The sequence below is a fragment of the Papio anubis genome, chromosome 12 (genome assembly GCF_008728515.1).
Source record: "Papio anubis isolate 15944 chromosome 12, Panubis1.0, whole genome shotgun sequence".
NCBI lineage: Eukaryota > Metazoa > Chordata > Mammalia > Primates > Cercopithecidae > Papio > Papio anubis.
Genome location: NC_044987.1, coordinates 23,948,654 through 24,020,742, shown reverse-complemented (window position 1 = coordinate 24,020,742; position 72,089 = coordinate 23,948,654). Strand labels below are relative to the sequence as shown.

General features: G+C 40.9%; 1 protein-coding gene across 1 annotated transcript; it reads left to right on the top strand.

The window, feature by feature from the left end:
* Nucleotides 1-12,598: 12,598 nt before the first annotated feature.
* Nucleotides 12,599-49,334, top strand: FDX1 (ferredoxin 1). Its single transcript, XM_003910668.5, has 4 exons — nucleotides 12,599-13,504; nucleotides 19,361-19,485; nucleotides 42,402-42,531; nucleotides 48,192-49,334. The coding sequence occupies exons 1-4, from the start codon at nucleotides 13,320-13,322 to the stop codon at nucleotides 48,304-48,306; spliced, it is 555 nt and encodes a 184-aa protein (XP_003910717.2). The 5' UTR covers nucleotides 12,599-13,319; the 3' UTR covers nucleotides 48,307-49,334.
* The last annotated feature ends 22,755 nt before the right edge of the window (nucleotides 49,335-72,089 follow it).

The window sequence follows — 72,089 nt, the reverse complement described above, 5'->3', positions numbered from 1 at the left end:
AAGGGTCAGGGAGATGTGAGGGGAGGACTTGACTAGTTAGTTGACTTTGAAGAGAAAGGAAGTAAGCTGAGAACACACATAGCCTCTTGAAGCCAGACAAGGCAAGGAAACAAATTCTGTCCTGGAGTCTCCAGAAAGGAGTACAGCCCACCTGATGCCTTGATTTTAGCCCAGCGAGGCGTGTTGCAGATTTCTGACCTATAGAACTGTAAAATAATACATTTGTTACAGCAGCAATAGAGAATGACTACGCCACAGTAGCAATATTTTGCAAGGACATAAAACTTAAGTCCACTTATTACATGTTTTGTACTAAAAATATTAAAACGAAACATGCCAGGAAGGAATAAACAGCACCACATACTACACATTCATCTGAATCACAGATAAATTTAATGCACAAGATTCCAATTTGTTATTCTATAAACATTTGAGATGGCTTAGTCCAGGTCTGAGGCTAAAGAAAACTTTTGAGCTATGGCCAAGAAAATCAAATCACTGCTGTCACTTAAGGGCAATGCCAAATCTGTTTCAACTGGGACTTTCACACATAGATGCACAAATGCACTGGGTGGTTTTCTTATTCCTGGTGAAACTGGATCTTTGGAAACTCTTGGCAAGAAATGGTTTGGCTCAAATTTCCAAAATTAAAAATATAGCCTAGGCCGGGCATGGTGGCTCACACTTGTAATCCCAGCACTTTGGGAGACCAAAGGGGGCGGATCACCTGACGTCAGGAGTTTGAGACCAGCCTGACCAATGTGGTGAAACCCTGTCTCTACTAAAAATACAAAATTAGCTGGCGTGGTGGCGTATGCCTGTCATCCCAACTACTAGGGAGGCTGAGGCAGGAGAATCACTTGAACCCAGGGGGCGGAGGTTGCAATCAACCACCACCAAACCGAGAAAAAAAAAAAAAAAAACAAACAAAAAACTGTCTCTTAAAAAAAAAAAAAAAAAAAAAAAAAAATACACACACACCCACACACACACACACACGGCCTATACTACATTTCTAAAATTGTAGAGTTAAAGAAGTTTCAGACCTTTTTTTTTTTTTTGAGACAAGAATCTTGCTCTTGTCACCCAGGCTGGAGTGCAATGGCAGGATCTTGGCTCCCTGCAACTTCCACGTCCCAGGTTCAAGCCATTCTCCTGCCTCAGCCTCCTGAGTAGCTGGGATTACAGGTGCCTGCCACCATGCCCGGTTAATTTTTGTATTTTTGGTAGAGACAGGGTTTTGCCATGTTGGCCAGGCTGGTCTTGAACTCCTGACCTCGTGATCTGCCTACCTCAGCCTCCCAAAGTGCTGGGATTACAGGTGTGAGCTACTGCGCCCGGCTATTTTTTCTGACTTAAAACTTAAATAAAATAACATTCTGCAGTTCACTTTTATTAATTAATAATGAGAGTATGAATTAAGAGCTACTAATCCATGTTTCCATGCTGCAGTGCAAGATAGTACTGAAAACATAATACGCCAACCTTAAAATACCAGAACTCTCTACAGAGCTCAGGGGTAGTTAGCCCACATATAAATCCATTTGGGAAGTTTCTATCCATTTTCTGAAGTACTTACATTTTAGAATGGAGGTGGGTAAATAGCCTTTACTCTAGCTTATTTCAACTACATTGTGGTCGCTATGATACCAATTTTTTGAGACTTACTGAAACTTTGTTTATTACCCAGTACGTTGCCCATTTTTATAAGTGTTCCCTCTATGTTTACTGGGGAATTGGATTATTTGTTAAGTAAAGGTTAATATATGTGTCAAGTTTTCTACATCCTTACTTAATGTTTGATCTGTTACAGAGAGTGGTATGTCAAAAAATCTCCGAATGTGATTGTATATTTGTCTGTTTTTCCGTGTAATTCTGTCATATATATGTGTACATACACACACACAAACACACACACACACACACACACAGATTAGATAATTGCAAGCTTAGAGTTGCTATATATTCCAGGTTAGTTTAGATGTTTACCATTACATAGTAACACATTTATCCTTTATAACGCATTTTCTCCTTGAAAGTCCATTTAATCAGACAGCAATATAGCAAACTAGCTTTATTTTCATTGGATTTACCTAGTATTTTTTTTCTATTATTTGATATTCAACCTTTCTGTGCCTTTATATTTTTGATGTGTCTTTCCTAAATGTGGTAGAGTCAGATTTTTTTCATCCTAAATGAAAATCAGCTTTCTCATTGGTGCATTTAACCTACTTACTTTTGATATATTTGGCCTTATTTTCAACCTTTCATTTCATGCTTTTTAAAATATGTGCTTTTCCTATGATGTTTTTCCCTCCTTTTCTTCTTTCTTTTGGAGTTCAAATGATGTCTTTTTCAGGATAGACACTGAACTGCTGTAACAAGGAGACTTTAAAATAAGTATCTTAACTAGGAGAAATGTTTATTCTCTCCCATGCAACCGTTCAGAATAGGCTGGGGCTTGGGCACTGTGCCTTCCACAGCGGTGGGTGGCTCTGCTGCATGAGGTCATGCAAGGACCCAGGTTGGTGGACTGGCTCTGCCGTCTTGTTTAGCTTTCATTTTCGGATCTCATGTGATCACTCCAGTTGTCATTTTCTAGCCAATGGAAAAGACAATTGAGAGGAAAACAAGTAGCTTTCTTGTAAAATGGTTATCTGGTTGCATTCATCACTTCTACTTGCATCCCATTAGCAAAAACTTTGTTATAGGAACACACCTATCTGTAGCAGAAGCTGGGAAAGATGGTCTCCGTCTGGTAAGCCATGTGCTCCACTAGAATTCATGGTATTCCATTATTAAAAGAAGGAAAGGGAGAAAGCGTCTTGCCAATAACACTCATGAGCTCTTGTTACTCTGTTCCTGTTCCACATGAATGTGGATCCAGTAATATAGTTCTATCTTGCTTTTTAAAAAAATCCTCTGATGAGAATATAGTTGTTGTCATTATTTTCTAATTGGTCATTGCTTGGATTTACCCACATTGTTGCTAATTTTTTGCATATCATTTTTTTCTTGCCTCTTTGCCCCATCCTTTGGGTTCCATTTCACTATTCTTGAAGAATGTTGCATTGCTTTGTATCTATTACTGCTTAACAAATTACTCCAAAACTTGACGAATTGGAACCGAATTTATTATCTCAGTTTCTGGAGGTTAGAATTTGGCATAGCTTCTCTGGATCCACTGTTTCAGGGTTTTTCTCATAGGCCACAATCAAGGTGTCACCTGGGGATGTGGTCATCTCAAGGCTCAAGTGAGAAAGGATCAGTTTCCTAGCTCACTCCGGTGACTGTTGACAGGATTGGGTTCTTAGACCGTTGAATGGAAGCCTCAGTTCCATTCTGGCTGTTGAGGCCACCCTGAGTTATACCTTTGTTTAGTGAGGGTCTGATGGCAATAAGCTCTATCAGTTTTTATTGTCTTAAAAATACAGCCATGTACTGCATGATGACATCTTGGTCAACAATGATCCCATAAGGCTACCATTTTTAGCTCCTCTAAGGGAGCTGAAAAATTTCAATCACCTAATGATGTAGCTGTCATCATTATAGTGCAACACATTACTCACATTTTTGGTGATGCTGTTGTAAATAAACCTACTTCACTGACTTTTTATCACTATTTTAGAGTAATTATAAAAAAGGAGTTTACTGTAAAACAACCTCAGGCAGGTCCTTCGAAGGGATTCCAGAAGAAGATATTGTTACCATAGGAGATGACAGCTCCATGCATGTTATTGTACCTAAAGACCTTCCAGTGAGACAAAATATGGAGGTGGCAGATAGTGATATTAATGATCTTGACCCTCTACAGGCCTAGGCTCACGTGTATGTGTCTTAGTGTTTTTGTTTGTTTGTTTGTTTGTTTTCTGAGATGGAGTCTCACCCTGTTGCCCAGGCTAGAGTGCAGTGGTGCGATCTTAGCTCACTGCAAGCTCCGCCTCCTGGGTTCACGCCATTCTCCTGCCTCAGCCGCCTGAGTAGCTGGGACTACAGGTGCCCACCACCACGCCTGGCTAATTTTTTTTTTTTTTTTGGTATTTTTAGTAGAGACGGGGTTTCACCATGTTGGCCAGGCTGGTCTCAAACTCTTGACCTCAGGTGATCCACCTGCCTTGGCCTCCCAAAGTGCTAGGATTACAGGCGTGAGCCACCACGCCTGGCCAAGTGCAAATTTCTTAAATGGACTAGATGATGATTTAGCCACCCTTGTAAAATGCCACATGACAAATTGGGCCACGGCCAGAACTAATGAACTACTTAACTTAGCTGACCAATTATCCTGCACTATGCTAAAAAACGAAAAACAAAAGATTGCCTGAGTTATGCATTCACAGCTAAAGCAATTAACTTCTCAAGTCTCTCAGTCCCGGAAAGACTTTAAGCTCCCTCAGTTTGAGGACTCTTCCCGCCCAGTATGTTTCCACTGTTAAGAGACCAGGACACCTTAAAAGAGACTGCCTTAGAGGGAAACGAAAGAAAAGGCAGGTAAGTGCAACTCAGCGAGCTGGGAAGACTAGGGGTGCTCCGAGGAAGTTCAGGGGTTTCACCTCTCCAAACAGCCTACCCTGACAAAGAAATTGGGAGAGATTTGTATAATAATACACCATGAGCTTACAACTGCCTTAATTGACACAGGAGCAACTATATCTCTTATAAATCCCACCTTATTTAGAAACCCCATTCCTCAGAGTAATGAAAGAATTAACATGGTGGGTATGGCTAAATAAAACTGTCTCATGTTTTAAGTCCAAGCCTATACTTTACCATTTTGTTGGGTTCAGCTCCCCTGCCACAGGCTCTAAGTGTGACAGGCACAGTCTGTCCCAAGCATTTCTAATATGCCCTGAGGGGTCCCTGTCAATCTTTTGGACCAGGATCTCCTCAACATCCATAATACCCACATGGGATTATGGCATTATCTTTTTCATCAAAAAGTGAACTCTTTTAAGAATTGGAGCCAGGAGACCAAAAATAACAAATTCAAAAATGTCCTGACAATGTACCACAATTTAGTACTAGTAATGTTAAAATGTCATCTTGTGACCAGGAAAGTGACATGGAGACAGAGAAGGAAATATTAGGGGAGAAGAGAGGACATTGGAATAAAGAGCAGGAAACAGTAAAACTCCTTTTGGCTTCCACAATCTTCCTGTTAACCCCAGAAGCGGGACACTTACTCAAGGATGTCCCCTCCCACTTATGGTCTCAGTCATATACAGATATAGAGAAAATATTCTCAGCCACTCCTATAAAGGTAGAGATAAACCCAAAGAAACCCCTACCCAACCTTAAACAATATCCTCTATGACAAGAAACCATAGATGAAATTGCCCCATCATATAAGATGATCTGAAAAAGGGGCTCATTATTCCCTCCACAAGCCCCTGCAACAGCTCTGTGTTCCCTGTTAAAAAAAATATGTGGGAGAGGATGGAGATTTGTACAGGACTTGAGGGTAATAACAAATATAATACCCAGAGACCTAGTAGTCCCCAACCCACATACCTTTCTATCAGCTATACCCACCACCGTCAGTATTTCTCAGTTGTGGATCTCTGCAATGCTTTCTTTAGTATTCCTGTAGGTCTGGACAGCCAGTATTTGTTTGCCTTTACTTGGAAAGAATGGCAATATACATGGACTGTAATCCCCCAAGAGTACACAGAAAGCCCCGTTTACTGTTCCCAAATATTAAAAGTTGATTTAGAGGATTAATTTTTCCCCAGGGCTCAACACTCATCCAGTATGTGGATGACCTTCTCCTTTGTTCAGACACACTGTCTTCCTCTCTGGAAGATAGTCTGTATTTAGTCAGTTAGCCACCAAGGGACGCAAAGTGTCTAAAGACAAACCGCTGCTACGCTTACCACAACTTATGTATTTGGGGCATATTATCTCAGTCAAAGGACTGAGTATTAACCCTGATAGAGTGAGAGGAATTTTAGCTTTCCCAATGCCCACCACCAAGAATCAACTTAGAGGACTTTTGGGCCTGGCAGGCTATTGTAGAAACTGGATACCAAATTTCTCCCTTATAGCTCAACCTCTGTATGCATACCTAAAAATTGAACAACCTGATCCCATCATGTGGACTCCAGAGGGAAAATTAGTTGTACAACAAATAAAGGAAATTCTAATACCCTAGTCTTAGGGCACCCAAACTACAAATTGCCTTTCTCCCTTTTCACACATGAAATCAGAGGTACTGCATCTAGAAACACAGTGATCAGTAGAGACCTAGAGGCTGTCATAGCCAACAGCTGGAACCTGTGACTCAAGGGCTGCCTCCTTATGTGAGAGCAATAGTAGCCATGGCCCTTCTCTACAAGTCTGTTGAAGAAACAAATATGGATCCCTCCTTTACCATTTTTGTGCTGCATTCTCTTGAAACCCTTCTAAACTCTCATCATACTCAACATCTCTCTGTCAACTGGTTAGCCTCTTATGAAATTCTTCTTGTATCATCTCCCAATATTACCATTTGCTACTGTAATAATCTTAACCTGGCCACTCTTGTTGGGCCCTTCCAACAAAACCCGTCATGCCTCTGTTCCGGTAACTGACCTATTTCTCACACCCAGGACAGCCCTACAGGAGATGCCACTGGATAATGCTGAGATAGAATGGTGTACAGATGGGGCTTATTTAAGAGGAGAGAATGGAAATTTTAGACCAGGATATGCTGTGGTTTCCTTACTAGAGGTAATTGAAGCCAGTCCTCTTCCCCAAGTCAGATCAGCTCAAGTGGTCAAATTGATTGTCCTGATCTGAACTTGTCAATTAGCAAGAGACAAGGCTGCAAACATTTATACTGATAGTGCTAGGCTTCTGGGGTTGCTTATGACTTTGGGAGGCTATGGAAAGAGAGAGGATATTTTAACTTCCTCAGGGCAACTCATAAAAAATGGACAACAAGTATCAGAGCTGTTAGAAGCCATTCTAAAACCAAAACGTTGGCAGTTATAAAAATCCCAGGTCACTCTCAGACACCACAGAAGGTCGGGGTAACCAATTGGCTGATACCACAGTTAAAAGAGCAGCATTTGATCCACGAGCCCTAATTTGGGAAATGGCCATAAAGCTGAAACACTTAAAAACATGTTGAAAGAAACCCAGAACATAGCTCCTACAAAAGAGAAATCTACCTGGAAACGGGCAGGGGGATTTTTGTCTCCCGAAACTGAAATATGGTGTGGACCTAATAATAAGCCCATTATTCCAATGGGATGTCAGGTCTCCCTTATGGAATATGTTCACAACCTAACCCACTGGAATCCAGATAAAATTATATCCTGATGTAAGCAATATTACTGGAAACCATCCTCACAGTGGCACAAAAAGTTTACCCTTGATGTGTTATTTGTCCCAAATATAACCCAGGAAAACCCCTTCATGGGGTCCAGGGTCATTTTCCCCTTCCAGCTGGACCTTTTGAGGTATGGTAGCATGATTTTATCCAGCTGCCATCATCTCAAGGTTATCGGTATAGTCTAGTATATTATAGTTTAGTAATAGTCTGCATGTTTTCCCATTGGGTTGAAGCTTTTCCCTGCAGGCAAGCAACAGCCATGGCAGTTGGAAAAATCCTACTAGAAAAAATTACTTCACTATGGGGTGTCCCCTGTGAACTTCACAGTGATAGGGGAACTCACTTTACTGGCCAGATTTTTCAAAATCTTTGTAAAATTTGGCCATATTTCAATATTTTCAGGGTGCCTACCATCCCCAGTCCTCAGGCCTGGTGGAGAGGACCAATGGAATAAATAAAACACAATTGGCTAAGTTCACAGAGGCATTTCACCTCCCCTGGCCCAAAGCACTCCCCCTAGTGCTGCTTATCCTCCAATTCACCCTTCCTGGAAAACATCAACTGTCCCCTTATGAAATTATAACTCGAAGGCCCATATATATGGGGATGAAAATAACCAATCCAACTTTTCTCAAGGGAGATAAATCGCAATATTGGGAAGGATTCATTTATCATCTTAAAAAAGCCAATACTTGGTAAAGAATTCCTTTCACAGTGCGCTCCCTGAAGATAAGGTGCCTGGTCAAGATCTGCAGCCTGGAGATTTTGTCTTTTGAAAAAGACATTTAATAAGGGTTTCTCTTCAACCTCGATGGAAAGGCCCATACTAGGTGCTGTTAACTAATCCACGTGCAGCAAAATTAGAGGGTACAGCCTCATGGATTCACATCTCTCATCTTAAAAAGACACAAACTCCTGAGTGGACTGTAAACTCCCATCAAAGACCTTCACCTCCAGTTCACTAAACATCGACCTTCAATCCAGAATAGAAGCAGATGACAGCTGTTGTGGACGGCTTAACCCCAAGACACAGGACCAGGCCTGTATACAAAAGAAAGCCTATGTTTATCGTATAATAACCATTACAATTATTGTCCTAGAGCTACTGGCAACTGCTGTCTTATAAGAACAGGACACTTGCCTTGTCTGATTAAACATCCTTTTAGTAGCTAAAATGAATTTTACAACCTTGCTATTATTGACCCTATATCCCTACACCTTCTTGCCATTGCCACCCACTGACTCCAATGAAACAAACCTGTTTCTACAATGGACTCAGGATTATGCAGACAGATTACAAAAGGACACCTGCTGGATATGCAGACTCATGCCTCTTTCCAGTGGCTCTGGCCTGCCATAGTTGGTATCCTCCTTCCAAGGTTAGGACTGAATAGAATACCAAAAATTTATTACATCACAGAAATGGTCTGGTATTCTTAGTGCTGGCATAACAGAACAAGGAAGATGGGAAAAGTTTTTCAATAGAAAGGACCAGCTCATTAGCTCTCACTTTAGCATCCTCCACAACTAAAACAAAAGGTGGTAACTATGCCCCAAACAACAGCCCATTTCAAAATGGAATAATGCAAATTTGGGATGAATTTATCTGGCCCACCCTTTCATTTGGCCAACTCAGCCAAAATGCTGGGAACAAAGAAACCACACCAAGGATTTCTGACCAGACAGTACGAGAAATGTGGGGTGGATACAAGGAGAACGCTGTGACCACGTTATCATATTACAAGACACTGACTGGCATGCCACTGATTGGCTGTAGCAACTAGGTATTTATCGGCTAGCACCAAATGGGACGTATTGGCTGTGTGGTACTAACTTATGGCTGTGGGCACCTCCAGGGTGATTAGGACAATATTCCCTAGGTTATGCTAAGAACAAGGATGAATAATTCAGACCGTGCCCAAACCAGCAAGCCTTTTTCATTTATGATCTCACTGGACACATTCAGTATTCCAGTGGCATGATCACTTGAAGATTGAAGGTAGGTACTAAAAGCGTTGTACGGCATATAGATGCCTTAATGAATTATACCAAGAAGGCCCTAAATGATAGCCAGATGAGTATGTCGTTGCTAAACAATGAGGTCATGCTTTATACTCCCAGCAACACAGCGGGGGGGCCTGCACCACCATAAAAACTGAATGTTGTGTGTATATTCCACATGAATCGAAGAACATAACCCGACTTATGACTGATATGAAAAGCCAGATAACCATCCTGTCAGATCCAAAACCCTCACTCATCAATTGGTTGAGCGATTGGTTTGCATCCTGGGGAAGTTGGTGGCAGAAGCTGTTGCTTATAATAGGAATAATAATAATAATTTCTGTTCTGTCCTGTTTCTGCTTACAGTGTTGGTATGGTATGTGCTTGCAAATAAGTCTACACACCACTGAAAGGTCTAGTGTAATGATTGCCCAGGGGATTGCTGTAATTGAGGAGGCAGTAATATAACCTGACCCACCTTCCAGGTTTGCTTCCTATTTGTTGCTATAAATCTGGTCTAGGGACATATATACATATATATGTGTGTGTGTGTGTGTATTTTTTTTTCTTTTCCTTTTCTCCCACTTTTTTTTTTAATTTTTATTTTTTTAGATCTTCATGGTACATAACATCTTAGGAATGAGCCTTCCTAGCAACATGGGACCTGAACCTCCAGGAGTTAACCATCCTAGTGAGGAGAAACCAGGCCAAAAGAAAAGGAAGAGAAAGCAACCTAGGTCAGAAAGCTGTATTCCTTCTGAAATGCTTTCTCCAAAAGACTTTAAACAAAAAGAAGGGAAAATGTGAATGGAAATTAAATCTTGAGACCCCAAACTCATTAAGCCAAAGGGAAAAGCTAAGCTGGGAACTGGGTCATGCAAACCTGCCTCCCCCTTTTGGTTTCTAGATAAGATGGCTGCAAGATGAAAAGCTACATGCCTCCTCCATATTTTGCCCACAAAGAAAATTCCTAGGGAGCTGCAAGATCTTTTAAGGTAGTTCTGTTAAAATTTCACTACGGCAATGTAAATGGATAGATAATCTTTACAGATGCAGTCACCCCGCTGCCCACCAGACACAAATGCATATCTCATTGTTCCCCTGCCCCATTTTGTCTATGCTACCTTATGTAAAAATGTAGATGTCCTGCATTTTTCCTCTGCTCCATTTGTCTATGTCATCTTATATATATAAAATCAGATTCACTGAGCTAGACACAGGCATGAATGACTACTTTCCCTTATCCCCTTCATACATGAAAATTAGGTACTTCTCAAAATCCCACCTTTTCCCCTTTAAATTTGGAACCTTCAAAATCATCTTCAGAAAAGGCATAGAACTGTCTCCTGGGCGTGCATCCTTAACTTTGGCAAATCAATCTCCTAAAATGATTGAGAGTTGTCTCATAATTTTTCTCGATTGACACCTTTATAAAAAGACTGGAGGAAATTAGGCATGTTTGCCCTTCCTTCTTGCATCATGTGAGGACACCATCATATCAGGACAACAGGACAGGATCTTGGGACAGGACACCATCTCGGAAGCAGAGACTGGGCTTCTCCATCAGACATTAAACCGGCTGGCACCTGGGCGACCCACTCTCCAGACCTGTGAGAAAAGAAATTTCTGTTCTTTACACATTACCCAGTCTGTGTGGTATTTTGTTATAGCATCATAAACAGAATAAGACAAAAGTCTTTAAACAATGAATGGATTTCGAAAGGAGTAAAAGATGGGCTGGGCATGGTGGCTCACGCCTGTAGTCCTGGCACTTTGGAAGGCTGAGGTGGGCAGACTGCTTGAGCTCAGGAGTTCCAGACCAGCCTGGGCAACATGGCAAAACCCCATCTCTAAGGAAAAAAAGAAAAGAAAAGAAAAAAAAAAAAAAAAGGGGAATGGAGGGGTGGGAGTTTTATAGACAAGAAAACAATAAGCAAACAGATAAGCAAAAGCACGTCCTCAGTAATTCCATGTTGCTTTATCTGTATTCATGACCATGTTTACAAATCCCTTTTGGAATTCTGCTGACTACTGGTATTTGCGATTTTTGGCATTACCCCTCATCCACCTTTGAAAACCTGGAGAACATTTTCTCTATCTTTAATCTTCATATACAGGCTTAATGAATTCTGATGATTATTAATGGAAATTACATAACATTAATTTATTCGCCAATATTTATTGGACCCTTGATATGTTCAAGATCCTGTAGCTGGTGCTGTCGGAGTTATTAAGATGAACTATATATACAACTACTCTATGTATACAAACAACTACTTTACAAAGCAGAAAACTGTCAAGTGCCTTAAAGTAGAGTTGAAACTGTATTTGCTACAGGAGGGCTGAGAGAAGAGAGAACGTCTACAATTTTTTTTTTCTTTCCAATTCTCTTCCTACAACGAATTCATCCGACCTTGGAGGTTTGATCTTATTTAAAAAAAAAAAAAAGTTAACTGTTCTTTTACAACCTCCTCTTCAAGATTACTTGTCAGGGTTTGCTGTGCCCTTCGCAGATTTTTCTTCACCCAAAGAGTTGAGGCAATTAGGAGCCATTGCCTTCTCTCTGCCATTGGGTTTGAGAAAGCACCATACATTGTCCACAGAGACTTTACTCAGGTTTACACTTTCTTGTTCTGAATTATCAAAAATTAGTGGGGCGTGGTGGCACACGCCTGTAGTCCTAGCTACTCGGGAGGCTGAAGCAGGAGAATCACTTTAACCTGGAAGGCGGAGGTTGCAGTGAGCCGAGATCGCACCACTGCACTCCAGCCTGGGCAAAAGAGAGGCTCCATGCCAAGAAAAAAAAAAAAAAGTATCTGATTGTGTTTAGCATATCTGCAATATCCCCTTGACTTTGGCCTTTAGCCTCTTTATGAGTACCCTGATGGAGGAAGGCCCAGGAAGTGGTAGCCTTCCTGGTTTGTGACGCACTGTATGTTTTGCGTGTTTGTTTAACATCGGAATGGCCCTGAAGGCTGGAACATCTTATCTGTGTTTGAGAGTTATGGAAACTCTGATCCTCTAGGAGAATAATTTTTCCAAGGTCTCAGATCTCTAAGGTAGTAGACTTTGGATCTGAACATTGCTATTTCTGATCTTAAAGCCCATGCATTTCCCACAACATATTAACCATGATAAAGTGTTTTTAAAGTTCATCTTTTCTGGTTTTTGTGAAAGTCTTTTAGAAATCTCAGCTCATCCTGAGATCTGGCCACTGCACTCCAGCCTGGGCGACAGAGCGAGACTCCGTCTCAAAAAAAAAAAAAAAAAAAAAAAAGAAATCTCAGCTCATCACAAAGTTTCCTGTTCAGTCTCGTGGGTTTCATGTACTCAGACAGCATTTATTTGCCAGTCAAGGTCTAGGATGGCTGCCTGTCCTCTGCAGCAGCCCCAAGCCTATTCATTATTGTCATTTACAATTTTACTGTCATAATTATTTCTCTGTATAATAGCATTCTGAGATTTTCCAAAATTTCCCCCTGTCCTTGTTTTACAGTGCGCAGAATTCACTTTTGCTCTAACTTGACTCTAAGATGACACAATTTCCCAGTTTTTTCTTTTTTTAACGGCTGGGGGATGGGGGGACACGGAACAGAACACAGTGGTCTAGCTAACCGGTTTCCGCTAGACGTCCAGCTATCTTTTAAACTATTTTGTTTCTGCATGGCAACTCCAGGCGCTAAGAAACCACTCAGCTTACGACGGAACCTAGAGGATAGGTAAAGGTCCCCTGCGCTGGCCCCGCCCCGTGGGACTTGGCGGCGTGGGCGGGAGAGGCGGGGCGGGGCCGCACTTTGCTCGCCAGTGTCTTTATAGGTCACCCGGAAGGCACGCGGGGCCTCGGCGCGCTGCTCCCAGTGGGGCCTCTCCGCCACTCCAGTCCCGCGCCCTTCGCCACGGCCCTCCGGCGTCTGCGCCGCAGCTGCGGTCCCCGCCTCTTTGGAGTCTCTCGCGGCCGCAGCCCGCGGCCTGCGTCGCTTCCGGCAGTTCCGGACCGCGGGCGATGGCTGCCGCTGGGGGCGCCCGGCTGCTGCGCGCCGCTTCTGCGGTACTCGGCGGCCCGGCCGGCCGGTGGCTGCACCACGCTGGGTCCCGCGCTGGAGTCAGCGGCCTGCTGAGGAGCCGGGCGCCGGGCGGGAGCGCCGGGGCGAGCCGGCCGCTGAGCGTGTCGGCGCGGGCGCGGAGCAGGTAGGGCGCCGTGTGGGCACGGGCCGGGGTCCCCGGTGGGTGGCGTCTGGCTGGTTGGGCCCAGTCTGGTTGCGCCGCCTTCTACGCGCCGGGCCCACACCCTGGAGGCCTGCCTCTCGCCTCGCTCTTCTGGGGTGCCCTCGCGGCTCCGTCTCGCTGCTCGGTGGCGTCGCTGACTCCCTTCCGTCGCACCGCAAAGTTTTTCCCGTATTACCCACTCCCGGCGGGAATCGGGGACTCTGGATGCCCAGCTACCTTTCCCAGCGCCTCCCGTGCCCACAGGAAAGCCGGGACTTGGCTGCTGCTTGTTCTCCGTGTGATTTGTCTGGGATCTGACCTTTGCTCTGCCCGAAACTGGCAGTGACCTTCGCGACAGGCTCCCCTGCTGCTGTCCTGGCCTGACACTCCTGCCAGCCGTTTCTTTCCCGGCCTTGCCCTGCTTTGGGAGGACACCTAGGTCCCAGGTCTTTGTCAGGGGGTGTCCAGGTAGAATACACCAAGCCCATAACCTCTGCTGCTCTGTAGGCCCTTTGCTAGTTGCTCAAGTGTTGAAAGCCCCTGCTTTGAAGTAATCCGCCGGGACTTGAAACTTCGCTTTGGCACGGATTGTCTGACGTGCCTAACTTCGTCAGTGCTTAGGAACCCAGTTTCCCCATTTGCAAGTTGAAGATAATAACAGTTTAGACCTCCTACGGTTAATTGAAAAATAAATGAGTTAATACAGCGGTACGGGTAGTCTTGTGCCTGGCACATAGTGAGGGCTCAGTAAATGCCACTTGGTGGTAGCAGCAGCAGCAGCAGCAGCCGCAGCAGCAGCAGCAGCCGCAGCCGCCTCCTAGGCTCACAATATTGAGAGGGTTTTGTTTTAAATATTTTAAGAGATGTGAACAATTTCCCCCAAATGTGTTGAAGTTTTAGGTTCTTGGGCATATTTGTTTTTCAAAGACACTCCCTAGATATACTAGAGATAAAATTTACACATGATTTCTAGCAGCAAGGAGGCTAGCGACATGGTGGCGATTTATATAAAGCAGATCTCTCAACAGCCCTTTGACCCCATGATGTAGGGTAGCAGGAATAGAGAACTAGAGGGAGAGTATGTTGGATTTATATGCTGCTTTTTCTAGTTTCTTCTTGAGAAGGTCTGAGAGTAGGGTGTAAGACTTTCAGTCATCTTTTCCCCACTAATCCCGTTATCTAATGCGTGCTCCATACATTTTTGTTGTGTGAACTTTGGGGGAAATCAGGAAGAAGGCAAACCAGATTTATTTGTTCCTGTTTCCTCTGCACTTCCCTGCCTTTGATCTGTGTGGGTGCCTTGCTTTCTGTTATACAGTGGATGAGTTTTGTACAATTGTGTAAATTGGGACAGATACTGAACATACTTGTGTAACTGGTACAAGGGAATGTGAATGTTTTTGTAATAATTGGGAGTTACCTTTCTCAGATTTGTTTTTTCAGATTTGGATATGTCAGGTTGTCTTAAAGGGGAACACATCTATTTCCTCATAATCCTGCTGCCCTCTTTATTGGCACAATTTCTTTTTTCTTTTTTATTTTTTTTTTTGAGATGGAGTCTCGCTCTGTTGCCCAGGCTAGATTGCAGTGGCGCAATCTCGGCTCACTGCAAGCTCCACCTCCCTGGTTCACGCCATTCTCCTGCCTCAGCCTCCCGAGTAGCTGGGACTCACAGGCGCCCGCCACCACGCCCGGCTAATTTTTTGTATTTTTAATAGAGACGGGGTTTCACCTTGTTTGCCAGGATGGTCTCGATCTCCTGACCTCGTGATCCGCCCTCCTCGGCCTCCCAAAGTGCTTGGATTACAGGCGTGAGCCACCGCACCCGGCCTGGCACAATTTCTATTCATGGTCTTATCATTTCTGTTACAGACCTTGGAGCTACAACTGGATTTTCCAGTTCTTACTGTGTTAATGAAACTTGTGCTGTCCAATACAGTAGCTACTTATCACATATGGCTATTGAAGTTTAAGATAATTAAAGGTAAATAAAATTAAAGATTCAATCTCCCTAGCCACATTTCAGGTACTCAGTAGCCACATGTGGCTAGTGGCTGCTGTATTGGACATTGCAGGTATGTGTAGAACATCTTTGTTATGGCACAAAGTTCTTAGGGACAGGCAGAGCAGTTCTAGAAACTGTAGTTCTGTGTTTGAAGTTTAACAACTGGATAAGCTATCAGTAATTGAGAGTCAGAAAAACTCCTTTTACTCTAAAATACAGTGACACAATACTTTACATTTTGCAGTGATTTAGGTAACAAAGAGCTTTCACGTGTATTATTTCATGTGACTCTTAAGACAATTCTATGAGGTAGGGAGGGTAGGTAAATGGAAATAAATATTTCATATTAAGTAGCTGGCAAAACTAGGACTAGAACTCAAGAAGTTTTTGTGAATTTAAAAAATTTTTAAATTTCTATTATTTTTAAAGTTTCAGTAGTTTTTGGGGCTCAGGTGGTGTTTGGTTAATGGGTACGTTCTTTAATGGTGATTTTGGTGTACTCTTCACCTGAGTGCAGTGGTGCCATCATGGCTCACTGCAACCTCTGCCTCCCAGGTTCAAGCGATTCTTGTGCCTCAGCCACTCGAATAGCTGGGATTACAGGTGCGTGCCATCACACTTGGCTAAGTTTTGTAGTTTTAGTATAGATGAGGTTTCACCATGTTGGCCAGCCTGGTCTCGAACCCCTGGCGTCAAGTAATCTGCCTGCCTCAGCCTCCCAAAGTATTGGGATTACAGGTGTGAGTGACCACTCCCGGCATAGTGTCTACATCTTCTGACTCTTAGGTTCCATACTCTTTCAACTGAAGAATTACTTTTTTCTCTCGTTTCCACTTCCTCTCCTATTCTTTCGTAAACCTGTTAGTACTCTTACTTGGCAGTTTTTTGTAGGGCTGTTGACTTTTAATACAGACCAACAGGTTGGACTTCTTAGCAAAAGGGCTTGGTCTTTAAATAAAAGTTATTAATCAGTGTTTGTTGAATTCTACTATGTGTTACATATTTTGCATACATTGTCAGAACTGTAAGATTAATGTTGTCCTGATTTTATAGAAGAGGAGGCTGATGTAAAAGAGATTTTGAATTCCTTTGCTGTAAGCTTAACTCTAGAGTGCTTCAGAAGAACAACAACGCTAAAACCTCTGGCTTTCAGTAGTGTGTATAAATGATGGAATTCTTTCTAATGTACTTCCTGTAGCTTTAGCTACCAGGCATTCATTGATGTCAAATCTCTAGACTTCCCTGCTGGGCTCAGACCCATACCCTTATTTCCATCTGGCTTTTGGACATTCTTATCCGGCTTTTTCATTATTAAATTCAGCAGGTCTAATCTTCAACTTATTTCCGTCTTCCCCAAAGCTCCTTTGTTTCCTGTCTTAAATCTAGGTTAAATGGTACCACCTAATTGCGTGAGCCGGAAATCCCAGTGTTTTTCTTCCCCACTTTTCAATTTAGCTTAAGTAGATGGTCACTAAAACCTTTCGGTCTACCTCCTGGATGTCTGTTACATCACTGTGTTCTCCGTCCTTGATTAGTTTATGCTGTTTTGATAACCTCCAAAGTGGTCTCCCTGCCTCTGGAGTATTTTCATTCTCAGTCATTCTACTTTGAAAAAAATTGCAGTTATTCATATTGAAAGTCATGAATAATATGTGGGAATACTAGTTTTAAAGCATTTTTGGCTGTGAAAAGAAGTTGGAGAGCGCAGGCCCTTTTGAGGAACATTCCTGAACACACACACCCTTTTGATGAGTTTTAATGAATAGAATCCTGGTTTTTTTTCCCAGTGTTATAATATTAGGGAGGGCATTATCCAGTGGGGCTTCAGTTGCCTCATTTGTGAAATGGGATCATTGGACTTGGTAACTTTTGAGATAGTGATGGCTCTGAAATTATTTAATTCTGAGTTTTACTTATATTAAAGATTTGTTTGATGGGCTATTGCCATCTATTGGTAGTAGTAAGAATAACAACTCATTATTTTAAGTTGAAGAGAATCTTTTCAAGTGTGAGGTAAAAATTAAAATGACCAATGGTGGAGGAATAAGGATCTAGTTGCTAGTATAATGTCTTCTCAAGTTTTGGAGGGATGTTTGTGAGAAGTGAAGGAAATTTAAGTCAGCTAGCTGATAGCTAACCTACTATCTTATAAAACATGTAAGGAGGTATTTATCTTACAGATTCAAACAAATAAAAAACTTTTTCTAGTCCCTTTGATTTGTAAGTATACAATGTGGACTGAAATGAGATGTCAAATACGCAGGAAACTATTAAACAATGTCTCTCAGCAATAGTAGTCTATGTAGCACTTGCACAGCAGTTGCTGTGTTGAGAGCAGAATGATTTCCTTTTTTTTTTTTTGGAGACAGAGTTTCACTCTGCCACCCAGGCTGGAGCACAGTGGTGTGATCTCAGCTCACTGCAACCTCCGCCTTCCGGGTTCAAGCGATTCTTCTGCCTCAGCCTCCCAAGTAGCTGGGATTACAGGCATGTACCACCATGTCTGACTAATTTTTGTATTTTTAGTAGAGACGGGATTTCACCATGTTGGCCAGGCTGGTCTTGAACTTCTGACCTCAGGTGATCCGCCCGCCTTGGCCTCCCAAAGTGCTGGGATTACAGGCATGAGTCACCATGCCCGGCCATGATTGGCTTTTTAAAAGCTCACTACAACCCTGGTCTAGTCTTTTATGGACACATTCATGTTTTTCAGAGTCATATGACTACGTTTTTACGTGTTTTTTTTTGAGACAGGGCCTTGAGCTGTTGGCCAGGTTAGAGTGCAATGGTGTAATCACGGCTCACTACATCCCTGAACTTCTGGGCTCAGGTGATCCACCTCAGCCCCCTGAGTAGCTGGTACTACAGGCAAATACCACCATGCCCTTTATTTTTCACACACCTACAACCATCTCATTTTTATTTTTATTTTTTGTAGCTATAGGGTCTCTCTATGTTGCTCAGGCTGGTCTCAAACTCCTGGGCTCAAGCAGTCCCCAGCCTCGGCCTCCCAAGTGCTCCTGTACAGGTGTGAGCCACCACACTTGGCCTTTTCTTTTTAAACAACAGGGTCTTGCTGTGTTGCCCAGGCTGGAGTGCAGTGGTGCAGTCATATCCCATTGCAGCCTCCTCCTCCTCCTGGGCTCAAGGGATCCTCCCGTCTCAGCCTCCCAATTAGCTGGGACTACAGATCACATCACCACACCTGGCTAATTATTTTATTTTTTGTGAAGATGGGATCTTGCCTTGTTGCCCAGGCTGGTCTCAAACTCCTGGCCTCAAACGATCTTCTCACTTCAGCTTCTCAAAGTACTGGGGTTACAGGTGCAAGCTATTGCACTGGCTTGTATGAGAGTAAAATAGAGTTCATGAGTGATAATAATTGCCAAATGTTTTATAACTGTGACTATTAGGGAGACATATACTGAGGCCATTTGACCAGGTAGTCATTGCCATTTCCTGTAAGGTAGTAGAGCTTATTATCTGGTAGCTGGGTAGATATAGATGCCTTTGATTTGTGTTGCCTTCTTCCCGAATAAGCTTTGGAAAGAAAAGAAAATACTTTCGGCTAGTCATGGTGGCTCAGGCCTGTAATCTCAGAGTTTTAGGAGGCCAGATTGAGAAGATTGCTTGAGGCCAGGAATTTGAGACCAGCTTGAGTAACATGGTGACACCCTGTCACTACAAAAAATGAAAATAAAAAAATTAGCCAGGCATGGTGTTGGGCACCTGTGTTCCCATCTACTCTGAAGGCCTTATAGGCTTTTAAACCAATTATTTTGAATTATGTTTTGAAATTACTAAAAATACTAAAGGACTGCTTTCTTTTCCAGCTCAGAAGATAAAATAACAGTCCACTTTATAAACCGTGATGGTGAAACATTAACAACCAAAGGAAAAGTTGGTGATTCTCTGCTAGATGTTGTGGTTGAAAATAATCTAGATATTGATGGCTTTGGTGAGTATGAAACATTTCTTAAAATGCATAAGTGAAACTGTTAGATTTCAAATTTTTGTTTTGTTTTGTTTTTTTAAGAAGTTTAACCTATAGCATGCTAGGTAAAATATTAACATTCGGGATGTGTTAGTGTTATATTCTTGTTTATAAATAATAATAGAGTGACACCGTTGTTCTGTTCTTCGTAGATTTAAATAACTCATGATCAGAAATCTGCTGTGGCCTCATTACCTTACTGTTTATGTATGCGATGCAAAGCTGATGGTACGGAGTAGAGTTAAAAGATACCAGGTTAGAGAGAATAAATGTCCTAGCACAGAGGGGTACTTAAATATCTTGAATGTCAGCTCACCTTCCTAGGAAAGGTAACTTATCCTAGAAAGTGATTTATTTAGAAAGTTTTCATTTTTAGACTTCTGACCATATGCCTTAACTACACGTGCAAAGCCTGTGTTCCTACAGCTGCCCTTTTACACTTCCTGAGGCATACCCTGTATATCACCTGTCAGTTTTGTTCAAGCACTGTGTGTCTAGATTAGCAGTTCTCAGAGGGTTTCCTTGACCATTAGCATGAGTGTCACCTGGGAAATAGAGATTCTCAGACACTCCTCCCCCACCCGCCACCCCTGCCCCTGCCCCAGACTTACTGAGTCACAAAGTCTGGGATAGGTCCAGCATTGTGTGTTGTAACAGCTGTCTGTGTGATATTGATGCATGTTCAAGTTTGAGAACCACTGGTCTGGAATAAGGTTCAAGGAGTGTATCTGACTCTGCTTCTTTCAAGGCACTGTTCACATTACCTTTAAAGAACCATTTCTAGATCAGAATTAATTTATCTTTCTTCGGTTTGCCCATGATTTATTAAATCTACCTCTCCTTGTTAATGCTTTTAACAGTTTTCCTTTTTAGAGAGAATGGCTATCTCTCTTATTAGATTATTAGTTTTTGAAAGACTGCTCCATGAGGTTACTCAGGTACGGTAGACTTTGTCGAGAGTTGGCACTCAATAATATTTGCTGAATATCTTTAAAAAAATTTTTTTTTGACAGGATCTTGCTCTGTCACCCAGGCTGGAGTGTGGTGGTGTAATCACAGTTCACTGCAGCCTCAACCTCCTGGACTCAAGTGATCCTCCTGACTCTGCTTCCTTAGTAGCTGGGACTACAGGTGCACCATCACACCCGGCTGAATTTTGTATTTTTTGTAGAGACAGGGTTTTGCCACATTGCCCAACCTGATCCTGAACTCCTGGGCTCAAGAGATCTTCCTGCCTTGGCTTCCCAAAGTGCTGGCATTACAGGCATGAGCCACCATGGATATCCTTGGATATCTAAATCTAATTTTTTTTTTTTTGCTAGTTTTAAAATAATTACAACAACTAGAATTTGAGTGTATACTACATTCCAGCATATGTTAAATGAAGTAGACTTTTTTTTTTTTTTTTTAGCTCTCCATTTGATAGTTGAAGAAACTGAGTCTCATGGAAATTAAGTTTCCCTGGTTATACACGCAGGAAGTGAGAGGGCTAAGACTCAAACCTGTCTTGAAGTCAAGATTGGTGTATCTCATTGTGGTTTTGATTGCCATTTCTCTGGTGATTAGTGATGTGGAACATTTTTCCATATGTTTGTTGGCTGCTTTTGTGTCTGTGTCTTCTTTTGAGAGGTGTCTGTTCATGTCTTTTGTTTTTTTCCCAACTTTTATTTAGATTCAGGGAGTATATATGCAAGTTTGTTAAATGGATGTATCATGTGATGCTGAAGTCTGGGGTATGAATGATCCTGTCACCTAGGCAGTACGCTTAGTAACCAATAGGTAGTTTTCCTCCTTGCCCCTCTCCCTTCCCCCTCTGGTAGTGCCCAGTATCTGCTGTTCCCAACTTTATGTCCATGGGACCCAGTGTTGAGCTTGCACTTTTAAGTGAGAACACTTTGCTTTTCTGGGTCTCTATTAATTTACTCAGGATAATGGCCTTGAGCTGTATCCATGTTGCTGGAAAGGACGTAGTTTTGTTTTTTTCTAATGGCTTTGTATTCCGTGATATATATGTACTACATTTTCTTTATCCAATCCACAATGACGGGCACCCAGATTGATTCCATATCTTTGCTATTATGAGTAGTGCTGAGGTAAACATACAAGCGCATGTGTCTTTTGGTAGAATGATTTGTTTTCTCCTGGGTATGTACCCAGTAGTAGGATTGTTTGGTTAAATGGTAGTTCCATTTTTAGTCCTTTGAGAAATCTCCAAACTGCTTTCCGCAGTGGCTTAACTAATTTACATTCCCACCAGCACTGGCTAAGTGTTTCCTTTTCTCTGTAGCCTTGCCAACATCTATAATTTTTTGACTTTTTAATGATACTCTTTATGACTGGTGCAAGATGGTGTCTCATTGTGGTTTTGGTTTGCAGAGTGGAGTATTTCTTCATGTGTCATGTTTGTTGGCCACTTGTTTGTCGACAGTGAGACGAACTCTCACTGTCACCCAGGCTGGAGTGCCGTGGCACAATCTCGGCTCACTACAACCTTCACCTCCCAAGTTCAAGCGATTCTCATGCCTCGGTCTCCCGAGTAGCTGGAATTATAAAGGTGTGCCACCATGCCCAGCTAATTTTTATATTTTTAGTAGAGACAGAGTTTTGCTGCGTTGGCCAGGCTGGTCTTGAACTCCTGACCTCAAGTGATCCGCCCTCCTTGGCTTCCCAAAGTGCTGGGATTACAGGCGTGAGCCACCATGCTTGACCTCTGCCCACTTTTTAATGAGGTTATTTGTTTTTTGCTTGTTGATCTGTTTAAATTCCCTATAGATTCTGGATATTAGATCTTTGTCGGATGCACAGTTGGTGAATATTTTCTCTCATTCTGTAGGGTGTTTACTTTGCTTTTTTTAGTTTGTTTGTTTTTTGAGACGGAGTCTTGCTCTGTCGCCCAGGCTGGAGTGCAATGATGTGATCTTGGCTCACTGAAACCTCCACCTCCTGTGTTCAAGTGATTCTCCTGCCTCAGCCTCTTGAGTAGCTGGGATTACAGGCGCCCGCCACCATGCCCAGCTAATTTCTGTATTTTTAGTAGAGATAGGGTTTCACCATGTTGGCCAGGCTGGTCTCGAACTCCTGACCTCATGATCTGCCCGCCTTGGCCTCCCAAAGTGCTGGGAATACAGGTGTGAGCCGCCATGCCCAGCCCTCTGCCCACTTTTTAATGAGGTTATTTGTTGTTTGCTTGTTGATCTGTTTAAGTTCCCTATAGATTCTGGATATTAGACCTTTGTCTCATGCATAGTTTGTGAATATTTTCTCTCATTTTGTAGGGTGTTTACTTCGTTGACAGTTTCTTTAATGTGTCAAAGCTCTTTAATCAGGTCCCATTTGTCAATTGTTGTTTTTGTTGGAATTGCTTTTGAGGACTTAGTCATAAATTCTTCGCCAAGGCCAATTTCCAGGAGAGCATTTCTGAGGTTTTCTTCTAGAACTTCTGTAGCTTTAGGTCTTACATTTAAGTCTTTAATCTGTTTTGAGTTAAATTTTGTATATAGTGATAGGGGTCTAGTTTCATTCTTCTGCATATAATAGCCAACTATCCCAGCACCATTTATTGAACAGGGAGTTCTTTCTTCATTGCTTATTTTTGTTGACTTTGTCAAAGCTCAGATTTTCTAGATGAATAGCTTTATTTCTCGGTTCTCTATTCTGTTCCTTTGGTCTGTGTCTGGGTTTTCTAGTTTATGTGCATAGGGGTATTGATAATAGTCTCTAGGATCTTTGTATCTTTATGGGATTGGTTGTAATGCCATCTTTGTCATTTCTGATTGAGCTTATTTGGATCATCTCTTTTTTCTTTGTTAATCTAGCTACTGGTCTATCCGTTTCGTTTATTCTTTCAGAAAACCAACCTTTGGTTTTCTTGATCCTTTGTATAGATTTTTGGGTCTCAGTTTTGTTCAGTTCTGCTTTGAGTTTAGTTATTTCTTCTGCTAGCTTTGGGGTTTTTGTTTTTCAAGTTCTTCTAGGTTAATGTTGATTGTTATTTGAGAGCTTTCTAACTTCTCAATGTAGGCATTCAGTGCTCTGAACTTCATCTTAACACTGCTTTTGCTGCATCCCAGAGATTTTGGTACTTGTGTCTCTGCTTTTATTTATTTCAAAGAATTTTTTTATTTCTGTTATATGGTGGAACCACTTTAGCTGGTAGATATATTTCCTGATCTTTGACAGAAGTGGGTCAACCATGCTGTTGTTTGTGTGCATTGGAAGTTGTGGCTGTTATGCCATTGAAAAATTTAAATCTTAATATCTCATAACAGTGTTAACTAAACTTTCATTTAGTGATGGTGTGGTACTGAAATATATCCCAAATCAATAACATTGGAATGGATGCTAAACATGATCTTACACGGAAAAAAGCTAAACAATCAGCCTGACATTTGGTGCTGTTGATTTGGGAGTAGATACTGTATAGACAAAAGTGCTTAGAAAATAGGATTTTAAAAGGCATTACAGTAGGAATATTTTTAAGCTCACAAAAAAATCACTTGATGTAGGGTAATGGAAAACAATACTGGTGATACGGTCTGGCTGTGTCCACACCCAAATCTCATCTTGAATTCCCATGTGTTGTAGGAGGGACCTGGTGGGAGGTAATTGAATCCTGGGGGCAGGTCTTCCTTATGTTGTTCTTGTCATAGTGAATAAGTCTCCCAAGATCTGACAGTTTTATAGGAGGGAGTTTCCCTGCACAAGCTCTCTGATTGCCTGCTGCCATCTGTGTAAGATATGAGTTGCTTCTCCTCACCTTCTGCCAGTATTGTGAGGCTTCCTCAGCCATGTGGAACTGTAAGTCCATTAAACAGTTTTTCCTGTGTAAATTACCCAGTTTCGGATATGTCTTTGTCAGCAGTGTGAAAATGGACTAATTAAACAAATTGGTACCAGGAGTAGGGTGCTGCTGAAAAGATACCCCAAATGTGGAAGCAACCTTGGAACTGGGTAACAGACAGATGTTGGAAAAGTTTGGAGGGCTCAGGAGAAGAGAGGAAAATATGGGAAAGTTTGGAAATCCCTAGAGACTTGTGGAATGGCTTTGGCCAAAATACTGATAATGATATGGACAATGAAATTCAGGCTGAGGTGGTCTCATGGAGATGAGGAACTTGTTGGTCGTTGGAGTAAAGGTGACTCTTGCTATGTTTTAGCAAAGAAACTAGTGGCATTTTGCCCCTGCCCTAGAGATTTGTACTTTGAACTTAAGAGGTGACTTAGGGTATCTGGCAGAAGAAATTTCTAAGCAGCAAAACATTCACGAGGTGACTTGGGTGCTGTTAAAGGCATTCAGTTTTAAAAGGAAACAGAGCATTAAAAAAGTTTGGAAAATTTGCAGCCTGACAATGCGAGAAAGAAAACCCCATTTTCTGGGGAGAAATTCAAGTCGGCTGCAGAAATTTTGATAAGGAATGAGGAGCTGAATGTTAATCCCTGAGACACTGGGGAAAATGTCTCCAGGGCATGTCAGAGATCTTCATGGCAGCCCCTCCCATCACAGGCCCAGAAGCATAGGAGGAAAAAGTAGTTTTGTGGGCTGGGCCCAGGGCCCCCTTGCTGTGTACAGCCTAGGGACTTGGTGCCCTGTGTCCCAGCTGTCCCAGCTGTCCCCGCTGTGGCTGAAAGGGCCAATGTAGAGCTAGGGCTGTGGCTTCAGAGAGTGCAAACCTCAAGCCTTGGCAGCTTCCATGTGGTATTGAGCCTGCTAGTGTACAGAAGTCAAGAATTGGGGCTTGGGAACCTCCACCTAGATTTCAGAAGTTGTATAGAAATGCCTAGATGTTCCAGGCAGTAGTTTTTTGCAGGGTCAGGGCTCACACGGAGAACTTCTGCTAGGGCAGTGCAGAAGGGAAATGTGGGGTTGGAGCCCCCACACAGAGTCCCTATTGGGGCATCACCTAGTGGAGCTGTGAGAAGAGGGCCACTGCTCTCCAAACCTCAGAATGGTAGATCCACTGACAGCTTGTATGGTATGCCTGAAAAAGCCACACTCAATGCCAGCCCATGAAAGCAGCCGGGAGGGAGGCTATATCCTGCAAAGCCACAGGGGTGGAGCTGCCCAAGAGTGTGGGAACCCACCTCTAGTATCAGTGTGACCTGGATGTGAGACATGGAGTCAAAGGAGGTCATTTTGGAGCTTTAAGATTTGACTGCCCCGCTTTATTTTGGACTTGCATGGGGTCTGTAGCTCCTTTGTTTTGGCCGATTTCTCACATTTGGAATGGCTGTATTTACCCAATACCTGTACCCCCATTGTAGCTAGGAAGTGACTAACCTGCTTTTGATTTTACAGGCTCATAGGCAGGAGGGACTTGCCTTGTCTTGGATGAGACTTTGCACTGTGGACTTTTGAATTAATGCTGAAATGAGTTAAGAGTGTTGGGAAGGCATACTTGGTTTTGAAATGTGTACCGGGGCAGAATGATATGGTCTAGCTCCGTCCCCTCCTACACAAACCTCATCTTGAATTCCCATGTGTTGTGGGAGGGACCCAGTGGGAGGTAATTGAATCTTGGGGGCAGGTCTTTCCCATGCTGTTCTATGATAAGACTCACAATATCTGACAGTTTTATAAGGGGTGGGGGGGGGGTTTCCCTGTGTAAGCTCTCTGTTTGCCTGCTGCCATCCATGTAAGATGTGACTTGCTCCTCCTTGCCTTCCGCCAGGATTGTGAGGCTTCCCCAGCCATTGTGGAACTAAGTTCAGTAAACCCTTTTTCCTGTATAAGTTACCCAGTTTCAAGTGTGTCTTTATCAGCAGCGTGAAAATGGACTAATACAACTGGTTATATAGTTGAAGGCACAAAACTGTGGCAGTGTACCTCAGTCTGCAATGACTGATGTTTATGGGTGCTGAAAATTCATCTTTACCCCTGCCCTGCCTCTCTATCTTTTTTTTTTTTTCTGTAGGAAAATTATCTCAACTGAAGTTTTAAATTATGTGAAGCTTTCAGCACTAGCATCTCTTGTATAAAAAAAGATGATTGGATTTAGATTATCTTCCCTCCCCGCCACATCATTTAACATGGCATCTGTTGTTTTTTGATTTTTTAATAATATCCTTTTTTTTTTTTTTTGAGATGTAGTTTAGCTCTTGTTGCCCAGGCTGGAATGCAATGGCACGATCTTGGCTCATTGAAACCTCTGCCTCCTTGATTCAAGTGATTCTCCTGCCTCAGCCTCCTGAGTAGCTTGGATTACAGGTGTCTACCACCATGTCTACCTAATTTTTAAAATATTTTTAGCAGAGATGGGGTTTCACCATGTTGGCCAGGCTGATTTCGAACTCCTGACCTCAAGTGATCTGCCCGCCTTGGCCTCCCAAAGTGCTAGGATTACAGGTGTGAGCCACTATGCCCGGCCAACAGCTAATACCCTTTCTGAGTGGTGTGAGATGATATGTCATTGTGGTTTTGATTTGCGTTTCTCTCATGATTAGTGATGTGGAGCAATTTTTTCATGTTTGTTGGCTGCTTGTATGGCTTTTTTTGAGAAGTATCTGTTCATGTCCTTTGCCTATTTTTTAATGAGGTTGTTTTTTGCTTGTTGATTTAAGTTCCCTATAGATTCTGGATATTAGACCTTTGTTAGGTGCATAGTTGGTGAATATTTTCTCCCACTCTGTAGGTTGTCTGTTTACTTTGTTGATAGTTTCTTTTGCTGTCTAGAAGCTCTTTGTTTAATTAGGTCCCACTTACCAATTTTTGCTTTTGTTAGAATTGTTTTTGGGGACTTAGCCAAAAATCCTTTGCCAATCCAATGTCTACAAGAGTATTTCCTTGGTTGTCTTTTTTATAGTTTGAGGTCTTACATTTAAATCTTTGATCCATTTTGGGTTAATTTTTGTATATGTTGAAAGGTAGGGAGTCCAAGTTCAGACTTCTGCATATGTCTAGCCAGACATCCCAGCACCATTATTGAATAGGGAGTCTCTTAAAAAGAGTAAGTGCTGGCCAGGTGTGGTGGCTCATGCCTGTAATCCTGGTACTTTGGGAGGCCAAGGCGGGCAGGTCACTGAGGTCAGGAGTTTGAGACTAGCCTGGCCAACATGGTGAAACCCCATCTCTACTAAAAATACAAAAATTAGCCAGGTGTGGTGGTGCACACCTGTAGTCCCAGCTACCTGGGAGGCTGAGGCACAAGAATCAGTTGAATCTGGGAGGTGGAGGTTGCAGTGAGCTGAGATAGTGCCACTGTACTCCACTCTGGGTGACTGAGCAAGACTGTCTCAAAAAAATATATATATATATATATATATGTATGTATATATGTGTATATATGTATGTATATATGTGTATATATGTATGTATATATGTATGTGTGTATATATATGTGTGTGTGTATATATATGTAACTGCAGAACAACCTCTGAGCTGCTACTCTGGGCACACTGCCTGTGGGGTAGCCCTGCTCCGCAAGGAGTCCTACCTCTGCTGCTGCTGTAGGCTGCTGCTTCAATGAAAGTTGCTATTTAACACCACCGGCTTGCCCTGAATCCTTTCCTGGGCAAAGCCAAGAACCTTCCTGAGCTAAGCCCTAATTTTGGGGCTCATCTACCCTGCATCAATTTCATATGAATTTTGGAATAGTTTTTTTATAGTTCTGTGAAAAACGATGTTGGTAGTTCGATAGGAATAGTGTTGAATCTGTAAATTGCTTTGGGCAGTATTATTTGCCTATTTTTTGATGAGGTATTGTTTATTTTTGTAGGTTAGCAAAAGCTCTTTAAATGTCCTGTTTGATTGTGAAGACAGATTTTTAACATTTATTTAAATGGCTTCCAACTGCTGTTTTACATGAAGCTACATATTCTCAAAATAGTGTAAAATGCTTTTTGCATAAATAATTTGTGTGGATTGCTTTATATTAATTTCTTTTAAATTAAAACACAAGTATTATGATCTTAATACTTGAAAATATTCTTTTAAGTTTTTAAAAGTATTTTTTTCTTCATCACCTGTGACTATGTATTACAGTCCAGTTTTTTTTTAAACTGCAGGTGGCAACTATTACAGGATCATGAAATCAATTTAGTCACTCCCAACTAGCATTTTAAAGAAATCAAAAAGAACAGAACATATAAAAACATACCATCGGCCGGGCGCGGTCGCTCACGCCTGTAATCCCAGCACTTTGGGAGGCCGAGGCGGGCGGATCACAAGGTCAGGAGATCGAGACCACGGTGAAACCCCGTCTCTATTAAAAATACAAAAAATTAGCCGGGCGCGGTGGCGGGCGCCTGTAGTCCCAGCTACTTGGGAGGCTGAGGCAGGAGAATGGCGTGAACCCGGGAGGCGGAGCTTGCAGTGAGCCGAGATTGCGCCACTGCACTCCAGCCTGGGGCACAGAGCGAGACTGTGTGCACTCCAGCCTGGGGCACTGAGCGAGACTTTTTTCCAAAAAAAAAAAAAAGCAAAACAAACAAAAAAAATACCATCTTTTGCAAGAGTATTATCTTATTAAATGTTTATTTAGCTATTTACAAGTATGTGTGTACTGGGTCATGATGTAAAATGAAATTCATACTCTGAATCACAGTTAAACAAAGTGTTTTCTGAAAGTCATTGGTTGGAATGGAAGAATGTCCTGCCTGGGCTTCTTTCCCAGCTCTATCACTTTTTCAGCTTTGTGACATTGGGTTAGGTATCTAACCTACTCATACCTCATCTTTTCATCTGTAAAGCGGGGATAATATTAATATCTACCTCATAAAATTGCTGTAAAGATCAAATTAGTAAATCCAAGCAACTGCTAAATAAATATTAGCTAATATTGTTAACATAGGTATTAATACAGATTCATTGTTCATTATAGCAAATTTTGAAAAGAGATTTAAAAAGAATTTAACCCTTCATATCATCACACAGAGATAAGCACTGGAATAATCTTTTTTCCCAATGCCCAAGAAATAAGAAAATTTAATGTAAATGTAATTAAAGAATTCTGCTGGTATCATAGAAATTCACATATTCAGACTCAGAAGAAAAGCTTTAAAGATCAAGTATCTTGACATGTCCACAAATCTTTGTATTTAAAGATAAGCTCGAGATAAGTAAGCTAAACTAGATTCACCAAAGATAGAGTTAAGCCTAAGCCTCTTTCTAAAATAAAGATGAAAGAAATGAAATCAGGAAGGGTGCAGTGTTATCGTTATAAAGAAGAGCTTATTACCACAACATTATGGTGGCAGCTGTTTCATTAATTCCTAAGGCTGAATGCAGGAGCCCATCTAAATACCATACTTGTCATAAGTCCTACTCACAGATGAACACCGTACTCCAAACGTGGCTGACCAAAGTACTCAGTTTCTTTACAGTTTCTCCCTGGGTGATCTCATCTCTTCTATGACCTTAAATCCTTTCTAGATGTTGATAAACTCTTAAATTTACATCCTTAGCTCAGACCTCTCCTCTGAGCCCTGACTTACAGGTCTAACTTCTTGCTTTACATCTCTTCTTGGAAATCTAACATATTTAAAACAGCTTTTGGCTTTTTTCCTCCTGATGTAACCTGTCCTTCCTCGAATCTTTCCTATCTCAGTAATGAGCACCACCCGGCTGCTTGAACCTGAAACCGTAGAGCACCATTCCTTCCTCTTTCTGCCCCACCTGACATCCAGTCCATCTGCACCTCCTGCCAGTTGTGCCCCCAAGATTCGTCTCTAGCACCTCCTGTTGGCTCCATCCCTACAGTCGGCACGTGGGGCTGGCCAGCCACTGTGCGCCTGAAGCTGTGCTAACCTGCTTCTGCTCTGGAGCTTAGCAGCTGGGTAATTTGTCCTAACAGAAATCAGACATATCAGTCCCCTGATTAAAAACCATGAGTGGGCCTGGCACTCATGGGCTGATGCATGTAATCCCAGCACTTTGGGAGGCCTAGGCGGGCAGATCACAAGGTCACGAGTTTGAGACCAGCCTGGGCAACATGGTGAAAACCCGTCTCTACTAAAAATACAAAATTTAGCCAGGTGTGGTGGCACGCACCTAGAATTTCAGCTACTTGGGAGACTGAGACAGGAGAATTGATTTAACCCAGGAGTCAGAGGTTGCAGTGAGCCGAGATTGCACCATTGCACTCCAGCCTGGGTTACAGAGTAAGACTCCGTCTTTGGGAAAAAAAAAAAAAAAAACAAAAAAACCCGAGACAGGCGGATCACGAGGTCAAGAGATAAAAGTCTGACCAACATGGCCAGAGCCTGTCTCTACTAAAAATACAAAAAAAAACCAAAAACAAAAAGAAACAGCTGGTGATGGTGGGCTCATGTAATCCCAGCTACTTGGGAGGCTAAGAGGCAGGAGAATTGCTTGAACCAGGAGTGAGGAGGAGGAGGTTTGCAGTGAGCCGAGATTGCACCACTGCGCTCCAGTCTGGCAACAAAGTGAGACTCTGTCAAACAGGAACAAAATCCACCATTCCATTCTTCCATCTATTCCTTTCCACATTATCTGGCCCCTATCCACCCTCTTCCCTCTTTTTCTCATTGTCCTTTGTCTCACTTTGGTGATACTGGCCTTTTCTCAAGAGCTTGAACTCACCCAAAATTCCTACCTTTGAGACTTTATAGATACTTCACCCTCTCCCTGCGATACATCCCTCTCTCTCCCATCCCCAAAATTTAGCTTTTCATCTCTCAAATCTCAATTTATATACTTCCTTAGCAAGGCTTTGCCCAGCCACCCAGTCCAAAGTAGTGGTTCTCTTGTTATCTTGAACCTATTATCCTCCTTCTCAGCATCTTGTTCATTTGTTTCACAGTATTTGTCACAGTTTAGTAATTATGTATTTCTTGTGTATCTTTCCCAATAAACTTCAATGAGGGATAAAGTCATTCCTATTTTATTCCTCATTGTATATGAAATGAAGTAGTGAATGAACAAATGAATAAAAAGGGACAGTCATACATTTTGGAAACAGTGCAAACTTATAAACATTCTCATTGCCAACTTTTATATTAATATAGGTCTTTTGGATGATGCAGGTACCTGTTTTCAGAGTGTATCATAATATTCTGTCACTAGGGGGCAGTTACACACCTGCGATTCAACTTACGTAGTTTACTCTCAAGATATTTTTTTTCTTCAGTATTACCTATTTTCATGTGTCTGTTTTGAGGGAAATTATACAAATTGGAAGATCCTGATTGTGTTTGTATAAGTGTATATTTTTTCCCTTCATACTTGAGTCGCTATTGATATAATGTATTTCTGACTATGCTAGATCAATCTTTACTCTAGAAAATTAGATTTTGTGTTTACACATAATTTCCATTTCTAATATATAATATTCCCATGCAGCCATCCTCTAGATTTTTGTTTGGGAAAGGGGTTGGGTGTCGGGGCGGGCAATCTGTATTGTCAGCATCGTAGTAGATAATACAAAATGATCTTAATATGAGATGCATACACACGAAATGTCTTTTCCCATTGGCAAACACTGAAGTTACATGAAAGGAAAGGAACAACAGTCTGCAGAGATCTGACTTTCTCTTGGAATTAATTTCGTAGCTAGAACTTCTGAGGATTTGCCCAAGTGCTTACTATCATTATTCCTGTTTAAAAAAACAAAACTTCGTTCATGAGTTCACCAACCTTGAAATTAGTAAGCATGCTTTACTATTCTTCGTGTCATTTTATATGCATATTTGAAATTGTGCAGATTAACAGTATTGAGATTCTTCCTCTAGCAAAATCAGAAGTATTGTGAAAACCAAAACTTTTGTCAGGAATCCTATAATTTTAAGCTGGCAGGCTGTGTGAGTTGTAAATTTTATGTTTGTTACTGCAGCTAAAGATGTACCATTTTAGCTTATAAACAAATGCCTGCCATCCTTTGTCAGCACCATGTGAACCACACTGTTTATAGACATCTGAATATCTGTATGATTTTCTTGACTATGGTGATGATATTTTAAACTGTGATTATAATTTAAAATCATTTTTAAAGCCTGTATCAGTTTCAGCCAAGCATTAAGTGCTAATACTGAAAAATGTATCTGAAAATTAGTTATTTTGTAACAGAGGTTAGATGTAACAAAATGCTAGGAAGAAAGCCAAAAACCTGTCATGATACCTATTACTGTTAGTTTAGGAGAAAGAACTCTGAATTGTTAGCCAAAATGTCAACAAAATCAAAGCAGTACTAAAATGTATATACTTTTAAGTTCATGAAAATTGTTGTATAACCAAGCCAGGATGGTGGGTAAAATGCTGGCCCCAGGGGCTAATATTAGCGTGGCTGTAACGTGTTCCTAAATCAGGTTATTTTTGGTGCTAAGGCATGAAATATGTTTTATTATTAATTTTAATTGACGATCATAATTGTATTTATGAGGTAGGTACAGTGTGATGTTTTGATACATGTATACAATGTGCTTCACCTCAGTTATTTTTTGTGATGAGACATCTGAAATTTGCTGATAGTAACTTTTGAAATACACAATACATTATTATTAACTGCAGTCACCATGCTGTGCTATAGATTTTTAAAAATTCTTTTTAAATAATTTTTTGAGACAGAGTCTCACTCTGTCACCCAGGCTGGAGTGCAGTGGCGTGATGTTGGCTCACTGCAGCCTCCACCTCCTGGGCTCAGGTGAATCTTGTGCCTCAGCCTCCCTAGTAGCTGGGATTATGGACGAGCACCATGACACCTAGCTAATTTTTGTATTTTTAGGAAAGATGGGGTTTCACCATGTTGGCCAGGCTGGTCTCGAACACCTGACCTCAAAAGTTTTGCCTGCCTCAGCCTCCCAAAGTACTGGGATTACAGGCGTGAGCCACCGTGCCCAGCCTGTGCTAGACATGTTAAACACAAATTCCTCCTAACTGAAACTTTGTACCCTTTGAACAGCACATGCTCGTTTCATTTCCTCACCCCGACTCCCATCCGCTGGTAACTACCATTTTATTTTCTACGGCTGTGGCCCCCAACCTTTTTGGCACTAGGGACTGGTTTCGTGGAAGACAAATTTTCCATGGACGAGGTTGGGGTGGGGATGGTTTTGGGATGATTCAAGTGCATTACATTTATTGTGCACTTTATTTCTATTATTATTACACTGTATCATATAATGAAATAATTATGCAACTCATCATAAGGTAGAATCAGTGGGAGCCCTGAGCTTCTTTTCCTGCAACTAGATGTAGGTGTCATCTGGAGGTGATGGGAGATAGTAACAGATCATCAGGCATTAGATTCTTATAAGGAGGGTGCACCCTAGACCCCCCACATGCGCAGTTCACAACAGGGTTCTCACTCCTGTGAGAATCTCATGCAGCTGCTGATCTGACAGAGGTGGAGCTCAGGTGGTAATGCGAGCAGCGGGGAGTGGTGGTAAATACAGATGGAGCTTCTCTCGCTCGCCCTCTGCTTACCTGCTATGTGGCCTGTGGCCCGGGCCTGCTGTAAGACATGATGTATTTTTGGTTGTTTGAAAGGTGGGCATAGTAATGTAAAGAATTTTACTTCATACATTTGTTCTACTTAAGTATATTTTAAAACAAAAATGTTTGAGGATTTTAGATTTTTAAACTTTAGGAATCCACTTTCTATTTTGTTTCATTGAGAAAATAATTCTTGAAATATGAGACTTGTACAATTCTCAAAATCTTTGAGAATGCATTTCTCATAAAACATGATCACTTTGTGTTTACATATATGTGTATATCCATGTACATATACACATGCACATACACATTTTCCCTATTCATTTACTTTTATATAGCCAACCACTTACAGGGACACTAAAAGCTGACAGCCACCAATATTACTCTGGGGCAGTGTATATAATAAGTTATATAAATTTTGCACCTTATTCCTTCATATACATAATGTATTAGTATGCCCATATTGTGATCAGCTGCAAGTTTTAGCCTTGTAGTTATTGTTTGTTATTTTATATCCTTTATTCTTTTATAGTTTTATAGGTTATCTTCTACTGTTTGTTTGTCTTGTAGGGTTCTCTGTGTATGTGAAAAGCAAAAAAAGAAAAAAAATGCTCCCCATTTTGTGAATTGTGAATAGGTTTTGTTTCCATAATCTATTTTCAGGTTAGCTGCTTGTTATTTGGAATTTGTTTTCCCATAAACATAATGTTGGCTAAAGTTTTGAGCCAACATGCAGAACCTATTTCTTCACAACTGACTTAATTACCATTTATAGCTTGTTTTTTTGGGATAAAATGCATTGCACCTTCTAACTCTTGTAATTATAGCTGTTGCTGCTTCTTTCTTCTACCTTTAAAAAGAGACAGGGTCTCATGCCAGTCAGAATGGTGATTATTAAGAAGTCAAGAAACAACAGATTCTGGTGAGGTTACAGAGAAATATGAACACTTTTACACTGTTGGTGGGAATGTAAATTAGTTCAACCATTGTGGAAGACAGTGTGGTGATTCCTCAAAGATGTAGAACTGGAAATACCGTTTGACCCAGCAATCTCATTACTGGGTATATACCCAGAGGAATATAAATCATTCTATTATAAAGATACATGCACGTATATGTCCATTGTAGCACTATTCGCAAGAGCAAAGACATAGAATCAACCCAAATGTTAATCAATGATAGGCTGGATAAAGAAAATGTACGTATACACCATGGAATACTACACAGCCATAAAAGGAACGAGATCGTGTCCTTTGCAGGGACATGGATGGAGCTGGAAGCCATTATCCTCCGCAAACTAATGCAGGAACAGAAAACCAAACACTGCGTGTTCTCACTTATAAGTGGGAGCTGAAAAAGAGAACACATGGACACAGGGAAGGGAACAACACTTACTGGGGCCTGCTGGGGGAGGGCACAGAGGGGAGAGCATTAGGGAAAAGAGCTAATGCATATGGGGCTTAATATCTAGGTGATGGGTTGATAGGTGTAGCAAACCACCATGGCACACATTTACCTATGTAACAAACCTGCACATGTACCCCAAAACTTAAACAAAAAGAGATGGGGTCTCGCTTTGTCACCCAGGCTGAAGTGTAGTGGTATGATCATAGCTCGCTGCAGCCTTGACCTCCTGGGCTCAGATGATCCTCCTGCCTTAGCCTCCCAAGTAGCTGGGACTACAGGTGTGCACCACCACACCCAGCTAATTTTTAACTTTTTTGTAGAAATGGGATCTTGCTGTGTTGCCCAGGCTGTTCTCAAACTCCTGTCCTCAAGAGATCCTCATACTACGGCCTCCCAAAGTGCCGGGATTATAGGCATGAGCCACCATGCCCAGTCTGTACCTTCTAATCTCAGATCAGGGACCCACCCTACACACATGAACGCACACACACACATCAGGAACACCTTAACTCCCTGGGCCCACCCTACACACACACACACACACACACACACACAAAACAAAAAAACAAACAGAGACTCCTTTCTCTGTGTTGCACCCAAGTCTGATAGTGGGAATATATGCATGGGTGATCTCAGTGCAGAAGATACCATGGTGGATAGGAGCCTGGGAATTCTGTGATGCTGAAGAAAGAAGACTTAGAAGATGACGCCTAATGACAATGTTATCTACTTTGTTTCTGCAGATAGGCTTTGGCATCTGGGGCTGTGACTCTAGCATAGTTGGGAGCTATAGGGATGCTCATTATGGCTCTGAACTCTGTGTCAAAAGAGATGGAGAATTGGTGGCAGTTCTCATGTTTTAACTGGAAATAAGAAGGCAGTGCCAGATCAACTCTATGCAAAATAAGGTGCTGATAAAAGGAATCTACAAAAAACTCTATAACTGACATCATGCTTTATGGTGAAAAATGGAATGTCTTTCCTGTAAAATCGGAGACAAGGCAAGGATGTCTACTTTCACCACTCCTATTTAACATCACACTGGATGTCTTAACCAGTGTATTAAGGCCAGAGAAAGAAAGAAAAGGCACATAGATTGAAAAAATAAAAGTGGTTTTAGATGACATGATTGTTTATGAGGAAAGTCACAAGGAATCTACAAAAAAATTCTTAGAGCTAATAAGTAAGTTTAGCAAGGTCCTAGAATATAAGGTCAACACACACACACACACACACACACACACACACACACACACACCAGTTGTATTGCTATGTACTTAACAGTGAATGTTTGGAAATGAAAACTAAAAAAAAATCCATTTAAAATAGCTTCCTAAATGAAAATTTTAGGTTTAAATCTAACAAAATATGTTTATGGAAAAGCAAAGAAACTAGAAGAGCCAAAACAAGTTTAAAAGAAGAATAAAGTTAGAAGAAGCACAGTACAGGTCTTAAGACTTACAATGACACCACAGTGATGAAGATGGTATAATATCAGCAGAGAGACAAGCAAACATGTAGATCAGTGAAACAGAATAAAGGGTTCAGTGACAGACCCATAAAAGATGGGCAGTTTTTTTGATAACAGCTTTATTGAAGTATCATTTAAATACCAAACAAGTCACCTATTTAAAGTATGCAGTGAATTTTTTTTAGTATATTCAGAGTTGTGCAACATCACCTTAAAACATTTTCATCACTTCAAAAGGAAACCCCATCCTCTTTAGCTAGCACCTCTCAATCCCCCATTTCCCTACCCCTAAGCAGCCACTACTTTCTGTATCTATAGATTTGCCTATTCTGGACATTTCTCATCAATGGAATCGTATAATATGTGGTCCTTTGTGAGCGACTTCCACTTAACATAATGTTTTCAATGTTCATCTTGTGTTTTAGTTTGTATACTTCATTCCTTTTTGCGGCCAAATAATATTTCATTTTATGAATGTATACCACATTTTCTTTGTCTCTTTATCACCTGAGAGATATTTGGGTTGTTTCCACCTCTTGGCAGTGGCCAATTGGTTTTTGACAGAAGTGCAGGACAATTAGTGAAGAAAGAGTATTGTTTTCAACAGGTGATGCTGAATCAATTGGATATTCATGTGGGAAAAAAAGGAGCGTCAACCTAAACCTCATAAATCTTATAAAAACAGTAATGCAAAATTGACTTAGATCTAAATGTAGAACTTGGAACTGTAAATTTCTCAAAGAAAGAACAAAGAAGAATCTTCAGGACCTGTGGGTAGGTAGGCAAAGAATTAGACATGACCAGAAGATCACAATTTTTTCTTATATATAAGAAAAAATATATAAATTAGACTCCATCAAAATTAAAAACTTTTGTTCTTCCACAGACACTGTTAAGGGAGTGAAAAGACAAACTACAGACTGGGAGAAAATACTTGTAAATCACATATCCAGTGAAAGGACTTGTATCCCCAATATATAAAAAGCTCTCAAAACTTAACAGTAAGAAACAACCCAGTTAAAAAATGGGCAAAAGATATGAACAGACACTTCACCAAGGAGAATGTAGAGATGGCAAATAAGCTCATAAAAAGATAATTGAGGGGCATCGGGACTGAACTTGCTTGTATGAACGACTCTGTGTTGTTTAGAGTTTTCTTCTAGAGGGACAGGAGACTAATGGTGATGTCATACTCCCAAGTGGCTTTGGAAAAAAAAATGAGGCAAAGTTAAAAAAAAAAAAAAAAAAAGATATTTTACACCTTTAATTTCTTGTAGAGAATGTGAATGAAAGTCACAATGTGACACCACCAAATACCTATTAGAAACAAACCGTGGGACATTCAAACAGTGGAATGCTTCTTAGCAATGAAAGGGAGCAAATTATGGATACATGCAACACATTGGATGAATCTTAGAGGCATTGTGTGGAGTGAAAGAAGGCAGTTTCAGTCATACACTGTATGATTCTATTTATGTGAACATTCTGGAAAAGACTAAACTACAGTGATAGAGAACAGATCAGTGGTTGCCAGGGGTTAGGGATGGGGTAGACTGTGACAACAAAGCAACAGTAAAAGGGAATGTTTTAGGCTGATGAAGCTGCTCTGTATCCTGAGTGTGGTGGTGGTTACACAAGTCTATACATGCATTAAAACTCACAGAACTGGCCGAGTGCAGTGGCTCAACGCCTGTAACCCCAACACTTTGGGAGGCTGAGGCAGGCGGATCACCTGAGGTCAGGAGTTCGAGACCAGCCTGGACAACATGGTGAAACCCCGTCTCTGCTAAAAATACAAAAATTAGCCAGCCGTGGTGGCTTACGCCTGTAATCTCAGCTACTCCAGGAGGCTGAGGCAGGAGAATCGCTTGAACCCAGGAGGCGGAGGTTGAACCCAGGTTGCGGAGGATCACGCCATTGCACTCCAGCCTGGGCAATAAGAGTAAGACTCTGTCTCAAAAAACAAACAAACAAAACAAAACAAAAAACCTCATAGAACTGAACACCGAGACAAGTAGTAATTGGAGGACACAGCTATCATGAAATGGCAGTATTTTATGAGATAAAGAAAACAGAAAAGGAGGAACTTTTTTTTTTCTCTTAAATAGTCTCTTGTTCTTCTCAGAGTTTTAAGCTCTTTTTATACCCAAATATTTACCTTATTTTTGCAGGGTTTTTTTTCCTCCTAAATACCCTTTTTGGATAGGTGTCTCCAATATTCTCAAAAATTCTTTATTTGTTAATAAACCATATAGGTTAAATCTCAAAACAAACTCTAGAAAATGAATCATCTGTCTTCTTATGGAATTTTGCAAGATTGAAAGTTTCTTTTTACTTTTTTAAATTTTTCTTTGAGCCCTGACTATGGCAAGGACAGAATAGTTGTTAAGTGCTATCCATGGGGTCTTGTAAACCCTTGCTACAGATCGTTTCTGTAGTAACACAGTCTGACCATGAGCTTTCTCTGGTTTAGTGTTAGCTCTCTCACATAGGCTGGTTTCATTCTGAGTCTTATAGTTTCTATTATATTTGAACTTCTTCCTAGTACAGAGAATAAGAAAGGATAAATTGTTGACAGGTTTTTGTGGCAGAAAAGGTTCGAAAAGGATCATAAAATAATGAGGGATCATGAATGCGATGTGTTCATTTAAAGAATAAATAGGAACTTAGTGTGTAGACATCAAAAGTTGATCTGTACATATTCAGCATTTTTCAAATTCTTTTTTTTTTTTTTTTTTTTTTGAGACAGAGTCTTGCTTTGTCGCCCAGGCTGGAGTGCAGTGGCGCGATCTCGGCTCACTGCAAGCTCCGCCTCCCAGGTTCACGCCATTCTCCTGCCTCAGCCTCCAAGTAGCTGGGACTGCAGGTGCCACCACCACGCCCGGCTAATTTTTTGTATTTTTAGTAGAGACGGGTTTCACCGTGTTAGCCAGGATGGTCTCGATCTCCTGACCTTGTGATCCGCCCGCCTCAGCCTCCCAAAGTGCTGGGACTACGGACTACAGGCTCCCGCCACCACGCCTGGCTATTTTTTTTGTATTTTTAGTAGAGATCAAATTCTTATTAGAATAGTCTCTTCAGCGCTGAGCTTAGCAACTTAAGCAAGATGTGGAAACGATTGCCAAGGTTCCTGAGCCATGAAAATTTAAATAAGAGAATAGAAGAATACCTTTAAGAGGAGGTTAAAAGAATGGAAGCTTCCTAGGGAAGAGAGGGAGAGAATTTGAAACCTATGAAGGAGCTAGAACAGGATGGTAACTCTTCATTTCGACTGGCCACTGGTACAAAAAGCAGTGTCCTTTGATTTTCAGGAGGGATTTGTTGGCATATGAGCCTTTTCTCTCCATTTAATATATAAGTAAGGCAACTTACATTATTGTATGGCGATACAGTAATGATTAGTTGCCTACAGCACTGGGAAACTTAAGCTGAAGTCCTAACTCATCTCTAACTAGTGGTATGACCTTAGTCCATTTCTTTAACTTCTGGGGCTTAATTCTTAATTTAACCTCTTATGTTTACAAATAAAGTTCAATTACTCTAAGAGTTTCTGTGACTTCCAGATAATAATAATAGTTTACCAACACTTACATAGCACATACTATCTGCCAGTCATGGTTGCCAGTATATATATTCATATATATTAAGTATGCAGTCATGTGTAATTCTTGGAACTACTATGTGAGGTTAGTGTAGTTACTCTTGAGGAAGCTGAGACATGGAAGGTAAAGTAGCCCAAGGTGACAGGGTTAATAAAAAGGGAAGCTGTAGTTGAAGGGAGGAAGTCTGGCTGAAAGCCCATGCTCCTAACTCTTGTACTTCACTATATGGTCTCGCTCTCCCATAATTCTATTATTGCTTTGAATTGGATTTAATAAAAATGAAGATTTAGAGAGACCTCTCAATGGTTCTTTTTTTTTCTTTTTTTTTCTTTTTTTGAGACGGAGTCTCACTCTGTCACCCAGGCTGGAGTGCAGCGGTTTGATCTTGGCTCACTGCAATCTCTGCCTGCCTCCCAGGTTCAAGCGATTCTTCTGCTTTGGCCTCCCGAGTAGCTGGGATTACAGGTGCGCACCACCATGCCCAGCTAATTTTTGTATTTTTAGTAGAGCCAGGGTTTCACTATGTTGGCCGGGCTGGTCTCGAACCTCACATGATCTGCCTGCCTCGGCCTCCCAAAGTACTGGGATTACAGGAGTGAGCCACCATGCCTGGCCGGTTTTTTTTTTTTTTTTTAAATGGTAAAATATGAATAACAAGTGCTTAAATTATAAGGAAGGAACAACTCTAGTTAAAATGATCCATTCAGAGGAAAATTAAGAAGGTTACTAGTTGTTAATAGTGGCTGTGTGTATTTCATATAATGTTTAGTTCCAAAAGAGAATATAAATCAAAGTGAAGTTACTCTGAGGACTCTATAGTCTTTGAAATTGTACAGTGACTTTAAAAATTCATGTAAAAACAAACCCAAATCCCTGTTTTTAAAGTTAGATTTAACCAGACTGTGATTCTGCATGCCTCTGTTGTCGGGTTCTCCCCTGGGATACTAATATGTTCTGGATGCCATATTTTAAGAAAAGCCCAACTAGCCTGAGGGATGGGAGTTAGAACTGTGTTGTGTAAGAAACAGTGGAAGGACCTAGTGGAAGGACCTGGGGATGCTCAGCTGGGAGAAGGAAGAATAATTTCAAATAAATGAAAAGCTATCATTTAGAAGGATTAAACTCCATGGGATAGCACTGGACCAGTAGGTGCTAGTTACAGAGTGGCAGACTTTAGCTTGGTGGAAGCCAGCCGAATGCAAAATTGGCTGACTTATATGGTGTTGGTTTCTTTGTTAGGAGATTTTCAAGCAAAGTCTGAGTAACACTTAAACATTTAACTTAATTTAGTGATAGGTTTGATTGCTTTCTAGTTCCTCTTATATACCATAACTTACATTGCTATTATGTCAGTAATTACTATGTAAGTTTAAAAATGCACACACTTTTATATATATGCATGTCTCAGCTTATTAATTTTTAAGCTCTCTATTAGGACTATGTATTTTCATAGGTATTCCTTCATAGCACCAAGCCAAAACCTTTGTGAAATAATACAACGTGAGGGATTTCAAACTCGTGCGTGTGTGTGTGCGCGTGCGGCAGGGGATGGAGGGTTGTTGCCCTTATTCTCTTCATTTTCAACTTTCATTTATGTATTCTACTTTTCTTTTCTTTTTTTTTTTTTTTTTTTGAGACAGAGTCTTACTCTCTCCCCGGCTGGAGTGCAACCTCAGCTCACTGTAAACTCCGCCTGCCCCGTTCAAGTAATTCTTCTGCCTCAGCCTCCCTAGTAGCTGGGACTACAAGCATGTGCCACCATGCCTGGCTAATTTTTGTATTTTTAGTAAAGACAGGATTTCACCATATTGGCCAGGCTGGTCTCGAACTCCTGACCTGAAGTGATCTGCCTGCTTTGGCTTCCCAAATCACTGGGATTACAGGTGTGAGCCACTGTGCCTGGCCTCACTTATGTATTCTAACGCTGATTCTAACATTTAGAAACCTTTACTGAACCAGGTTTGAATCATCTGATGTAAAAGGGAGTATTTTCAGTGTTTGTTGCTTTTGTCAGGTGCATGTGAGGGAACCCTGGCTTGTTCAACCTGTCACCTCATCTTTGAAGATCACATATATGAGAAGTTAGATGCAATCACTGATGAGGAGAATGACATGCTTGATCTGGCATATGGACTCACAGACAGGTAAGATTTTTGGACTGCTTCAATTGTACTAATAATCTGGGAACATAGGTGTTTTATTATGTTGTCTATGTAAGACCAGACCCATGAAAGTAATAGTATTCTACCAGGTTAAATAACAGTCACAGATTTTGAGTATCATATATGTGGCAATTCTCTTGGTTTTCACTGCTATAGTTTAGACCTTATGAAACTTTACAAAAGTAAAAAAAATTAATTGGAAGTATTGGAAGTACAAGTTATAGATCCTAACACCTCTTCTTTAGTCTCTTTTTACTCCAGGAACTAATATTTATTACAGCTGAATGGAGGGGTTAAATTTAATGCTTTTATAGTATTCTTGAAGGACAGGTTTGATAATTGAACACAATTATGGTGGAAAGTTTTACCTATTGAAGAGAACAGAATTTTTAAAAAAACTTAATATATAATAGTAATTATGTTAAAATGAGTAGTTCTTTTTCTAAGTGTACCTTAATCAGAGCTTATTCTTGTTATTAATTAATAGGTAGAGTTACTCTTGAAAGTGGTGAGATTTCCAGTAGCAAGTGACATTAAGTGATAACTTCTTTTTTTCTTAAAATATCTAGTCTTTCAATTAGAGTCAATGAAGGTAGCTAGCTGATATACTGTTTCAAGGGGTAAGATAGTGAGAGCTTATTAATTAAGGTTGGCTTTGTTTAACTCTAGTTTGGTGACCTTAATGACAAATAACTTTTTAAAAATTAAAAATAGTAATAATAGTTTTATTTCATGTGTATTATATAGCTACAATTTTGTTATATACCTAACATAAACTACCCCATTTAATCCTCACAAAAATTTTCAGGTCATTTGTATTTATTTAGAGAAGAAGAATCATTTTGTTCCTTTTATAGTTCATTTCCCTCTTGGTAGATGTGAGACTGATAACCCTGGGAAGAGAAACTGGTGAAATAGTATCTGTTTGGACACCAAAGCAGAGTGGATTGTGGCTACTGTCTGCCTGTCCCCTCACATCTTCAGTGCCGTGTTCTCTATGAGCACCTCCTTTTTTCCCCCTTAACACAGAAACTAAATCCAATGACTGTATTGGTTTGGTTCTGAGAATTGTGTCTCTTAAAAAGAGAGGTAAATCATAACTAACTGCTTGCCCTTTTATACAGTTACAATTGTAGATGCATGTAATAGATAATTTTCTAATTGAAAAGAAAGGGAAAAGGAAGAGCTACAGTTAGATACAAAAGGTCTGTAATAAACGTCAGCTAGCAAGAATATTGATGATAAAATTGCCAAGTTTTAGAGCTAGATAATGGAGAGCAGGGAATAGCTTTTATAGTGTTTTATGGCTAGTATTCTTTTTTTTTTTTTTTTTTTTTGAGATGGAGTCTCGCTCTGTCGCCCAGGCTGGAGTGCAGTGGCTGGATCTCAGCTCACTGGTAAGCTCCGCCTCCCGGGTTTACGCCATTCTCCTGCCTCAGCCTCCCGGATAGCTGGGACTACAGGCGCCCGCCACCTCGCCCAGCTAGTTTTTTTTTGTATTTTTTAGTAGAGATGGAGTTTCACCGTGTTAGCCAGGATGGTCTCAATCTCCTGACCTCGTGATCCGCCCGTCTCGGCCTCCCAAAGTGCTAGGATTACAGGCTTGAGCCACCACACCCAGCCTATGGCTGGTATTCTTAAGTACATAGCATTTTAGTAGAAATACTTTGTGGCAAAGAGTATAATGAGTTTCACAGCTAGCATTTACAAAACACATTGACATATTTGGAATGGAAAGAATTTTGTTCAAAGCTGGTAACCACAGGTAAACTTATTTTTAGGGTATCAAAGTTTCAAAAAAAGAAATAAGGAAATTCAGCCTTTTAGTTCATATACTTACTTTACTTTAAATACTATGTAAATGTTTTTAATTTTTAAGCAAAAACACTATCATTTCATTTTTTTTTTTTTTTTTTTGAGACAGAGTCTTGCTTTGTTACCCTTGCTGGAGTGCAGTGGCATGATCTTGGCTCACTGCAACCTCTGCCTCCTGGGTTCAAGCAATTCTTCTGCCTCAGCCTCCCAAGTAGCTAGGATTACAGGTTCCTGCCACCATGCCCGGCTGATTTTTGTATTTTTAGTAGAGACGGAGTTTCACCATGTTGGCCAGACTGGTCTCGAACTCCTGACCTTGTGATCTGCCCGCCTTGGCCTCCCAAAGTGCTGGGATTACAGGCGTGAGCCACCGTGCCTGGCTTCCATGTTTTATTGGTTGTCCTTACCTTGATTGCTGATGGATGGATGATACATGGACAGCCTCATTGTTTTTTTCATACTGGTTACCTCTCTCCCTTTTCCCATTAGAGGAGCCGCCATGTCTCATTTTACCATTGTATCTCTAATGCCAGATTCACAATAGAGGTCACCAACTGCTTGCGGAATTAATAGTTGATGGAAAGGGAGATTGAGGAATTACCTGTGAGTTTACACGGATGATTGTCATTGCTCCCTGCCACCAGTTTGCATGGATAATCTACACAGAGCCTCAGATTCCTTATATGTAAGATGAGGTTAATAATAGTATCTACCTCACAGTATTGCTGTGTGGAGTTAATGAGGAAGTATATGTGAAGCTCTCAGAACAGTGCTTGGTGGAGAAAGCGTTCATTAAATGATAGTTGTTAGCATTGTAACTACCATCATATCGACCTATCTATTGGGAATTTACTGTAATGCCTAGGCACTTAAATATTATTTCTAACCTTCAGGGTTAGGCAGTACTATCACCGTATTGTAGGTGGGGAGACAAGGTTTAGTTGTCGCGGATTTGCTTAAGGCTGCACAGCTAGTGGGTAACACCCCTGATTTAAATCCAGCTATGCTGGGCCACAAAGCCTTTAGTCTTTTACTGTTTCAAGCTGCTTCTCTGAATTGAAAACCAAACCCTAGATCTAAACTAAACCCAGTACCCAGTATATTTTCACCATCAGGGATATGTGGCAAGAGTGACTGGAGAAAATAACTTCGAGGTTTGCACAGGTGTCAGAATGTTTTGGGACTCAAAAGTGTGAAATCAGGGGAGCCTTGTTGTCTGTTTCCTTCTCCAAAGTATGAGACACTGTCTATATTGGTGAATCTTGGAGCCAGAGACCTTTAAGGAAGCAGAAAAAGTAGGAGAGTGAGGAAATAGCCACGGAGCGCCACTGCCTTATTTTCTAGAGTGAGCAGGAGCTTTTTGTTCCGTCTCTTTCTGTGTTCCCATAACAGGCTTATTGTTCTTCTATCACCACACTTCTGGTATCCTGCCATGTTTCACTGATAACTGTTTCCCTCTCTGTTTCCCTTACTAAAGTAACAGTTCCTTGAAGACCAGCATCATCTTGCTATCTGTATATGAATACCAAGAGTAATTAACAGACTCTCTAGAGCTCACTGCTGTCTTAGTGAATTTGTCCAAATTGGCTCGCCACTTTTTCTCTCTTGCAGACAGAGCTTAATGCATACTTGAGTATTGTGAAGGCTGTTTCCAATTCTACAAATAAAGAACTCTTGGTAGAAGGGATTTTTTTCTATTAGTAATCAGTATTTCTCATGGGTAAGCATACCCTTTTACTCCAAAACTTCCTGGTGGTGCCTCCTTGCTCACCAGTGAAACACAGACCCCTTAACTGATATTCACAGCTGCCTGTGCCTCTGGCCGCCTTTCTGGCCCATCATTCCCCTTGTCCTTGTTTACACTGTGCAGCAACCAAGCTAAAACACCCATCTTGCCTTAAATGTGGCTTGAGCTTCTCTGCATTGTGTTGCCTTTGCCTCACATACTTTTCTCCTTTATCTTTTACTAAATAGTAAATAGTAAATCCTACCTATCCTGCAAAGCCAAACACCACCTCCCATGGCCAGAAGTAAGTGCTTTCTTGTTAGACCTCTCAGAGCCATTTGGCTTTCTCCCTTGGTGGCATTTGCCACAGTCTCACATGTTAAGTGTCTGAATGTGTCTCATCTCATCCCTTTGATGGAAAGTTTACTCATTAATGCTGGCATTAGCAACCAATCCTCACATCAGTCCTGTGAGGAATTCTCCTACTCATCTTGAAGATCAGGTTAGGAAACCAGCATTTGGTGAGGTTAAGCAAGTTGCCTGTGAACATGGTGTATTAAATGCTGGGTTCTGCACTGCTGGTCTTTTTGGCTGTAACTCTGATGCTATCTCTTTAGTGCATCCCAATGCCAGAAAGTAAGAGGTGTTCAACAAGAAAGTGTGGAGTTGAGTTGGTCTTCGTCACTGACATTTAGTATTGTGCCTTTAGGCGCTCCATAAATGCTTGATGAATACATTAATAAAACCAAAACCTGAATATCACATTTCATCAAATCGAAGACATGTCGATTGTAAGATTAACATTTCTTTTTATATGCCACTAAGGAAGAGAAAAGCACTGCTAATTCAAATAAGACACAGTGTTATCACTTAACATATTTTCTGCATATTGAAAGAGTGAGTTAGACTTCTCTAGACACAGATTTGAATTATATATCACTGCTAAGAAAAGAAAATGGCTGAGTGCTGTGCCTCTTGCCTGTAATCCCAACACTTTGGGAGGCTGAGGCGGATAGATCACTTGACCCCAGGAGGTTGAGACCAGCCTAAGCAACATGGTGAAACCTTGTCTCTACAAAACATTCAAAAATTATTCAAGCGTGGTGGTGTATGCCTGTAGTCCCAACTACTCAGGAGGCTGAGGTGGGAGGATTACCAGAGCCTGGGAGGTAGAGGTTGTAGTGAGCTGAAATCATGCCAGTGCACTCCAGCCTGGGTGACAGAGCCAGACCCTGTCTAAAAAAAAAAAAGGAAAATAAACACAAAAGAAAATTAGTAGTAATTCTAAAAAAAAAAAAAAAAAAAAGAAAAGAAAATTATAGTCATTCTTAAAATGACAAATATTTATTAATTCCAAATTTATACTCTGCTTTCTTTCTGTATTCTTCTTCGTTTTCATTTTGCAATCTTTTTATACTTATTTTGAAAAGTAGGTAAATTCAACATGTGGAACTTACATACTTTCCATAACTAAGTTGAAGAGACCCCTATATGAATATTGTCACCAAATTTATAGCTGTGAGATGACCATTACCTGACAGTGTAGCAGTGATTGGAAGATTCCACTGATTTTAAGACGCTTCTTGATTTTCAGAGATGGTAAAAATTTGAGAAAAAATATGCTGTTATAATTGATGACTTAAGTCTATGTATTTATTCCAGATTTCTTCTTTTAAAGGCTTTAAAAAGTGTAGCTTCCTTTTATAGTCTGTGTAGTTTTAATTATCTAGGAATTGATTAATCATTTTCTTGGCCTTGCTAATAACCTCAGTTCCCCACCATTATGCCTTTTGATTGTTTCCTTGCTTGTCAGCTCTTTGACCAAAAAATAGTGGTCTGGTGAAACAGTTAATAGATAATAGGAACCACAGGCTAAAATGAAGCTTTACTACACCAGGTTTATTGTATTCATATTTACCTTTTGTTACTCTCTAGTTGATAGGCTTGGTTATATCTGTTTTGACATGAAGGAAATTTAAAAGATTAATAAGTTCCCTGACTGCTTTGGGTAAGAAAACATAAAGACTATCTTAAACAACAGCATTACCTTGTGAATATATATATGTAATAGTAAACCATATCTTCCCCCTTCTCCATACAGGTCACGGTTGGGCTGCCAAATCTGTTTGACAAAATCTATGGACAATATGACTGTTCGAGTGCCTGAAACAGTGGCTGATGCCAGACAGTCCGTTGATGTGGGCAAGACCTCCTGAACTAGAACAAATGGGAATGTTTTCATGGAATTTTACCTATTTTTATAATTATTATTTCTTAAAGTGATTAAATGAGAACATGGATGAGTGGACTTCATACTATGACTAGCTTTTACTATTTTAATTCACGTTGTATAACTACAGAATTTTGTCATTCTTGAAAGTATGCAATTTTTATTTTGGTTATATTACAAAAATGTCAATCAAATATTAAAAAATAGTTAATGTGATAGAAAAACCTTACATATTTTTTTCTTGTTTTTGTTTAGCGACTTTAGCAAAATGTTTTCATATAATCTCATCTGTGTACCTAGAAGATAGGTTAAGGAAATATATTATTATTCCTGTTTGATGTGGGTGAAGGCAGAGATCTAACCTGGCTTGTTTAGGGCCATACCACTAATTAGAAAATCTGTACTAGAACCTGTGTCTTATTACTAGAAGTTATGTGTTCAGACTGAAACTGGAGAAATTATGACTATTTATAGCGATAGTTAAATCTGAATGTGTATGGACAAAAATATTTAATTGCTCAGTAAACTGCTTAACTTCAAAGGTAGTTATTAACCTTATAAATAAATGTTTCAGAATTTTGATTCTGAAGTCTAAGTCTGAGCAGAGAAATTATAACGCTATCAAAGAAGTTTGATCTCTGTTTTGACTATACTAGAGGAATAACGATTGGTTGTGTTTATTCTTTTCTAAGCAGAACGGTTTAACTTTGTACTCTTTGAAAAATCATGCTGATTTATAAATCTCTGCCTATAACAGAATGGAAACCTTATGAATGAATTGTTTTTCTCTGTCCTGAGCTGGAGAAGGGAATGAGCAGGCTGACACATCGCACAGCCCCAGGTGGCGCCATTCTCTCACGCAAGGATGGGGCTGCAGTGTGAGCAGCGTGGACTGCAGTGTGTCAGTCCCAGGAGGGAGGGAGGGAGTGGCGAGCACCACAGATTACCATGTATGTGTGGAAGACATTTGTATCCTTATCTTTACTATAAATAAATTCATAAAAGTTAAAGGGGTACACAGTATGGTCTTTGGAAATACAATAAAACATCAACTAACTTGGAATAATTGTGAGGAAGAGCAGAACAAATTAGTAGAAAGAAGGTGAATTGTAAGACAATTGAGTTAGCTTCATGTGTATTATTGCAGCTTGATCATTTATGTAAATATTTGCCTAGTACAATGCTTGACATACAGCATTGTGTTATGCCCATTGGGGACACAGAGGTGAACAAGACAAGGAATGTCATCAGGGAATTCACCTTTTATTAGGAAAAGATAAAATATGTATGTATGTGCAAATAATTTGCTTGAACTAAACTGACTAGTTCTACAAAATAAGATTTTAATTCATATGTGAAAAGTGATTAGGAAGAACTTGAAGAATCTGATTTTCATTTGATGCTTAATAACTATTGAGTAGCGTTTGTTTGTTTGTTTGTTTTGAGACAGGGTCTGACTCTGTCACCCAGGCTGGAGTGCAGTAGTATGATCTCCGCTCACTGCAACTTCTGCCTCCCAGGTTCAAGCAATTCTTGTGCCTCAGCCTCCGGAGTAGCTGGGACTGCAGGCACAGGCCACCACGCTTGGCTGATTTTTGTATTTTTTGTAGGGGTGAGGTTTTGCCACATTGCCCAGGCTGGTCTTGAACTTTGGAGCTCAAGTGACCCACCCACCTCAGCCTTCCAAAATGCTGGGATTACAGGTGTGAGCCACTGCACTTGGCTATTAACTATTGAATGCTTTCTATATGGAGAGTGCTTGTCTTAATTTTCCGTAGCTATAATAGAATACCACAGACTGGGTAATTTATAAAGAAAAGAGATTTATTTGGATCATGGTTCTGGAGGCTGGGAGGTCCAAGAGCATGTCACCAGCATCTGCTTGGCGTCTGGTGACAGCCTTCTTGCTGCATCATTACGTGGTGGAAGGGCAAGAAAATGTGAGTGAGAGCAAGAGGGCAAAATGATTATCCTTTTATCAGGAGCCTACTCCTGATATAACTAACCCACACCTGTGATAACAACATTAATCCATTCATGAGGGCTCTGCTCTTAAGAGAGATCACCTCTTAAAGGACCCACCTTTCAATGCCATTTCACTGGCAATTAAATTTCAACATGAGTTTTGGAGGGGACATTCAAACCATAGCAGTGCTGTAATTTTAAAGTACTTCAAAGCCAATTTATTCTCTTAATTAGCTTCAGTATTCTCATCTTTGTGTGTGCATTACTTAAACTCTCCTTCCAGAGCTACTTTAATAGATTATATTCAACCAAAGTGCTCTAAAATTTAGAGTATAAATTGTCTTATATTTTCAAATTAGACAAATTCAAATAAATGAAGTTTAATTGTGTTATTAGATAAAACCTTCTAAAATTATTAAATGGAGGATATAATCTATAATTGGTTTGTATAAAGGTGATTTTTCAGTTTGAAAAATCATTCTGTATTTGATGTATGTGTATTGTAGGTAAATATGTTGGTTTATCTGTTGCTGCAAAACAAATTACCCCAAAACTTAGTGTCTTAAAACAAGAAACTTGTATTATTTCAGACAGTTCCTATGAGTCAGGAATTCAGAGTACAGAGTAGGGATGGCTTGTCTCTGCTCCACAGTGTATGGGTCTTAAACTGGATGACTCAAAGGCCAGGTTCTGGAATCATCTTCAGGCGTATTCTTCATGTGACTGATGTCTGCTGTTGGCATCAGCTGGGGCGTCTAGGAGAAGATACTGGCTGGAACACCCACACGTGGCTTCTCTGTGTGGCCTGGACTTCCTCACAACCTGGTGCTTGGGTTCTAAGGGCAGCCATCCTCAGAGGAGCGTGCATGCCAGGCAGAACTGGATCCTCTTTATGAGCTAGTTGTGGAAGTGACAGAGTATCACTCCCAACTATTCTTTTCATTAGAAGTGAAGCACTAAGTCTGGCCCATCATCGGAAGGGATGAGTTTCCAAGTATTTGGAGATATCAGAGTAACTGTTAACTTATTGATAAACCCCTTATCTCCTGTGAATATTGACCTTTTAACTACCCGTGTTCTAAACTTAAGAGGAGCTAGCTTTTTGTCTTATATTTGAAAGATTCTTGTGTCTGCTTTATTATGATGGCTCACTTGTTTTATTCTATAACTCCCAACATTTTGCTTCTTGACTATTGATTTAAATGAAAGGAAAAAATAGTGGGCTCCCTTTCAATGTTGTATAATTTTTTTTAAAAACTTTTCGTAGTCATTTTTCTACCAAGAAAGGCATCTTCCTTTGGTATAGAGTTCTATGTAATTATGGTTGTGTGCTAATACTTAATATTGTATTTGGCTTTCACAGATAAAACCAACCTATAATTTAAGTAATTCAGAACCACTGAATTTCTTAAGTGAACCATTCTAAGGAATTCTAAAACCTTTTGCCTTTAACTGTGAAAATATTTCTAATATGTCTATTTTTTCTGTCTCAAAAGACAGCTTTCCTATTTTCTTACTAGCTATTTAAGTATCATATGATGATCTATGTGGTAACTGTAGTGGTCATTCAGCAGTTACTAGAATGATTATATTTACTTGAAAAGTTGTTTTCTAAGAGAGACTTCAACTGTTCATATATTTTCCCATTTTTTCTTTTTCACAAGTCTTTTAATTGTTTTTCCTTCCTTAAACTACCTGAAATTTTGTGGTAAGCCACATTTTAGATCAGAATTTGTTAGATGGCTTTCTTATTTATAGCACAACTTATTGTTCTATTACCCCCCAAAATAGGAATAATGTTGTATTTTACATTACTAAAACTTTATATAAAGTGTAAATAAACAACAGTAAGACATTCATACATTACATATAAGCTTTGTTTTCTATTAGAGAAATACTGAGAGTAGAAATACGACTTTGGTTAAGCAATGACAGGATTCTTTTAATGTGTCAGTATGCCACATGATATCAGGTTAATTTTGAACAGATTTTTTTCTGTTTATAATTTCTAGAATCTGAAAAATTAGAAAACCAGCTGGCAGGAGGAAGGCATGATCAGTAGCAGACACAGATACATGTGGCTACAATAGAACAGAAATGGGCAGTTAAAGGATAATTTACATCTACCAGAAGCAGCTTCTGAGGGGAGTTGATAGAAAGGATCTCGGCCAAGCGTGGAGGCTCACGCCTGTAATCCCAGCACTTTGGGAGGCTGAGGTGGGCGGATCATGAGGTCAAGAGATTGAGACCCTCCTTGCCAACATGGTGAAACCTCGTCTCTACTGAAAATACAAAAAAATTAGCTGGGCATGGTGGTGCGCGCCTGTAGTCCCAGCTACTTGGGAGGCTGAGGCAGGAGAATTGCTTGAATCCAGGACACGGAGGTTGCAGTAAACCGAGACTGCCCTCTGCACTCCAGCCCGGCAACAGAGCGAGACTTAGTCTCAAAAAAAAAAAAAAAAAAAAAAGAAAGGATCTCACAATGAGGGGCATCACTGCTGCAGTGACTGTTAGTAGTAAACTGTCTAATAAAGGTCTCTTTCCTTTTTCCTTTGACTCCCATTTGCTTATTATCTAAGATATTTGTCATTTAATTTTTAGACTTGATTTGATAGTAATGTAAAATTAAGCAGAGCCTTTTGCCTTTCTGGCTCCCTTGCTTACTAGCCATTTCTGAAATCATCAGCACTCAGCTTGGTTTACCTCACTCTCTTGTCTGTCCCATTACTCTGCTTTAGGCCGCCCTTTAGAGCATTTCCTACGTCTGACATATGTAGCACTTATTCCATCTAGCAGTTAGCACACCAGCGGTTTTCACCATCAGTTTTTCCCTGAGAGAACAGCACCTCCTTTCTTCTTCTTCTTCTTCTTCTTCTTCCTCTTCCTCTTCCTCTTCCTATTCCTCTTCCTCTTCCTCTTCCCCTCCTCCTCCTCCTCCTCCTCCTCTTTCTTCTCCTTCTCCTTCCTTTTTTTTTTTTTTTGAGATAGAGTCTTGCTCTCTTGCCCAGGCTAGAATGCAGTGGCATGATCTCTGCTCACTGCAACCTCTGCCCCACTTGTTTCAAGCGATTCTCAGGCCTCAGCCTCCCAAGTAGCTGGGACTACAGGTGCATACACCAAGCCTGGGTAATTTTTTGTATTTTTAGTTGAGACAGGGTTTCACCATGTTGGCCAGGCTGGTCTCGAACTTCTGACCTCAAGTGATCCACCCACCTCGGCCTCCCAGAGTGCTGGGATTACAGGCCTGAGCCAGCACTTAATATTTTTAAGAATAAGGACTCTCTTGTGTTCAATTTTATAACTGCAATGTCTATGATAGTATTTAGCCTACAGTAGGTATATAGTAAGTGTATGAATGAATCGAATTCTGGTCTTACAAGGAATCTGCTTTTAGCATTTGGCTCTGTGGCAGTCACTTGTTATGGATGGGACTACATAAGCTCAATACAGACCAATATACTGAGCCTGCATTCTAACTAACTAAATGGGAGTCAAGTTACACAGGAATGTTTTGTTGAAAAATGAGGTAATTTCTACTGCATTGTAAAGGACAGTGTTCAATTCATCAACTTTTTTTTTTTTTTTTTTTTTTTAACATATCTTGAAGGAAACTGCCTTCAGATGAGCCGAATGCAGGTCCCTCTGCAAGTTTGATCTTGTAGGTCAGTGGTTCTGAGGCATGCGTGCTGAAGGTCCTATAGGTGGCACATGGACTCCACCTCCCTGTATCATGTGGTTCTGTCATGATCATGCCTCCACATGAGTGCTCTTCCGTCTCTCGGAAGCACCTGGCCTCATGCATTTCTGATAGCCCTTGGTGACGTCTTGCCAGCCTCAGGCTTCCCATGGATTCGAATGAGGATTCCTCAAGGTGTGGGAGAGGAATAGCTGGTCCACAGAATATTCTCCCCAAGCCAGCAAGCCGAAGACTGAGAATTACAGAAAAACACTTTTTTTAGTATTTTAAAATTTTAACCTTTTTCTTTCATTCATCTTTATTTGTTTCTTATCTGAACTCTAAGGACTGAATGAGCCTCAGAGAGATAGCAAAGTCAGCTCTTTTACGTATTAGGGGAAAAGCATCAAATTTATCATTTGAAGACCTGGATACTGTTTACAAATTATCTGAAAATTGGAAATGAAGAACTGCATGTCTCTTGAAAATTGCATATAGAGGACTGTCTAACTGGGTCACTGAAGGATCACTTGATGTTTTAGTAGGATGGGGGTTTAGCAAACTGTGTCGTAATACAGTTTTATGGGAACACAATCATGCTCATTCATTCCTTATTGTCAATAGGTGCTTTCATACTACAGCGGCAACGTTGAAGGGTTGTGACAATGACCACATGGCCTACAAGGCCTAGAATATTTGCTGTCTGGCTTTACGCAGATTAAGTTTGCTGACCCCTGTGCTAGGGGAAGGTAACTTTGACTTACTGCGTACTATTGATTAAAATCTTAGAATCTTAATTCTAAGAATATATGCTCACTGTATATTCTTACGAGAGTCTTTATTGCATGGAGAATTCTACGGTGTCTCCTTGAGGCTTGGCAGTGCCTCTTGAATGTAGTCATTTATCCCTCTTGGGCCTCAGGTAACTCCTCTGTTAAGTGGAAATCATTATACCCAGTATCTTAGCCAAATTACTGTCTCACCCAAATAATAACTGGACATAGTTTTGTAATTAAGTTAAAAGATGTTATGTTTATGAAACAGTTTTGTTAACTGCAAAGCATTTATTTGATGGTTGGATATTGCTTCTTGAAAAAATATAGATCTTAGATATTAAAGAATATGTAGAAGCCTGTTAGGTGTGAATTATAAACAGATATTTGATTATTTGACTTCTCCATTCAGAATAGTTATTTTTAAAAAGCAAACATGTAAAGGTCTTTCCACTCTTAAGCCTAACCACTCATCTGATGAGTGTACTGAAAATAGAAGTGGTTTATTGAAATATGTCAGAGAAATATTCTACTGATAACCACCCATACATGAAATCTTTAAGAAGTGGTTATGAGTTGGAAACTTCTAGGTTGTAATCAGAAAAGGGAGCAAATGACAGAATACAGCTGTGCATTGTTTGGAAGTGGGCTGGAAAGAATTCATTGCCTCTTTAATTGAAAAAAAGTAAGGAGTGATACTAATCAAAGTAAAAGAAGGGAAGTACTCATAGCTAAAAATGGAACTATAAATTGTTTTCTTTTTAGAACAACATCAGTTCTTTGAAACCCATACAGTTCCTTATAATATTCCAAAACAAACTGCCATATGGAAACCTGTTTAGAAAGGAATAATAGCACTCTACCCTACTCCCCAGCCACTAAATTGAAACATACATGAAAACTTAATGTGTTTTTTTAATCAAGCTCAGAAAAGTTTTTTTTTTACATATTTTTTGACAGTCCGATCTAATTTTTTGAAGTATGAACATTGGGTAGATCTTGCACAGTAGATAAACCATTCTTTTTTATTTTATTTTGTTTTATTATTATTTTTGAGATGGAGTCTTGCTCTATCACCCAGGCTGGAGTGCAGTGGCACAATCTCGGCTCACTGCAGCCTCCAACACCCAGGTTCAAGCAGTTCTCCTGCCTCAGCCTCCTGAGTAGCTGGGATTACAGGTGCGCACCAGCACACCCAGCTAATTTTTTTTATTTTTAGTAGAGACGAGGTTTCACCATGTTGGCTAGGCTGGCCTCGAACTCCTGACCTCAGGTGATCCACCCGCCTTGGCCTCCCAGCTCATGCTGATATTCCAGGCAGGAACCACCACGCCCAGCCAAGAAACCATTCTTTGAGCACAAGCAAATATACTTTGGAGACAATTTTAATAATCCTAGCAGGGCTACATTCACCATAATTCTGTTGTGGGGTGAGGCAGCATGCTCTGGCTGCTCAGTGAGCTATGTTCTTTTTTTTTTTGGGACAGAGTCTCGCTCTGTCTCCCAGGCTGGAGTGCAGTGGCACGATCTCAGGCGATCTCGGCTCACTGCAAGCTCCGCCTCCCGGGTTCACCCCATTCTCCTGCCTCAGCCTCCTGAGTAGCTGGGACTACAGGCGCCTGCCACCACGCCCAGCTAATTTTTTTGTATTTTTAGTAGAGACGGGGTCTCACTGTGTTAGCCAGGATGGTCTTGATCTCCTGACCTCATGATCCACCCGCCTGGGCCTCCCAGAGTGCTGGAATTAAAGGCTTGAGCCACCGCGCCCGGCCTCAGTGAGCTATATTCTGTGCAACCAAGTGAAATTGTTCAAAAAAAAGATTCTCATGTTTACAGTAACTTAAAGTGATGCAGTCTACTTAAGATCAGATCTGAGTTACAAAATCAAACGTGATAGCTCCTATGTTCTTTTAAAGTCCAATCTCTTTTATTCATTGTGCTCCAAATGCCTTGAGTACCTGATGTAGAGTAGGTGGCCAATAAATATTGGTTGAATTTCTTGAACGAATCTTTTATGAAAAGATCTACTTTGCTCATCTCTGTGCCCCAATAGCAGGAGCTTGAGGAGAAGGATAAAAGCTTGGATCAGAGCTTTTGATTAATATGTGTGATTATATTAAATGGGTTCACTAAACCAAAAAAAGCAAAGGAAAACAGTTAAGCCAAGAGTTCTTGAGGTTAAAGTCTTGTGATGATTAAAATCGTCATCCTAAGATAATGATGACAAAGTTTCAAGTATTTTTCTGTCTTGACTGCTTTTGTAAGTTGGTCAAACTCTTTAGTTCTTTTAAGAAGAGTGCCAGAATTTACAAAACTGTTGATGTACACAGTGGAGTGGACATACTTTGACCCAGCACCCACCTCCAACAGCCTCTACTCGTTGTGTCCTGAGGGGCACTGCAAAGTGGCTACACTTGTAGGATATAGAGGTTTCTTTTATTGAAAGATTTAAAGAGAGGTAACCCCGGGAAGCTGACTTTGCTGGCTTTTCTTTCCTCCATCAGGGACTAAAACCTATGTCCAACCATTGTGCCAGCTCTCAGTCAGCCAGCCTGTTACTTTTGGGCAGTACTCAATGCACAGTCTTGGAGCTCTTCTGCAACCCCGGTGAAACCCCATCGTTTGGAGGCCATGGCCTCATCTTGATGTAGTTAAAGTACACACCTCAAAATGCCCGTCATCAGGCTCAGAATCCATGCTGAGTGGCAAGATAACAACTGATCACAAGGTATTAGATTATGAAACGACCTGTTCGCACTCTTCTGTCTCCATTATTAGCCAACTTTTTAATGCTACAAGTCCAATTTTGTGGATCAACTACAGCCTTCCAAGAGAAAAGTTGTTTGGAGAGAGAGCAAAGCAAAACTGAACAGGAAATAAGTAAGCCAACAGTCATCACCTAATGCAACTGCATAGAAAAGCTGAAAAATATTTTAAGTGATTTCAAAATGTTTGTAGATATCAAAGAGCCAAACCATCTGGGTGAAACATTCCATAACTCTTCATTCTTTTGTAGGGGCATTAATTTTGAACTGGAAAAATCTCACCCCTGCCCAAGTTAACATATTTTGTACTTAACACCTCATTCAAAACTCTCAAGTTAAGTTCTAATTAGTAATGAAACTTAGAAGTGCATAGCCATTAATGTTTTTCTTTCAAACATTTGTCCATGAGGCTTGAAAAGGGAGGAATCCCTCCCTGTCCCACTCATATTTCCTGCCAAAATATTAATTCCATTCTAGCTCCTCCCCTATGCCAGAAAAGTCATGCCCTCCCCATTCATGTCTTTTTTTTTTATATATTCTATCCAGCTGCTCTACCTTCTGCACTAATTCTCTGGGGTGCTCTGCCTAGCCTCTCTCCTTACCTGAGTCTATGCTTTTCTCTGTCCTCTCCTTCAGGTAGTGCCTGCCCTGCCCTCCTTTTCCAAGGTGTCTTCCATGCCCAACCAAATACTGGCCCCGGACAGTTAGCAGGGGAGAGCTTATTGGTAGGACTCCTTAATCTTGAAATAAATGATGAGTATGGTCACCTGAAAAACCCAGACTGGAGATTGGGGACTATGATTTGAATGAGGAGGAGACATCCAAGAATGTTTAGGGTCAGTCTCTGAAGATCAGGTCACCTGTAAAGGCCATGAGGGACTGGCAAATGAGATTATGTCCACTTGGGAGGAAGGAGGACCAGAGGGGTCAGGAGCTGCTGTTTCACTCTAGCTTGCTATTTCCAAACAGCAGGGCAGGACACTGTTTTCAGAATTTTAGAAAGAGAAGCTGGAACCTATTTATTTTATTTATTTATTTATTTATTTATTTATTTATTTATTTAGAGGTGGAGTCTTGCTTTGTTGCCCAGGCTGGAGTACAGTGGCACAATCTCAGCTCACTGCAAGCTCTACCTTCAGGGTTCACACCATTCTCCTGCCTCAGCCTCCTGAGTAGCTGGGACTAAAGGCACCAGCCACTATGCTCGGATAAGTTTTTGTATTTTTAGTAGAGATGGGGCTTCATGGTGTTAGCCAGGATGGTCTTGATCTCCTGACCTTGTGATCCACCCACCTCAGCCTCCCTAAGTGCTGGGATTACAGGTGTGAGCCATGGTTCCTGGCCACCGGAACCTAAATTTTGATGTGAAATCTGATTTTTATTATGTTCGCAAGGATTTTAAGTAGTTTTAGTTTGTTTCTAATGTTACATGGGACAAATAAAACATCCATGACAGATACAATGGGCTACAACCTCTGGTCTAGAGGATCCCTTGGGACGGGGTTAGTTAAGTCCTAATTTTTAAAATTTTTATTTATTTTATTTTTTAAATTAGAGACAAAGTCTTGCTGAGTTGCCCAGGCTGGAGTGCAGTGATGCAATCATGACTCACTGCAGCCTTGACCTCCTGGGCTCAAACGATCCTCCCGCCTCAGCCTCCTGAGTAGGTGGGACTACAGACATGTGCCACCATGCCCAGCTAATTTTTGTATTTCTTGTAGAGCTGGGATCTCACTATGTTGCTCAGGCTGGTCTCAAACTCCTGGGCTCAATTGACTTTCCGGTCTCATCTTTGCATAGTGTTGGGATTACAGGTGTGATCCACTGTGCCCAGTCTTAATTCCTAATTATTAGGACTTTGGTTGTACTCAGTGGGCTCTGAAATGTCAACAGGGGTCTTGGGTGAGTTTGAATTTCAAGGAAACTCACACTTGATTATTTACCTCCTAAGGGTTTCTCTGGTCTTATGAGGCTGGCCAGACCTGGAGTGAACCCTGTAGGTTGGCCATGGACTGGAACAGACCACCTAGTCTCTCTCTAGGTTATATGCCTGATTCTAAGGGGGCCTTTAGGCTACACAGGTTTCTGAAGGGTCTATGTCCCCTCCTGTTATCATGTGGAAAGGGCAAGGTGTGTCATCTAAGCTTAAGTCGTCAGGGAATTCTCTCTCCCTCAAAAGCATTTTAAATAATCTCCTGAGTCTTGCTTTAACTGGCTTTCTAAATCTTTAATAAGCCTGCATTAAAACCATCCTCCATTAGGATGATCAATCTGAAAACAAATTAGATCAATTTCACTAGTCCAAGCCCCTTCGTATAGCCTATAAGAGATGCCGAGCCCTGTAGCTTACGTTCTGATAACTCAAGCCTCTTTGTGTTCCCTGAATATATCATGCTGTTTCATAACTCTGCATTTGCTTAGGCTGAGCTCTGACTGGAGCTCCCTCCTGCTCTGTCTTGGCCCGGCTGACTCTCAGTTATCTTTCAAGATGTCTCTGGGAAGTGTTCTCTGAACTTTCAGCGGGGATTAAATGCCCCCCCGCCACCCGGCTTTTTGGGACCGCCCCCCCACAGGATATAGTTCCATCTTAGCCTTTGCCATGTTATAGTATATTGAGCCTGGTGGTGGGTGATTGTCTCTGCCAGTAAGCTGTAAGCACATCCTGTGTACCATCCAGCACAGAGCATGGAGTCTGACACCGAGTAGTCAGTCAATACCGAAATATTGGAAAGCAGAGAAAGGGTGCCTTCATGCTACAGGGACAAGCCACATGAACACTTAAAGAAAAAGGAAACAGAGGCTAGACACCTCAAACTCAGAAAGGACTTATAGTGTGGGTAAAGAGGCCCAGGCAACATTATTTGTCTCTGGTTTGGACATGCCCTTTGTCTTGGAGCCTGTTAACTGTGTTTTGTACTTACTGACAGTTCAAGTTTTCTCGTTTTTTTTTTTTTTTTTTTTTTTTTTTTTATGCTTTGGAAGGGCAGAGACATCTGATCTAATACCATCTGTGACCAAGAGAGGAAAGGTGGGAGGAAGGAAGAGAATATCCGTTTATTCACTTGACAAACATTTCTCGAGCATCTGCTAGGGGCTGAGGATTCAGCAAGGACAAAACAAATGAATTCCTGCCTTCGCAGCTTCCTCTCCAGTGTGTGGGGGAACAGAAAATGAATAACAATAGAGAGTGCCTCAGGCGGTGATAAGTGCTACGGAGAATGTAAAGCAGAGAAGAAGGATACAGGTGTTGAGGGTGGGGAGCAAGGAGCTGCAGATTTTGAATAGGGTGGTCTCTGAGGTGGATGCCACAGGAAGGCATGCGCCTCTGGGAGATGGCCTGGGAGGGCAGGGGAGCAGCAGGAACAGAGGTCAGGAAGGTGAATGAGCCGAAGGGGAGTTTGTAGATGGTGCAGGCCCTGTAGGCCAGGGCAGGGGCCCAGCTTTTACTTCATGGGATGGAAGCTACTGGAAGGTTTTGATAAAAGCAGTTCAGTGCTCTGACTCACCATATGTCCAGCACTGCGCTAGGTAGTCACATAAATGACCTCATTTAATTTTGTAAAGTACCCTGCAAGATATGTGGTTTTATCATCATTTTGCAAGTGAGGACTTAACACAGGCCTCCAAGATCAAATATGCATGGGGAGTCAGGAAGACTTAACTTTTCTAAGGCCCTGCTTTGACCTCTGTAAACTAGGAATGATGCCTATAAACCCTATGCAATTCTGAAAATCAAATGATAATGTAAATAAAGAGAGTAGCAAAGCACTTGAGGAACTCAATAAATGTCAGTTTCCTTCTTTGTTCCAAGGCCTCACACACAATAGCAAAGTGAACACTAGTTAGAAGATCTGCTCCATCCTCAGTGAACCCAGAGTAGGCACATCCATTGCACTTAACAGATTTTCGTTTCTTCCCTCCTTTCCCCTCCTCCTGTCTCTGGGTTCAGTTTCCTTATCTGTGTATTGAGTCTATTGGTCTGCTTTCCAAGGCAATTTCCAGTTATAAAGTTCGTTATTGCTTCGACATTGTCTTTGCTGTTGGGTACACACCTTCCCTACTAGTTGGCAGAGGGTGATGCACACCGTGGGAACTTCATCAATCCCCAGTGAATGATTTGCGGGGTGTGATGATAGAACAGGTTCAATGCCAGTGTCCTCTTCAGGTTTGATTGGGTCAGTGATCTTTTCAAAGGGGCGTGATGAAGTGCCCCAAGGAGGATCCTGGAGTTTCTGAAAATGGATGCAAAATACAAAATGTCAATGCTTCGCCAGCGATACTGTAGCACTTCTGCCTCTCGGATGTCATTCTTATTACTTTATAATTACCTTCTGACCTTTACTGACTCTGACAGTTGTGAGTCTTTAAAAAAAGGATTCAAGAATATTATCATTATGCAGTTGCCTAGAAACAGGGCCTAAAATACATCTGGCTTTAATAGAAGAGCTAAAATGAGTTTTCATTTTTTGGCATTGTCTCTCTTTCTCCTTTCTCTTTTCTCTCCTCCCTCCCCCAACTTTTTCTTTGTATTAACCAAGAAGTGCAATATAATTTTTCACTAATCTTTTCTGAACTGTCCAGAGCCAAGGTACCCAAAATAGAGAGCATTTTTCCATCGTGGGATGCTTTAGCAACACTAACTGGGCGTTATGAAATCTAATCCCTAGCCCACTTACACAGCAGGTATAGAATCTGGATTGTCAAATCTCTCATCGTGCTCTCTATAAGGAAGCTTTGCCAATACTCATAAAGATGCGAGAAGAAGGAGATTCTGTTGAGATTCTATTTCTGTCTTCATCAAGGCATGTTCTAGAACACTATGCCAAATGGCTCCAAATGTGATTTTCTGACCCGTAAACATTTCTGTTCACCACTTTAATGTCTCCTCCCAGATGTACCCTCTTGCTTTCCTCTATCCTTTTTAATCATTGCAATGTTTAGTCAGTCTGTAGCTAGTGCACCTTGCAAACACAAGCCCTTATCATCTGATAAAAAGAAAAGAGAAAACAGTAAAAAAGAGCAATAGAATATATTCCATTTTTTCTATGTCTGTTATTAGATTTCTACCTGTGGAAATACACTGATTTGCAAAAATTCTTCTGGTGGCAAAGGTTACATCAGCCTTACTAGGTCAACAGGTCTAGAAGCCTGCTGGCCAGGTCAGCACAGCACCCTCTACTCACCATGCAGGTGCTTATGGAGGCTTAGGGATGTGGAGTTCTGTAAGGGGAGGGGTGCCTCCAGGGATCCAGACCCTCACCGTTCAGAACTGCTGCAGAATTAATTTCCATAGCTGACATCACTCCCAGGCTGTTTCCAAACTTGCCTGATCATAAGAACCATCTGAGGGCTTGTTAAAAGTACTGATTCAAAGCCTCTTTTCTGAAGACACTGATTCCGTAGATCTGGTATAGAACTTGGGGAAGAGCTTTTAACAATTACCCTGGTGATTCATGTCGGGCAAGTTTAGGAAACAGACCAGCGGTAGAGTCCAGGCGCCTTTCAACTGCAGACAAGGCTGTCTGTGATCTTGCAGCAGATTCCACCGTTAGCTCCAGACACACACTGGTTTGTGCTGCCCCGTCACACAACTCCAGGCCTTGACTCCTTGCTATGCACACTGCCCAGTGGCTGTCTGCCGTCTTCAACAGCCTTCCCCATGTCTTAGGACTCAGCGCAGGCATTGTTTCCTTGTGTTTCTGGAACACCTGCTCTTGCTTCTAACAAAAGAACAGCACTTAAGTTTATGACAGGTATTGGTTTACCTTCTGCAATCCCATTTTCTGCTTTATATTTTTCATAGGATGTCTACCCCATACTCCTCAATTTGAATGAAAGCGCTGCCAAGGAGGACTCTGCCTGGACTAAGTTGTATCCCAGGCTTCTACAAGAGGCCCTGGCCCACAGTAGGTGCTCAGTAGATATTTGTGAATTAACTTCTGTCTGCAGCACTAGACTGTGAGCCAGTCTTTAATCTCTGCAATCCTAGCACCTTGCTGAGTGTCTGTCACTCTAATGATAGTTGGATGAATCACTGAGATATTTGACTTTATAACCAGGTTTCGGTCCACTCAGCTCTTAGTGAGAAAGAATTAGGCAAATACAACCTTGAAATGGAAAAAAGGAGCCAAATGGGGGAATAGCATGGAAACCTGGAAGAGCAGAGGAAACAGATACATAAAGACTGGACAATGGTGGGGACCAGGGGAAGTTGTCTTAGTCCTGATGGTAAGAAAAGTATCAAGAAGGGGATAACTGTTGATTGTTTCTAAACAACTCAATTCTTATTGGTAGTTTCCAAAGACAGCCCAGAGATCACCCAGGGCCATCTCTACAACCTGCCCTCCCCTTGAAGTGGCTCTGCACACAGTCTAACCCAGAGAGAGCATTAACCCAGTACCATGGTTAGGAGGGCAGATTCTAGAGTCAGAGGACCAGGTCTCCAATCCTGGTCCCACCCCTGACTGACTTTTTCCTAGGGCAAAACGTTCAAATCCCCTACTGCCCCAGCTTCCTCATCTGTAAAAGGCTGTACTAATGGTACCTGATCCTAGGGCTGTGGTGATAAATATGGTAATCCATACAAGGTGCTTAACACCGTGGCTGGCACCTCGTAAGTGATGAGCTGTGGCTTGTGTGGCAGGCACTCTGCTAGGGACTGGGTATGTACAAAATAGCTAAGGGGCCAAGTGCGTAGACTTCGGAATGAGAAATGTATGGTCTGGATTGGGAGCTCAGGCTAAGTGTACTTAGCCTCTCTGAATCTCACATCATCAAATGTAAAGTGGGGATAATAGCTTCTGTTTACTGAGGCACATCCATTTGCCTGTGATCCACACAACTATCCTATAAGGGTATTACCTCATGTAGTCATCATGCAGATTCAATAACTGTCAACTAGTGATCACTTTATAACCTCTACCTACCCTTCACCTTTGCCTATCCTCAGTACCCTGGTTATTTTCACACAAACCCCAGATAGAACATCACTTCCTCTGTCAATATACCTTATAATGTTTGTTGGCTTCACTGTGTCTGGAATTCTAAGTAAACAAACTTGGTTCTGGACGAGGCACACAGTTGAACACCGTACCTGTGGTCCAGTTTCAGAACCATCCTTCTCAGCCCATGGATGAGCTGATCCCCTTCAGGCTATAGGGGTCGCTGGAGCTAGAGGAGGAATGACAGCCAAGCATCCTGCTGAGAAGGCAGACTGAGAGCGTCGCAGGGGCAGGGAGTGATCTCTGTGGCCTTGGCTTCCTGCGGAGAAACCTGGAAAAAGGATGCCTCATACGACGGTTTGAGGCCATCGCCCAGCCTGGCTCTCCCAGTGGAAAGTTGTATCCAGACCTAAAATTGTACACACAGTGCACACGACAAGGGCTTGGGAGAAACTAGGGTACTTGTCAGGGGACTGTCTGGAGGCATTGAGGACTCCTTGGAACTGGTCTCTTTTAGGTAACGTTAATGAGCTTTAGCTGCTGCATAGGTAAAATGGCAAAAAGAAAAGCCCATTTTGACAAAATTGTTCCTTGGTCCTGTCACATCAGGCTGTCATTTTGGCTAACTTGTCAAAAGTCCTTTGCATCTCAAATCTGAAAAAATTCTAAAATGCCTGAGCTCTATGGTGAGCAGAAAACTGTCCTGAGTATTTCTCCTCCTTTCCGACGTGGATGTCTCTGCCATTCTGAGTCTATTGTGCAGTTTAAAAGTCCCTTTCTTCCTTCTCCCAGAGCTCACTTTGCTATGTAAGCAGTGAGCTCCAAATAGATTGGTTCAGCACCACTCCAAAAAGAGAGCAATCCTTGTCTAAGAGGAAATATGGGTAGGTTGCAGCTTCCTCATTCTTCCTGTAGATAATATCTGTTCCTCTTGCGGAAGACTCTAGCCCTGATGCAATCATTTGATGCATTCTTTGTGATTGCTCCAAGGCAAAACTAAGGTAAGCTTGGAGCCAGAGAAAAGCGCTTTATCTATTTATTTATTGGTGGTGGTGCTGGTGGGGAAGGTAGAGCTGCCAGTATTCCTATTACAGTATGATTTCCAAGGGAGACAGTATTATGTAACCAGTGAATCATGAAAACCACCTCCAGTCTTCCAGCTGAGGAGGGCTTCTCCCTCCTCCATAACAAGCTGCAGATTGGCAGTAACAAGAGGCAAGTACTTCACTGCTTTGTCCTGTTGCAGAACTTTTGATATCACCCCTTGGCATGAACGGAAACCTAGTATACCTCTGGAAGTGAAGCCTGCTTAGCTGGATTCAGCCCAAGGGAAGGCAGAAGTTGCTATTCCTCCCGTCTGCAATCCAAAGTATAGTAAACAAGTAGGGGATAGAGTTCTTGTTTACAGGGGTTGCTGAAGTTTCTGTTTCAAGACACCATTTTTATCATGACACAAACGCTGCTCTTACTACCCTTGGTCGTTGTTCTCTGAGTGCTGAATGAGCTGAACTTCACTGCTAGTTTGGAAGAATCGAAGGCAAAAAGGCATTTGCATCAGCTCCCTCCATTTTAGCCAACAGCACTTGATGGCTGCTCAGCCTGACTTGGCATTATGCCAAGAGAGAGCTTCTCAGCTGTGTGAGGTTTGGCTATACTCATTATCATAATTAACGTTAGCTGTCCTAACTGACAAAACCCTAAGCCTTGACGGCTTAATACACAAAGGTTTATTTCTCATTTATGTGAGGTCCAGTGGGGGTCCGGCTGCCCTCCTCTCTCTGATAGGCTTATCTGGAACACAGGGCCCCCAAGGTCTCTGCTGCAGGGAAGAATAAGTTGGAGGAAGTGCCTGGCTCATAGTCCCTTGGCCAGAATCAGTCACATGACCCCAACCTAACTTCAGGGGAGGCTGGCAAGTACAGATTGGAAAACATGAAATACCTGGTAAGTACTGATCCTCTCTGGCTATCATAATTCCATGATTTTCTGTGTTTTCCAGCAACTCACTGATGAAAACGTTGAATAGGTTAAAGCCAGGCAGGAGGACTGTCAGAGAACAACAGCACCTTAGTCTTCAAGGAAGTTATTCTTCACAGGGCTGTGGGCAAGAAGAATACTTTTGAAAACAACCAGAGTCATTCCTAGAAGCAAGGACTATGACAGTAAGCTAAGATAGTTCTCGTTTGCTGGTTGTAGTTGATAACGCTCATTTTATTCCTTCGTCGAGGTCCCAGCTGGAGGATACATTTTGTTATCCTGTTGCTCAGTTCCTAATGGACACAAGAGAGGTCGTAGCTACTGAAAGTTTCTCAGCAAGGAAGCTACTGAAAAATAAAATAGAATCCTTGTCCTATGAACAATTCCAACCCTTACCCTGACTGATCCAGAAACTGTGAGATTGAGTCTTGCCATGTTAAAAAAAACAAAACAAAACAACAACAACAACAAAAAAAATGGACAAACAGGGAAAAATTTAGCAACCCTCAGAAGTCAACAGTTTTCTCTACAGCTTGGGAAACAAGTAGAGCTAGGCGAACTTTCCACCTGGTACATCAGCTTAATGTGAATGACAAGGGAGAAGTGAGGTGAGAGACACACACTTCTCTCTCACTCTTTTTTTTTTTTTTTTTCTTTTGAGATGAAATTTTGCTCTTGTTGCCCAGGCTGCAGTGCAGTGGTGCGATCTCAGCTCACTGCAACCTCCACCTCCTGGGTTCAAACGATTTTCCTGCCTCAGCCACCCGAGTAACGATTCTCCTGCTTTAGTCTCCTGTCTGCAATTACAGATGCATGCCACCGTGCCTGGCTAATTTTTGCATTTTTACTAGAGACTGGGTTTCTCCATGTTGGCCAGGCTGGTCTCAAACTCCTGACCTCAGGTGATCCACTCGCCTTGGCCTCCCAAAGTGTTGGAATTACAGGTGTGAGCCACCACGCCCGGCCGAGACACACACCTTCCAAGGGCATACCAGATTCTCAGAGGGAGGATGGTTAGGGAGATGTAAGATTTTTATATTTATCAAAAGAGGACTTAAATCTAAAAAGAAGGAAAGAGAGAGTGAGGGGGGAAAGAAAGACGAAGAGAGAAAAGCAGAAGAGAGAAATAAAAAGGAAAGAGAAAAAGTATAAAGAGAAAAAGGAAAAGAGAGAGAGACTCCCTAAACACATCTGCAACCTTCCAAACCTGCATATGATTGTAAGGTGGTTGAGTGCATGTGTATCATTAGTTGCTAGGACAACAAATTGCAATCCAGTGCTCTGGAGCCTTATATCATGTGGGCAGATTTTCTGAAGTGCTACAGTTGTGCTTTTATCGCTCTGGGGACAGATCCAAGGTGGCATGGCTAATGGGGATTTCTCTTTCCGAGAAGGGGCTCTCAGTCTATGACTCAGCTGTCATCTTCTGGCCCCTGAGATCTAGATAGTGTTTCTCCCGAACCATCAGTTTTACTGCCCATAGAGGTCCACTGCCAAATTTCTACTGATTCTTCGGGACTTGCCTTCCCATGAGTCCTCTGCTCTTGGCTCTACACAGGTGGCTTTAGTCCTTACCATGATGCTCAAAACATGAAACTTGGCACTTTCCAATATTATCTTCTAGAATTTTTGTAGTTTCAGGTCTAAGATTTAAGTCCCTGATCCATCTTGAGTTGATTTTTGTATAAGGTGAGAGATGAGGATCCAGTTTTATTCTCCTACATGTGGTTTGCCAATTATCCCAGTACCATTTGTTATATAGGGTGTCCTTTCCCCACTTTATGTTTTTTTGTTTGCTTTGTCAAAGATCAGTTGGCTGTAAGTATTTGGGTTTATTTCTGGGTTCTCTATTCTGTTTCATTGGTCTATGTGCTTATTTTTATACAAGTGCCATGCTGTTTTCGTGACTATGGCCTTATAGTATAGTTTGAAATCAGGTAATGTGATGCCTCCAGATTTGTTTTTTGCTTAGTCTTGCTTTGGCTATGTGGGGTCTTTTTTGGTATGAATTTTAGGATTTTTTTTTTTTTTTTTTGTTCTGTGAAGAATGATGGTGGTATTTTCATGGGAATTGAATTGTATTTGTAGATTGCTTTTGGCAGTATGGTCATCTTCACAATGTTGATTCTACCCATTCATGAGCATGGGATGTGTTTCCATTTGTTTGTGTCGTCTATGATTTCTTTCAGCAGTGTTTTGTAGTTTTCACCTCCTTGGTTAGGTATATTCCTAAGTTTTGTTTTGTTTTGTTTTGTTTTTGCAGCCGCTGCAAAAGAGGTTGAGTTCTTGATTTGATTCTCAGCTTTGTTGCTGTTGGTGTATAGGACAGCTACTGATGTGTGTACATTAATTTTGTATCTGGAAACTTTGCTGAATTATTTTGTTAGTTCTAGGAGCTTTTTGGAGGAGTCTTTAGGACTTTTTAGGATACAATCATATCGTCAGCAAACAGCAACCCTTTCAATAGTATTTAAACAAACACACAACTAAAGTACGTTTCCAAGCACACATTTATTACTTTATAACTTTGCAGATGACTGCTACTGAAATCAGCACATGCCAGATAACATTTTTAAAAATCCCTTTTATGGAGAGATATACCAATTTTGTGGATTGGAAGATGCAATATTGTTAAGATGCCAATTTTCCTTAAATTAATTTATAGATTTAACATACTCCGAATGAAAATTCTAACACACTTTTTTTTTTGGTAGAAATTGACACGGGTAGGGAAATGCAAAGGAATTAGAACAACCAAAACAAATTTGAGGGGAAGAACGAAGTTTGAGGACTTACACTACCTTCGTTGAAGACTTTACAAATCTATAATCAAGACAGTGTGATACTGGTGTAAAGATAGATGTATGGATAAATAGAACAGAACAGAGAGTTCTATTGACCACGCATATATGGTCAATTGATTTTGGCAACATTACAAAGGCAATTCAGTGTAAGGAGGATAGTTTTTCAACAAATGGTGCTGGAATGATTGTTATCCATATGCTGAAACATTATCTTTGATCCATACTTGCTCATGAACTCAAAATTGATCATGGATCTAAATGTAAAGCCTATAGGTATAAAACTTCTGGAACAAAAGATAGAATATCTTCGTGACCTTGCATTAGGCAAAGATTTTTTAGCTATGACACCAAAAGCATAATCCATAAAAGAAAAAAATTGATAAATTGGACTTAATCAAAATTAAGAACCTCAGCTTTTTTGAAAGACACTGTTAATGGAATGAAAAGTCAAGCCACAGACTGGAAAAACATTTGCATATCACATATCTGATAAAGTATTTATATCCAAATATATAAATAACTCCCAAACTCAATAAAACAACTCAATAAGAAAAATGGGGAAAATATTTTAATGGACACTTCATCAAGAAAGAGATATGGATGGTAAATAAGCACATGAAAAAATGCTCAACATCATTTGTCATTAGGAAAATGCAAATTAAAATCACAATGAGATGCTACTACACATCTTTAGAATATTTAAGATTAAAAAGACTGACGGTATCAAGTATTGGTGAGGATACTGAGGAATTGGAATTCTTATATGCTGCTGGAATGACCACTTTGGAAAACAGTTTCAGAGTTCAACAAAAAATATAACTCAGTAATTCTGTTCCTAGTGGAATGAAAACAGATGCTCATACAAAGACTTGTACAGGAATGTTCAGAGCAGTTTTATTGTAATAGCCCCAAACTAGAAACAACCCAAATATCCATCAACAGGTGAACAGATACACAGATTTTTGACATATTCATATAATGAAACACTTCTCAGCATTAAAAGGAATAAACTATTTATACATACTAAAACATAAATTAATCTCAAAATAACTACAGAATGAAATATACCAGACAGAAAGGGAGTATATAGTATATGATTCCATATATAGATACACAATTCTAGAAAATGCAAATCAATTTATAATGACAGAAAGAAGATGTGGTTGCTTGGCTAGGCAGGGATTGGATTGGGAGCTTACAAGGAACACAAACTTTAGGGTGATGGACGTTTGTACTATCTTGATTGTGGCGATAGTTTCAACTTATTGTATACTTCAAATATAGTCTACTTTATGTCAATTATACCTCAATAAAGCTATTATTAAAAATCTGCTTTAGACAGATTTTCTCTAAAGTCCTATTTTTGGCTTCCCACCACTGTCAAGTTCTTCTCTTGGTCCTTTCCCCATCATCATTTGACTCTTCTCTCTTTTCCTTCATTTTCTACCTCCCCTCCTGTTGTTGAACTCTTTCAACAACAGAGTTCCTCCGCTTGTCTCATGCTGAGCAGTTCTGCTCTTGTTCTTGGACTTTGAACTTGTGACTCCAGCTCACACTTGGACCCTTGCCTCTTATCATCCATCTTGTACTTCAGAATGCAAGTGCTGGAGCCAAAATGCATGTATTAAAAAGCTGTGCTCTCCTACTTCCTAGCTGGGAGCTTCAGCAAGTTCCTTGTCATCTCTATACTGTGAACAAATGTGAACCTAAAAACGTCCTTTGAGATGGATCCTGGGTGGCTAAGCCAGTCCTTCAAGATGGAGCCCAGGAGGCTAAGTAGGCCTAAATTTAAAAATAAAGCCACATGGCCATACTCTGAGTTTCCAGAAAAATCCCACGTCTGCTTAACTTTGGGACTTTCAGAGCTCACCAGAGCCAACCAATCAGGGCTCAGCTATATAAACCAATCAAGGATCAGTTGTATTGACCAACCAGAACTCAGCTGTGCCAATCTATGGAAACTAGGCAAGTTTGCAACTTTTATTTGTATAAACAGATTTGATTGGACATCTGGGCAGGAGCTTTTGCTATAAAACTGGAAACCTCCGTTTGTTCTCTGGACATGCCTTCATTTCACAGGTTTGCAAACTGTTACCTACCGCATGATAGTAAAATTAATAGTACTCTTGTTTTAACATTTGCTGTGAGGATTAAATGAGTTAATAAAGAATGTTTAGAATATCTGGCATGTAGTGAGTATTCAATTATTATTACTATTATATAGTAATAGAGCAATTATTATTACTGTAGGACTTAAAAGCATCTAAGTTTAGAACAATTCCTCCCTTAAGAGGAATTATGACAATAGAGAAAGAGTTCAGTAAATTATGGCCCATGGGCTGAGTGGAATATTACATGTCCGCTAAAAAATTGATCCTTCCTATGAGTCTATAATAATTTGGAGAAATGCTTGTTACGTGAAAACATAGTAGGCTTTATAATCATACATACAATGTCATCTCAGCTATGCTCAAAAGTCCAAACAAAAATTATGCACAGAGTAAAGACTGAAAGGAATTATACTAAAATATTAACAGCTACCTTTCATAATGGAAAAAAGTGTTTTTTTTCTTCCTCCACAAAGAACCCTCTCATTATTAGTGAATGTCTCTGCAGGGGAGCTGGGCACACCCTATGCTTTTATTAGTTAACCTCTTATCTAGCCAAGGCTTGGCAGGAAATACAGCAATGCAATCCAGGGTGGAGGAATATGTTTGACGGGGAGGAGAGAAGATGAAAGAAGAGATACATAAATAAGGAAGAGGCTGCTGTGGGGAAAATGGGAAATGCCAAGGAAATTTGTGCTTTCCCATTGCACCTGGATGCAGGAACATTCACTCACCTGCAGCAGCATCACGCAGACATGTC

Coding starts and splice junctions, on each gene's coding strand:
- FDX1 (XM_003910668.5), top strand. CDS start 13,320: ATGGCTGCCGCTGGGGGCGCCCGGCTGCTGCGCGCCGCTTCTGCGGTA. Junction 19,486..42,401: donor TCTAGATATTGATGGCTTTG/GTGAGTATGAAA, acceptor TGCTTTTGTCAG/GTGCATGTGAGGGAACCCTG. Junction 42,532..48,191: donor GCATATGGACTCACAGACAG/GTAAGATTTTTG, acceptor TTCTCCATACAG/GTCACGGTTGGGCTGCCAAA.